Source organism: Equus przewalskii, chromosome X (assembly GCF_037783145.1).
Source record: "Equus przewalskii isolate Varuska chromosome X, EquPr2, whole genome shotgun sequence".
NCBI classification, from domain to species: domain Eukaryota; kingdom Metazoa; phylum Chordata; class Mammalia; order Perissodactyla; family Equidae; genus Equus; species Equus przewalskii.
In genome coordinates this window covers 33,986,113-34,058,201 of record NC_091863.1, presented here as the reverse complement: position 1 = coordinate 34,058,201, position 72,089 = coordinate 33,986,113, and the positions used below count along the sequence as shown (strand labels likewise).

At 43.6% G+C, this 72,089-nt stretch overlaps 1 protein-coding gene across 3 annotated transcripts; it reads right to left on the bottom strand.

Moving 5' to 3' along the window:
* Positions 1-37,197: 37,197 nt before the first annotated feature.
* On the bottom strand, positions 37,198-53,311 carry DDX3X (DEAD-box helicase 3 X-linked). 3 transcript variants are annotated; one of them, XR_011535858.1, is made up of 18 exons: positions 52,327-53,300; positions 49,322-49,379; positions 47,768-47,815; positions 45,780-45,912; positions 44,654-44,812; positions 44,471-44,570; positions 43,906-44,041; positions 42,887-42,972; positions 42,590-42,688; positions 42,324-42,484; positions 41,755-41,899; positions 41,529-41,673; positions 41,150-41,331; positions 40,945-41,062; positions 40,508-40,661; positions 40,047-40,183; positions 37,487-39,844; positions 37,198-37,411 (listed from the first exon to the last, which is right to left on the bottom strand). XR_011535858.1 is itself a non-coding variant. In XM_070604002.1 (17 exons), exons 1-17 carry the CDS (start codon positions 52,369-52,371, stop codon positions 39,765-39,767), a joined length of 1,989 nt encoding a protein of 662 aa, XP_070460103.1. In that variant the 5' UTR covers positions 52,372-53,311; the 3' UTR covers positions 37,198-39,764. The 3 variants fall into 3 exon arrangements, 2 of the variants coding, with proteins under 2 accessions (XP_070460103.1, XP_070460104.1); XM_070604002.1 differs by having other exon boundaries at positions 37,198-39,844; positions 40,047-40,186; positions 52,327-53,311; XM_070604003.1 differs by having other exon boundaries at positions 37,198-39,844.
* Positions 53,312-72,089: the final 18,778 nt, after the last annotated feature.

Here is a 72,089-nt window from a genome sequence, read left to right as displayed (position 1 = left end):
TGACCTCTGTGGAGGGCAAATTGGAAATATCTATGAAAATTAAAGCTGCTCATCCCTTTGACCCAGCAACTCCACCTTTAAGGATTCGTCCTACAGATAGACTCATACGTGTGCAAGATGATCTATACACGACAATATACATTGCAGCACTGTTTGTAACAGCAAAAGACTGTCAACAACCGACATATCTGTCTACAGTAGGCTAGCCAAATACACAATGGTATGGCCCCCAAAATGAGGCCACTCCAGATACACTGATATTGAAAGATCTCCAGGAATTATTTTTAGGTAGAAATGTAAGGTTTAGGTGGTGTACAGAATGCAACTACTTATGTGGGGCCAAAAAAGAAAAATATAATGAGGTATCTTGGTAAATGCATAGGATATTTCTGGAAGATATACAAGAAACTGGTCCCAAGGGTTGCCTTTGGGGAGGGGACCTGGTGACTAGAGGACAGAGGAAGGAGGAAGATTGTTTCCAGGTTCCCTTTGTTCTCCTTGGAGAACAAAGAAAGTGTATGTATTATCTGTTTGGAAAAATAAATACAAACAAAAGAACAAGATTAGCTCTGCCCTTGTGGGTACTTGAAGAGAATGAAAGTACAGTTCTTTAAAAGAAGGAAGGAGACGGAAAGAGGGAAGGGAGAGAGGCGGAGAGAGGACGGGAGGAGAGTTGAAAATGGGAAGGCGAGACTTTCTGCCACTTCCCCTGTGTTCAGCTGAATACTTCTACTTGCTGTCAGCGCCATGGCTCAATTTCAGGCAAGGGGCCACTTGCAAACGGGCACAGGGACTTGCCCTGTAAGAACGACGCCCTGCCATTCTCTGGCCGCTGTGTGAGCACCCACCTGGCTCCCAGTAGATGCCTCACAAATATTCACTGCGGAATAAGCCATCGACTGTTGGCTGCTTTCTCCACGTTCTTTCTCTCAAAACCTTAGGGTGGAGTTGTGGTTTTGTTTTTACGTTTGTGAGAGATGCCTGAACTTCCGCTAAAAAGTGGGCATCTCAATATCGGCTGTTGTCTTTTTTCTGGCGGGCGCCGGCGGGGGAAGGGGGCTGGGTGGGGTGTTTGATCAGGGTGAACCGATTTTGAAGTTGAGAAGGGACTTGACCGAGAATGGAATGCGGCATAGGGGGACCCTGCAGACTCGGAGTCCACCCCAGGCCTGGCTGCGGGGAAGATCGGCCCCCGCTCACCCCACGACCCCCACCCTTGTGTACCCTGCAGGCTGGTCCTTCTGAGCTATCCGCAGCCCTCCAGGGCTTCTCACACCCACAAACCGTTCCACCTGTCGGTCCCTCTGCCTACAACCTGACCGCTTCTCCCTCTTCTTTGCCTGACCAACTCAGGCTCCTGATTTTCTTGGTTCAAGGCGTTTTGTTTGGTGAAACTTTCGTAATCCATCCAGTCTGGTTGGGGGCCCCTCCTCTGTGCTCCCACACCCTCCCTCCTTCACATGTCTGTTGTCCTGGTCTGCATCTCCCAAAGCAAACCCTGAGACACGACTTTGGGTCCAGGTAGTCTATTTGAGAGGTGACCCCAAGGATCACCAGAGAAAGAGTGGGGAAAGTGAGACAGAGAGAGAAGCCACCAAAGAGTGAGCTTATGAACTCATCCCCATCACCGGCGACGGGGCTCAGTCCTGCTGGGGATCATCGGAGAGGCTAGGGGCACAGCCTCAAAACTGTCCCACTGGAGGACCAGGAGGCTGGGGCGTTTCTCCACCAACTCCCATCCCCTATTGCTACCCCCTCCCCTCTCTTCCTCCAATTCCAGATGTGCCTCCAGGTGCTCAAGCTGAGAAACTGAGGGAGCCAGGCCTTGAGGTAGAAAAGTGGTCCGCTGCCTGCCTACTACAGCTGCAGGTGAGCTCAGGGCTTCCAGGGGAGAAGAGGCGGGCCATTGGCAGCGTCTGGCTTGACACCTTCCCATGGAACGGTCAATTTGTTCTTATTTTCTCCCTTCCTGCCCCCATAGACCATATTTTTCATCTCTGCATCCCAGCTTCAAGCAGTGTATCAGCCCACACTTCGTCCTCAGAAACTGTTTACTGAATGAGCGGATGGGCGAGTGAATAAATGGACAAGCCGGGAGTCTATGTTACCAAATAATGAGGGAGAAGACTGATTTTTGCGGTGCTGGGATCAAATTACAGTGGCTTTGAACACCAGAATGAGCTGTCTACTTTAATAATTTGAGGGGATAACTTTCACACACACAAATTGGCAGAAAACACAGGAGTTTCAAATCAGAAAAATCTCAAAACAACCTGGTAAATGAGACTTCCATATCCACGTGGTGTCACAAGGATGAACATATCCCATGAAAACCATCTGTCCTTTTGGTAATGCTCATAGCATCCTGGAGCCTCAGGAAGCGACTTCCCCACTGTTCCCTTCCCAACCAGGGGCTTGAAAACCCATCCCCACAATTCTCTCTGAGTCCAAATAGGGGGGCTATTTCTCTTTAGTTTCTTTTTTATTCAGTCCAAGTGCTATTGAAAGTAACAAACGGGGCTGGCTCCTTGGCCAAGTGGTTAAGTTCACGCGCTCCGCTGCGGCGGCCCAGGGTTTGGATCCTGGGTGCGGACATGGCACCGCTCATCAGGCCACGTTGAGGCGGCGTCCCACAACCCACAACTAGAAGGACGTGCAACTAAGATATACAACTGTGTACCGGGGGGGTTTGGGGAGATAAAAAGCAGAAAAAAAAAAAAAGATTGGCAACAGGTGTTAGCCCAGGTGCCAATCTTTAAAAAAAAAAGAAAGTAACAACCAAGGCAAAACTAAAATTATCCCAGACAGGAAGAACAAGAAGCAGCAAGCGGTGTGGAAATCGGGGGGTGTACGCAGCCACGGCCGTCCTCGGTTAATTGCCCGACACGCCCTCCTGGCCCAGTTCACAGATCTGGACTGGGCAGGCCTGGCCACGCAAGTGACCTGCCCACCCGCCCTTGGGCACTCCCACGGCCTCCGTCACGCTGGCACCCAGATTGGGCCACCCTGCCCAGGTTGCCATGGAAGTGGAAGAGAACTGAGTTGCTCCCATGCCCTCTGGCCCAGATCCAGAGCCCGGGCTCCCCTCCGACAGGAAGTGCTCCCCTGGGCTGTTGAAGGTCCTGACTCACCTGTCTCACCCACAATAGGTGTGGTCTCGGCAGGGACTCTACCAGCAAGGACCTGAGTGGTCTCTACCCTGTGGACCCGTCAGCCAGGGATCCAACAGCAGTGCTCCAATCCTCTCTGAAAAGGCACATTCAAGGCCTGGAGAACTCAGCTTGCCCATCCTGAACTGTAAGGCGATCGCGGAGCTCAGAGGCATAAAAGGAACCCAGCTCCTTCCACAGGGATTAGCCTAACTGGGCGGCCCAATGCAGGAGGGGGTGCCCCCAGCACTAACAGAATTGAACGTCCATCCTTGAAGCTCTGGCCTCCCCCGGCTTCTTTGACACAGCACTTTCCCGTTTCCCTGCTACACTTCCGGTCTCTTCTGTGACTCTTTGTCTTTCATCCTCCCCTTGGCTGGGGGTGTTCCCTGGCTTCTGACCTTGTCTTCCCTAATTTATGAGTTTCCCCACACTGTTCGTCAGTGAGCTTACCAAGCTTGGCTTCAAGGATCATTTTTCAAGAGTTCAAACAGGAGTTCACCTTTACACCGCTCTCTTTATATTTCCCAGGGCAGAACTTTCTAGGGGCTCAGTAGATGTTGACTCATAAATTTCTACCTATAGTCTGACTCCCTCTTCTTGGCCTCAATCCAGCCAGAACAGAAATTTCTGTCCAGGCCACGCAGCACCAGAGGGCAATCCCAGATGCCTACACTCCTGCCCCCTCTATCTCACCATGTCTCGCTGCCAAGACATTCCCATGTGGCCCCCAAGTGTGTGTGTGTGAGAGGGCGGTGGTGTGGGACACAGTCCCCGCTCAGGATCCCAAATGTGAATCTGGCCAAAGGCCTCCTGCTTCTGGCTTCCCTTTCAACTTCTCCAACTTTCCACCCTTTCTCTGGCCATAAGCCCAGCAAAGAGACCTTGGAACCCACTGTCACACCTCTCCTGGCCCCGCCTCCAGGTTTCTTCCCACAATTCCTGGCGACCAGAAGGAGCAAACACCAGGCTTTCACTTCCTCTAGGATATAGCCTCCTACTCAAAGGCAACAAGCTTTGTGACCTGATGGATGGTGGAAGGCGTATTGTCTCTCCATCACGGAAGAAATATTGTGATCTGATTCTCCAGGATTGATTTTTTTAAATTGGAATATAATTGACATATAACATTGTTTTAGTTTCAGGTGTACAACATAATGATTCAATATTTGTATATATTGCAAAATGATCACCACAATAAGTCTCGTTAACATCGGTCACTATACATAGTTACAGTTTGTTTTCTTGTGATGAGAACTTTTAAGACCCACTGTCTTGGCAACTTTCAAATATGCACTACAGTATTGTTAACTGTAGGCACCATGCTGTACATTACATCCCCAGGACTTATTTATATAAAACTGGAAGCTCGTACTTTTGCCCCCCTTCACCCATTTTTCCCAGCCCATCCCCCTACCTCCTGCGTCTGATAACCACCAATCTATTCTCTGTATCTATGAGCTCACTTTTGGGGTTTTTTAGATTCCACATATAAAGGCGATTATAGAGTATTTGTCTTTCCCTAACTTATTTCACTTAACATATTGTCCTCAAGGTTGTTGTCACACATGGCAAGATTTCATTCTTTTTATGGCTCGATAATATTCCATTGTATATGTACACCACATTTTTGTTTTAGAAAGGGCTTTTTATTTATTTATTTATTTTTTGCTGAGGAAGATTTGCCCTGAGCTAACATCTGCCGCCAATCTTCCTCTTTTTGTATGTGAGCCACATCACAGCATGGCCACTAACAGACCAGTGGTGGAGGTCTGTGCCCGGGAACCAAACCTGGACCACCAAAGCGGAGTGCACTGAACTTAACCATGAGGCCACCAGCACTGGCTCTCTACCACATTTTCTTTATCCATTCATCTGTTGGTGGACATTAGGTTGTTTCCATACGCTGGCTATTGTAAACAACACTGCAGTGAACATGGAAATACATGTATCTTTTTGAATTAGTGTTTTCATTTTCTTCAGATAAATACCCAGAAGTGGAATTGCTGGATCATATGGTAGTTCTATTTTTAATTTTTTGTGAAATCTCCATACTGTTTTCCACAGTGGCCACACCAATTTACATTCCCATCAACAGTGCACAAGGGTTCCCTTTTCTCCACATCCTCACCAACACTTATCTCTTGTCTTTTTGGTAAGAGCCATTCTAGCAGGTGTGAGGTGATATCTCACTGTGGTTTTGATTTGCATTTCCCTGATGATTAGTGATGCTGAGCATCTTTTCATGTGCCTGTTGGCCACCTGTATGCTTTCTTTGGGAAAATGTCTATTCAGATCCTTTGCCTGTTTTCTAATTGAATGGTTTGGTTTTTTGTTATTGAGTTGTATGAGTTCTTTGTATATTTTGCATATTATCTCCTTATCAGCTACATGATCTGCAAATATCTTCTCCCAATTGTTAAGGTTGTCTTTTCGTTTTGTTGGTGGGTTCCTTTGCTGTGCAGAAGCTTTTTAGTTTGTTGTAGTCCCACTTGTTCATTTTTACTCAGGATTGATTTTTTTTAATTGAGGTAACATTGTATAAATTTCAGGTGTACATCCTTATATTTCGCCTTCTGTATAGACTACATCGTGTTCCCCACCAAGAGTCTAGTTGCCATCTGTCACCGTACACACGTGCCCCTCTAGCCCTTTCACCGTCCCACCACCCGCCTTCCCCTCTGGTAACCACCAATCTGTTCTCTCTATCTATGTGTTTGTTTATCTAAGATTGATTTTGAATTCACTGAAAAAATTGGAAAAAGCTTCCCCACTGCCAAGCGAATGGCTCCTCAGGCTGCCCAGGAGAAGGGGGCCTATATAGAAACGCAGGAGAGAAAAGCCCATTTGAATTCTTCAGAATGTTCTCTCTGTTTCACGTGGATTTTCTGTTACTCGTCCTGACAACCTATGGCGGAGTCACTACTGTTGTCTGAATTTTACCGTAGGGAAGATTAAAGCACAGAGAGGTCACGTGCCTTGCACCATGCGATGCTGCCGAGAGTGCTAGAGCTGGCATTTAAACCAGGTTTTGGTCTCACTGGGAAGCAGCCATGACTCCTTCTTCCGTGTCTAGGATCACGTAGGCTTCCCTCTGAGTCTTCTCTTTCCTTCATTCTGCATTAGCTAATCTCATGCCAATTTCCTCTTTAAACTCTGACTTTGCTCATTCCTCCCCAATCCCCATCAAGCCCCTGGCCTAGACCCTCACGATTTCATTTCTTTTTTTTTTCTTTTAAGATTGGCCCTGAGCTAACATCTATTGCCAGTCTTCCTCTTTTTTTTTTTTTCTCTCCCCAAAGCCCCAGTACATGGTTGTATATCCTAGTTGTAGGTCATTCTAGTTTTTCTATGTTGGCGCCACCACAGCATGGCCTGATGAGCGGTGTGTAGGTCCACACCCAGGGTCCAAACCTGCAAACTCCAGGCCGCCAAAGCGAAGCGTGTGAACTTGACCAGTAGGCCACGGGGCCACCCCACCATTTGATTTCTTGATTCCTGCCCCAGCTTCTCAATCAGACTTTTACTGCCAGTCCTTGCTCACAGGACTTTTTTACATAAATGCCAGGCTATGGCTCCTAATGCTTTCTTCACATCATTGTAATCGTTTTTGGCTCCGCATCCCCAGAGATGATACATCCTGGCGTTCAGGGAGGACCCCAGCCCACTGCTCCAAACCTGTCTTCCCAACTCCCCCAATTTCACCTTCCAGATCAGTACAGGCAGACCCCAAACCACTGCCAGCACACGCCGTGCTCATTCCCACCTCTGAATCTTTGCCAGGCCCGTTCCCCTGCCTGGAATGCGTCCCATCTATCTGCACAATCCTGTCCATTCTCCAAGGCTCAGCTCAGTCCCCCAGCCCTCCTTTGTCCCCCCTCTGTCAAACTTCTTCCGTGCTCTCCTCCAGGACCACAGGGTTTGACCTTGAATTGTCCTCTAAGAGCCTCCTTTGTTTCCCCAGGGTGACTGTGAGCTCACTCTTTGGGGACGTGAGAGGTGTCAGATGCTTCCTGTAAACCACTCCCTCCCCAGCATTTAGGGTACTTTACTAAAAAAGCAGGTGCCCAGGTCCCATCCCAGACTTGCTACACCAGAATTCCTGAGAGTAGGCCCAGGCATATGTATGTTTTTGATAATAGCCTAACTAAGATATAATTCACATACTATAAAATTCACCCTTTCAAAGTGTGCAAGTCAGTGGCTTTTAGTATATTCACAGAGTTTTGCAACCATCACCACTAGCTAATTTTAAGTCATTTTCATCACCCCAAAAGGAAATTCCAAACCCATCAGCAGTCACTCCCCATCCCCCTTCCTCCAGCCCCTGTCAACCAATAATCTACTTTCTGTCTCTCTGGATTTGCCTATTCTGGACACTTCACATAAATGGAATCATACACTATGTGGTCCTTTGTGTCTGGCTTCTTCACTAAGCATAATGTTTTCAAGCTTCATCCATGTTGTAGCACATGTCACTACTTCCTTCCTTTTCATTGCTGAATAATATTCCACTGTACAGGTAGACCACGTTTTGTTGATCCGTTCATCAGCTGATGGACATTTGGGCTGTTTCCACTTTTTGGCTATTATGTATAATGCTGCTGTGAACGCTTGTGTACCAGCTTTTGTGTGGATGTATGTTCTTCTCTTGGGTAGATGTCTAGGAGTGGAATTGCTAGGCCAGAGGGTAACACTATGTTTAACCTTTTGAGGAACTGCCAGACTGTTTTCCACAGCAGCTGCACCACTGAACCATCCCACCAGCAATGAATGAGAGTTCCATTTTCTGCACATCCTTGGCATATGTATTCTTAACATGCTCCACAGGTGTGACAGTTTGAGCATCCCCCTGCTAAGCTCTGGAAGCCCTACTTGTCTACCATTCCGAGAATTACCTGGGACTCCTCTGAGGCATTGGGTGGCCCTGGGTTGGATCACCTTCCACAGAGAGCCCCAGGGTGGGGACGGTGGAAATGGTGTGCCTACGAGTGTGAGCAGAACCAAGGAATTAATCATAGCAGCCTTGGTGCTAAAACTAAAGGCCCAAGAAGCTGAGCAATGAGCCATATTTAGGAGGAAGTAGCTGGAGTGGGGGATGGCCCACGACCGCGCCAGGTTCTGTCTCAGCCTTTGAGTTGCTATTTAATTGTGATAGGGCCATTCTGCCTCCTAGGATGGCTCTGATGTGTAAAAAATCTCCCCATCTCCACCCCAGAAGGATGCTGTGAGGTTAAAATTAGCTAATCGAAAGCATCTGGTGCAAGTTCTGGGTAACTCCTATGTGTTATTATGCTATTATCTCTGTCTCGTCCTCGCGTGGGAACGGGAGGGCATGGTTGAAGAGATGGGCAACACCACAATGTTCCGGACTGATACTGCGGTTCTGATTCTTTCCAAGTACCACAGCCATGGTTTAGATGCCCGAGTCTGCGACTCTGCTGGACTAAAACAAACAGGAAGTTTCCGTTTCCCCCGGATCTCAGAGGGGCTTGGGCAGCATGTGACTTTTGCTGGCCAGTTCCTTATCTTTCTGGAAGGACCTTTCGGGCTGAGGTGTGGCTGCGTTTGTACTCACAGCAAAGCTTCATCTTTTTTTTTTTTTTTTGCCTAAATAACTTCCTGTCCAGAAGTGATTATAGTCCCCCCAACACACACCTTTACAACATCGAGAGGACTTGTGCTGAAATCAAAGGGTTGGAATTCACAGCAAAGTCCAACACCAGGATCTGGTTGTAAATCGAGACGAAGCTGTTTGTGCGGGCAGAGGTGACAGTTGTTTCTCAGAAGCTCAGTTCCCGGGAACAGGAAGAGGGTTTTTTTTGAACTGAGTGAAACCTTAGTCCCCTTGAGCAGCTCAAGGCTGTTTGTTTGCTTGCCTTGCTCACACAGGCTCCCTGTGGGCGAGGTCAGAGTAGAGACCCGGCTTTTCTTTGTCCCTGGGCTTGTCATGAGCCCCAGGAGGACGGAGCTAAAGCCACCATGTGTCAGTCAAAAAGGGGAAGAGAAAGGGGATACAGAGCAATTGGGGTTTCGTTTCCTCTCTGCCATGTGAAGAACAGAAAATCCCCGAAATGGGTCCACGTGGAAACAGTCCTCGAGAATAAACAGCTGTTGGCCACGGTCATCACACATCAGCCACGGGAGGCCTCCCTGCTCCTGCTTCCTGGAATTGTACTCCTTGGCTGCGAGATGAGCAGATGGTGTAAGTTCATTTGTGGCTTTGGAATGAGGGCTTATTTTTTTTTTTTAATAGAAAAACTCATGGGTTTCTCATGGGCTGCAGCCCAAGTCTTGGCTAACTTTTGTCAAGCCCTTGTAAGTTTCTCACGTCCCTTCGTCATCCAGAGCTCAGTCATAAATAAATAAGCCCATCGGAACCTCTGAGCCTTTCGTTCCGAGAAACAGAATGAGTCACGCGGCTCCTCAAGCTCTCACTCTCAGGAGCCAGTGAGAGTGTGGCTAGAGGGGCCTGTGCCCTGCGGGGAACCCCGGAAAGCCTCTGCCCTGTGCCTGCTCTGCAGTCCTTTGGCTCTCGAGAACAGAGTTCCAGTCCCAGGAGGGGGTGGAGGGGCTCTGTTCTTGACTGGAAGAGTCAAGAGAACTTCTCCTGAGAGGACCAAGAAACTTCCCAGAGCTCTGAGGAGCAGTGAGCAAGGGTGTCCTCGCCCCACTTGAGCCTCCTGGGTCACCCCTGAAGAACAGAGGCCACACAGGTGCTCAGGCTGTGTCCCCAGGGCTGTGTCCTGGGGAGAGAGCCTATTTGAAAAAGGGCAGAAAACCACAGGAAAGCTCGTGATTCATCTTCTCTTTGCTCTAGTGCTCTTAGGGTCAGCCCTCAAACCTCACCCGGCCCCAGGCCAGGATTGGGGGGCAACAGAATTGGACTTGAGTGCACCCACACTGACCTCCCGGAAGCTTTGGCTTCAGCCCCGTTCCAGGCACCAATAGATTGGGGCTGCCTGTTCCTCTCCAGGCACCCTGCCCACCCAGTTGGACGGGTTGGGGGCCACTCCCTCCCTGGGGGTGGTTTCTAGCTTGGCACTAGCATCACCGCACCTGGCACTGACAGCCCTCAGACTCCAGGGCATTGTCCAGAATGTTGATGGTTGGGAGATGAGTCTGGAAAATAACTAGCCAGTGCCTCCCATCTTGCCACCCCAGCTCCCTGCCCGGCTATGTGGATAGGGGTCAGCGCCTCATTTCTAGGAAGTCAACACATTGGCTAATGATTCGAGCTCAAGATGGAGGGTGCTGAGCAGGCTACCAAGGGCCACTCAGCCAGCCCTCTGCTGTGAGGGCAGCGCCATCCTGACCCCGAGGAGGCGGTGGCACTACGCCAGGTCTCAGTCTGTCAGGCTAATCTTCCTTGGTGGTAACAGAAGCAAATAACAGCTCTGCTGTCCTGAAGATAAAAGGGGAACTCTCAGGAGTGCTGGAATGTTCTTTTGGTCGATCTAGGTGTGGTTACCTGAGTGTATACATGTGACAAAATTCATTGAGCTGGTCAATTAGGATTTATGCACTTTGCTGTATGTAAATAGTATATCAATAAAGTACTCGGCATGAAAAAGAGCAAAAAATGAGAGAACAGACGTGCAAAGGCACTTTGTACCCTGAAAACCATTTGTTAACATGGATTTTTAAAGACTTTTAGTGACGGATAGCCACTATCCTGACTTGTAATATCATGGATTCATTTTGCCAGTTTTGGAACTTCATGTAAATGGAATCATACAGTATGGACCCCTTCAGACCAATGGGTGTTCACGGCTTCCTGGTGTTGCTAGTTCCTGGATGCCTCAACATCCCTTGTTAATTCCCTTCATCCTGCCAACGCCTTTGTAAATGGTACCTTCAATCAAAAGTCTCCCCAAAAAATCTGCATAAAGAAAACAAGGGGAGGGTGATGGCCCCGTGGCCGAGTGGTTAAGTTGGCGCGCTCCGCTGCAGGTGGCCCAGTGTTTCATTGGTTCGAATCCTGGGCGCTGACAGGGCGCTGCTCATCAGGCCATGCTGAGCCGGCGTCCCACATGCCACAAGTAGAAGGACCCACAACTAAAGTATACAACTCTATACCGAGGGCTTTGGGGAGAAAAAGGAAAAATAAAATCTTTAAAAAGAAAAGAACAAAAAAAGAAACAAGGAAGTGCTCACAAAAGGATAGGAGCATGTTGAAAGGACACAGGAGCCAACCTGAAGGAGCTTCCCATGGCCAAAGTTAGAACAATTTAACAACAAAATAAATAGCGACGGTACTGGGCAGTACTCATAGAATAAAATAAATATTCAAGAGTCCATACTGATATTAATAAATAACTGAATAAACAAATAAATGAGGGAGAAGGGACAGCTCCTCCTTGCAAAAGAATTCCAATTAATAAATGCAGAAGGAGTGAAGGAAATCTAAAGAACGCCATAATAACTCCTGCAGAGAAGGTCTAGCGATGGATGCTAAAATCAGTGGGCCAAAGTTCTAAGAGAGACAAGATGAACATGTAGTTTCAAAGTATCTTCTCCAAGATAGTTATTATAACAAAGGAGGAATAGTAATTTTCTAGTGGAGAAACACAGAAGAAACCACCTTAACCAATAATCGGGGTTAACATCACCAGTAATAAAACACAGTGACGTCCTGTAACCTCCGAGACGATGAAAGGGGCACAACATCCCTTCTGTGGTATTCTTGCCAAAAATGCATAACCTCAATCTAATTATGAGAAAACATCAGACAAACCCGAATCAAGAGATGCTCCACAAAATACACGACCAGTACCCTTCGGGAGTGTCAAGGAAGGATAAGAGAAGACAGAAGAACTGTCGGAGATTGGAGGAGACTAAGGAGACATAACGACAAAATACAATGTGGAATCCTGGGTTGGATCCTGAAACAGAAAAAAAAATTTCTGGAAAAAGTGGTGACATTTGAATTAGGTCCCTAGTTTAGTGAATAGCCTCATATCAAGTTTAAATTCCTGGTTTTGGTCATTGTACTGTAGGCTTCCATTATCCGCGGTTTCACTTTCTGCTGTTTCAGTTACCCATGGTCAACCACGGATTGAAAATATTAAATGGAAAATTCCAGAAATACACAATTCATAAGTTTTAAATTGCACACCATTCTGAGTAGCGTGATAAAACCTCGTCACTGTCCTCCTCTGGCCTGCCCTGGACACAAATCATCCCTTTGTCCAGGGCATCCATGCTGTGTATGCTACCCACCCATTAGCCACTTAGTAGCCGTCGTGGTTATGAGATCAACTATGTGGTATGGCAGTGCTTGTGTTCAACCCACCCTTATTTTACTTAATGACCCCAAAGCACAAGACTAGTGATGCTGGCAATTCAGATATGCCAAAGAGAAGTCGTGAAGTGCTTCCTTTAAGTGAAAAGAATGTAGTATGTATAGGGTTCTGTACTATCTGCTGTTTCAGGCATCCACTGGGAGTCTTGGAACATATTCCCCAGGGATAAGGGGGGACTACTGTACTATACTTATGTAAGATGTAAAAATAAGGGGCAGCTGAGTGAAGGTATATGGGAAATCTCTGTACTATTTTTGCAACATTTTTGGAAATCTGAATTCAAAATTAAAAACTAGGTTCTGATTCTGGTTAAGATGGAGTAAGTGCATTCTATCCTGCTTCTCTCACTAAATGCAACTAAAAATCCTGGGCAGAATGCACAGAGCAGCTTATCTGAGGACTCTGAAAAGTAAATGGTGGCAGGCAGACTGGGGAAGTATACCAGAACTCAAAGTATGATCAATCCAGCAGTGCGATTCCTGGGCTTTTTTACCTCCCATATCTCCTGGCCTGGATTCAAAGGCAGTACAAATTCCAGAATTGTGCACCAGATGTGGACAGAAAGATCTCCAAGATATGCATTCTTTTTCTGGTCCAAAGAACGGGATGGGGAGTCCTATGGCACAGAGAACGTGGAGAAATACCCTTTTCTTTCAACCCTAAGCCCCAAGCAAGCCCTAGTTCCAAAGCTGCAGTCCCATGGCAGCAGCAATGGCAACACTGGTTAAGCAGGTACCTGAAATTTCTCTCTGACCAAAAGAATCCTTTTCACTGGCCAGAGGAACTGTGGTACAAAGAGCATGGGGAAAATCCCTGTTGTTTTTTTTGTTCTTCTATATATCCCCCTGCAGCTTGACCCTGAACACAGACTCAGTCACAGGAATTGTGTGGTAGAGCAGGGAACCTAAGGCCCAGGCTTTCTAGTCACCAGACCAGGATTGGAGGTCCCTTGGAGCTGTAGAGTATGGAGCAACTGCAAAGAGAAGGGAACTTGAGAAAGGGACGACATAAAGTTATGCATAAAGTCCTGGGCTCCAAATGTTGGCTCTGCCTCTAATGAGTATACCAAAGGTTTTGACAACTGAACTATGGAGTAGACCACTGCCTAGCTTCCAAATTGGCCCCTGAGTGGCTCACACATGGAACAGACCTGAATAGCACTGCAAGGTGTTTGAAAACTAGACTGGCATTGGAACCACAGCCTACAGAAGATGGGTCAGAACTTGTGGCCTGAACCTACCTGAATCAATTACCTGCTAAAACAGTCAAACAAAGAAATCAACATTTTCCATAGGATTCAAGCAGGACTCAGAGTTTCATAACATAGTATTCAAATGTCTAAGACATAATTCAAAATTTCTTGGCATACGAAGAACCAGGAAAATCTCAATAACTCACAAGGGAAAAGATTCAACAGGTGCCAACCCTGAGATGCCCCAGATGTTGGAAATATCAGAAAATACTTCAAAGTCGGTATTATAACCATGCTCCAAAGGGTATGAGCACTCTTGGAATGACAGAAAGTGATAGCAGAGAAATGGAAGCTATAAAAATAAACAAAGTGGAAGAAATTTTAGAATTAGAAATTAGAATAACTGAAATAAGATATAAAACTTTGCCATGAGCTCAATAAAAATGAAGATGACACAGAAAAGAGTCAGTGAACTTGAAGATAGATCAAGAAATTATCTGATCTGAACAACAGAGAGAGAAAAAGACTTTTTAAAAAGTGAACAGACCTCAGAGATTAGACCAAACATCAAATATTCATGTTGTTGGAGTCTTAGGAGGAGAGGAAAAGAAGAATGGTGCAGAAAAAAATATTTGAAAAAATAACATCTGAAAAATTCCCAAATTTGAAGAAAAACATGAGAGTAAAGATTCAAAAAGCTTGGCAAAACCAAAACATTATAAGCTTAAAGAAATCCACCCTAGACACATCATAATCAAGCTTCTGAAAAGCAAAGACAAAGAAAAAAATCCATTTATAGCAAAGAAAAACACTGCATTGCATACAGGGAAATAATGATTCAAATGACTGAAGATTTCTCATCAGAAACCATAAGGCCAGAAAGTTTAAAAATAACTTTTTTAAAAAATATTTTATTTTTCCTTTTTTTCCCCAAAGCTCCCCAGTACATAGTTATATCTTTTTAGTTGTGGGTCCTTCTAGTCGTGGCATGTGGGATGCTGCCTCAGCATGGCCTGATGAGCAGTGCTATGTCTGTGCCCAGGATTTGAACCGGTGAAACACTGGGCCACTGAAGCAGAGCACGCGAACTTAACCACTCAGCCACAGGGCCGGCCCTAAAAATAACATTTTTTAAGTGCTGAGAGAGAAAAACTGTCAATGCAGAATTCTATATCCAGTGAAAATATCCTTCAGGAATGTAGGTAAAATAAAGACATTCTCAGATGAAGAAAAGCTAAGATGGATGATTTGCTCTAAAAAGTTCTTCAGACAGAAGAGAAATGATACCAGAGGGAAACGTGGAACTTTAGGAATGAAGGGAAAGAAATATAAATGGTAAACATCTGAGTAAATAGAATAGAGTATTTTTCTCCTCTTAAGTTCTTTAAAATATGTATGACAGTTGAATACAAAAATTATAACACTGCCTGGGAGAGCTTTCAATGAACATAGGTGTAATACATATGATAACTACAACATGAGGAAGAGGGTAAAGGGTCTTATATGGTGGTAAGTTTTCTACCTTCCTTTTGAAGTGGTAAAATATTAGTTCAAAGTAGACAGTGAAAATTTATGGATATGTATTACAATCCCTAGAGCAACCACTAAAAAAACCATACAGTGAAATATAGTTAAAAGCCCAATAAAGAAATTAAAATAGAATGTTTAAAAATATTCAAATAATACAAAAGAAGGCGGAAAAGGAGAAGCAGAGGAAGAAAAAGACATATGGTTCAAACAGAAAACAAATAATGACATGGTAGTTCTAAATCTAAATGTGTCAATAATTACATTAAATGTAAATGGTTTAAGCACACTGATTAAAAATAGAGATCACCAGGTTAGATTTTAAAAAAGACAAGAACCAGGTATATCCCATCTAAAAGAAATTTACTTTATATATAATATAAGCAGGTTAAAAGTAAAAGGGTGGGGGGCCAGCCCCATGGCCAAGTGGTTAAGTTCACATGCTCTGCTTTGGCGGCCCAGGGTTTCCCAGGTTTGAATCCTGGGCACGGACATGGCACCGCTCATCAAGCCATGCTGAGGCAGCGTCCCACATGCCACAACTAGAAGGACTCCGACTAAAAATACACAACTATGTACCGGGGGCCTTTGGGAGAAAAAGGAAAAATAAAATCTTTAAAAAAAGAAAGGTAAAATGATGGAAAAAGATATACCATGCAACCATTAATCAAAAGAAAGCTGGAGTAGCTATATTAATATCAAACAAAGTAGACTTCAGAGCAAGAAAGATTACCAAAGATAAAGAGGGACATTACAAAATGATAAGAGGACCAATTTACCAAGGAGACAGCAATTCTAAATATGTATAAGTGTGTAAACCCAAACATGTGAAGCAAAAACTGATAGAACTGAAAAGAGAAATGAATGAATCTACAATTATAGTTGGAGACTTTAACACTCCTCTCTCAGTAATTGATAGAACAAGTAGAGGGAAAACCAGCAAGGATATGGAAGAACTGAGTAACACCATCGATCAACTGGATCTAATTGACATTTGTACCACTCTCCATCCAATAATAGCAGAATATATATTGTTTTCAAGTGCACGTGGAATTTTCACCAAAATAGACCATTTCTTGTGTCATTAAACAAATATTAACAAATTTAGAAGAGCTGAAATCATACAAAATGTGTTCTTTGCCCACAATGGAATGGAAACTAGAAATCAACAACAGGGGCTTGTTGTTAAGTTCACACGTTCCGCTTCTCAGCAGCCCAGGGTTCGCTGGTTTGGATCCCAGGTGCGGACATGGCACTGCTTGACAAAAGCCACATTGTGGTAGGCATCCCATGTATAAAATAGAGGAAGATGGGCATGGATGTTAGCTCAGGGCCACTCTTCCTCAGCAAAAAGAAGAAGATTGGCAGTAGTTAGCTCAGGGCTAATCTTCCTCAAAAAAAAAAAAAGGAAATCAATTACAGATATCTAGGAAATTCCCAAATACTTAGAAATTAAACAGTACACATTTAAATAATTCATAGGTCAAAGAGAAAGCCTAAAGAGAAATTAGAAAATATTTTAAATTGAATGAAAATGAAAATATACCAAAATTTACGGGATTCAGATAAAGCAAAGTGCTTAGAGGGAAATTCATTGCATTAAATTCTTATTTTAGAAAAAAAGTCTCAAATTAATTACATGGCTTCCATATTAAGAAACTAGAGGGGCTGGCCTGATGGCGCAGTGGTTAAGTTTGCACGTTCCACTTCTCGGTGGCCTGGGGTTCGCCAGTTCGGATCCCATGTGCAGACATGGCACTGCTTGGCACCCCATGCTGTGGTAGGTGTCCCACGTATAATGTAGAGGAAGATGGGCATGATGTTAGCTCAGGGCCAGGCTTCCTCAGCAAAAAGGAGGAGAACTGGCAGTAGTTAGCTCAGGGCTAATCTTCCTAAAAAAAAAAAAAAAAAAGGAAGAAACTAGAAAAAGAAGAGTAGAATACGCCCAAAGCAAGCAGAAAGAAGGAAACAATAAAGATAAGGCCAGAAATTGATAACATTAAACACAGAAAGCCAATAGAGAAAATCAATGGAACCAAAAGCTAGTTCTTTGAAAAGATCAATAAAATCGCTAAACCTTTAGCTAGACTGGCAAAGAAACAAAGAAAGAAGACACAAATTACCAATATCAGGAATAAAAGAGTGGTTATCTTAACAGCCACTATAGACATTAAAAAGATAATAAAAGTATACTACAAACAACTTCATGTACATAAATTTTATAAGTTAGGTGAAATGAACCAATTCCTGAAAGCCACAAACTACCCAAGAGGAAATAGAAAAATATGATAGTCCTGTGTCTTTTTTTTTTTAACAGAAATTTATTTCTCACAGTTCTGGAGGCTGGGAAGCCCAAGATCGAGGTGCTGACAGATTCAGTGTCTGGTGAGAACCTGCCTCCTGGTTCATGTGTGTCCTCATGTGGTGGAAGGAACAAGGGAGCTCTCTGGAGTCTATTTTTTTTTTCTCCCCAAAGCCCCAGTACATAGTTGTAGATTCTAGTTGTAAGTCCTTCTAGTTCTTCTATGTGAGCTGCTGCCACAGCATGGCTACCGACAGATGAGTGGTGTGATTCTGTGCCCATGAGGCGAATCTGGGCCACTAGAGCAGAGCACCCTGAACTTTAACTGCCAGGCCATCAGGGCTGGCTTGGAATAGTCATATATCTAATAAAGAAATGGAATCTGTAGTTAAAAACCTTCCCACAAAGAAAACAAAATGCGTCACAGGCCTAAATGTAAAACAGAAAACTATAAAACTTTTAGAAGAAAACATAGGCGAAAGTCTTCATGACCTAGATAGGGTTAGATGGAGTTCTTGAACATGAGACCAAAAGTTGATTCATAAAAGATAAAATCAATAAATTGGACTTCATCAAAATTGAAAATATTTTGGTCTTCAAAAGACACTGCTGGAGAGGATTCTGGGAAGATAGTGAAGTAGGAAGTACCACGAATCCATCTCCCCACCTAGACAACAATTGCACTGGCAGAATCTGTCTGATGTAACTATTTCGGAAATCTGGAGTCTACTCCAAGGCTTGTAACTTCCAGGGGAAGGTTTGGAAGGTAAATTGTGGTTAATTTTAGTCAATTTCAGCTGGTAGCATGGTATCAGGTGCCTGTCTCCCAGATTCCTGGCAGGCAACTGTGCATGTATTCCTGGAACAGCTTGCAGGTGGCTTGCAGGAGCCAGGGTGGGCATAAGGATCCTGTCCTACAAAAATTGGTCACCTGTGTTCTGATCACTGATTGCTGCTTCTGATCTTGGAGGCACAGAAACATAAGTAGACAGCCATTACTGCACTTCTCCCCTCACTGTTACAAGCCCCTCGCCCTCAGGCTTATGCAACTTCTAGGTGATTTAAAGGGCCAGCACTTTTAAAAAATCCCTTCCTCTATTTTTCTCTTTTTCTCCTTTTGGGAGCCAGATATTTAAAGTCTAGGACATTCAAAAGCAACTACACATACAGGGGAATTTAGAAAGTCACTGCACATGCTCAGGGAAAGGCTTAAGAAAGCCCTGAGAAGAACTTAAGTTTATACCTCAGGCTGTCCCTGGCACAGACACAACAATCAAAAAACAAAAACGGAAGGTTGGAGGGAAGGAGGAAAAACAAAAACGAAAGTCAGCAAATCTGGGGAAGGGGGAAAGAATCTGATTTCCAGAGTTACTACATTATTAGATTCAAATGTCCAATTTTCAACAAAAAAAGAATCGCAAGGCATACAAAGAAACGGGAACAAACAGCCCATTTAAAGGAAAGAAATAAACCAACAGAAACCATCCCTGAGAAAGACCAGATGGGAGGCAGACTTGCTAGACAAAGACTTTAAAACAACTCTTAAACATGCTCAAAGGAAGATGTGGAGAAGGGCAAGAAAACAATGTATGAGCAAAATGTCAACATCAATAAAGAGAAAACCTAAGAAGAAAATCTGGTGCTGAAAAGTATAACCAAAATGAAAATTTCACTAGAGGGATTCAAAGGCAGATTTGAGCAGGCAGAGGAAAGAATCAGCAAACTTGAAGATAGAACCATGGAAATTATTGAATCTGAGGAACAGAAAGAAAAAAGACTGAAGAAAATTGAACGGAGCCTAAGGCACCTGTGGGACACCATCAATAGACCAACATACGGACTGTGGGAGTCCCAGAAGGAGAAGAGAGAGAGAGAAAGGGACAGAGTATATATGAAGAAATAATGGATGAAAACTTCCCAAATTTGATGAAAGACATGACTATAAACATCCAAGAAGCTCAAAAAACTCCAAGTGGAGTGAAGTCAAAGAGACCCACACGGAGACACGTAATCAAACTATAAAAAGGCAAAGAGAGAATCTTTTTTTTTTTTAAAGATTTTATTTCTCCTTTTTCTCCCAAACCCCCCTGGTACATAGTTGCATATTTTTAGTTGTGGGTCCTTCTAGTTGTGACATGTGGGATGCCGCCTCAACGTGGCCTGACAAGCACTGCCATGTCCGCACCCGGGATTTGAACTGGCGAAACCCTGAAATGCCGAAGCAGAGCTCACAAACGTAACCACTCGGCCACAGGGCAGGTGCCCAGAAAAAATCTTGAAAGTAGCAAAAGAGAAGTGATTTGTCACAAGGAAGGGATCCTCAATAAGATTATCAGCAGATTTCTCATCAGAAACTTGGAAGGCCAGAAGGCTAATATATTCAGAAAGCTAAAAGGAAAACAATGCGTCAACCAAGAATCCTATATCCAGCAAAGTGAGGGAGAAATTAAGATATTCTCGGATACACAAAAGCTGAAAGAGTTTATTACTGCTAGACCTACCCTGTAAGAAATGCTAAAAGGGGGGCCAGCCCGGTGGCATAGCGGTTAAGTTTGTACACTCTTCTCTGGCAGCCCATGGTTCAAAGGTTTGGATCCCAGGTGCAGACCTATGCACCACTTATCAAGCCATGCTGTGGCAGGCATCTCACATATAAAATAGAGGAAGATGGGCACAGATGTTAGCTCAGGGCCAAACTTCCTCAGCGAAAAAAAGAAATGCTAAAAGGAGTCCTGCAGGTTGAAATGAAAGGACACTAGACAGTCACTTGAAGCAGTAGGAAGAAATAAAGATCTCAGTAAAGGTCAATATGTAGGCAATTATCAAAGCTAGGATTATTTTAACTTTGGTTGGTAAGTCCATTTTTTGTATTCTACATGACTTAAGAGACTAATATATTTTTTGAAAACTATTATTAGTTTAAAAACTAGTATTATTGTAACTTTGGTTTGTAACTCTACATTTTGTTTTCTACATAATTTCAGAGATTAATGCATACAAACATTATTAGTCTGTGGTTTTGGACACACAATGTATAAAGATGTAATTCTGTAACATCAATAGCTGAAAGGGGGTGGAGATGGAGCTTTGTAGGAGCAGAGTTTTTGTATGCTGTTGAAGTTAAGCTGGTATACATTCAAATTGGAATGTTATAACATTGGGATGTTAAATGTAATCCCCATGGTAACCACAAGGAAAATAGCTGTAGAATATACACAAAAGTAAATGAAAAGGGAATTAAAACTTTTTACTACAGAAAATCAACTAAACACAAAAGAAGACACTAATGCAGGAAATGAGGGACAAAAAAAGCTGTAAATCATATACAGAACAAAGCAAAATGACACAAATCTCTCCTTATCAGTAATTATTTTAAATGTAAGTAGATTAAACTCTCCAATCAAAAGACAGATATTTGCAGAATGGATTTTAAAAAAAAACATGATCTGACTATATACTATCTACATGAGATGCACAAATAGATTGAAAATGAAAGGATGAAAAAAAGATATTCCATGAAAATAGTAACCAAAAGAGACTAGTGTTGGCTAAATAAGCCAGTCACAAAAAGGCAAATATCATATGATTCCATTCGTATGAGGTACCTAGAGTAGTCAAATTCATAGAGACAGAAAGTAGAATGGTGGTTGCCTGGGGTTGGGGGAGGAGGCAGTGGGGAATGACTGTTTAATGAGTAAAGAGTTTCACTTTTGCAAGATGAAGAGTTCTGAGATGGATGGTGGTGATGGTTACATAACCTGAATGTACTTAATATTACTGAACTCTTCACTTAAAAATGGTTAAGATGGTAAATTTTATGTTCTGTACATTTTACCACAATAAAAAATGTATTATTAGGGGCTGGCCTGGTAGCACAGCAGCTAAGTTTGTACATTCTGCTTCAGCGGCTCAGGGTTCACTGGTTCGGATCCCGGGTACAGACATGGCACTGCATGGCACAAGCCATGCTGTGGTAGGCGTCCCACATGTAAAGTAGAGGAAGATGGGCATGGATGTTAGCTCAGGGCCAGTCTTCCTCAGCAAAAAGAGGGGGATTGGCATTAGTTAGCTCAGGGCTAATCTTCCTCAAAAATTAATTAATTAATTAATTAATTAAATAAAAAGACACTGTTAAGAGGATGAAAAATAAGCTACAGACTGGGAGAAAATATTTGCAAATTACATCCAGTAAAAGACTTCTGTCCAGAATGTATAAAGAACTCCTAATACTCAATAGTAAGAAAACAAACAAGCCAGCTTTTTAGATGAGCAAGAGAGTTGAAAGATACTCCACCAAAGAAAATATATAGATGGTAAATGAGCACATGAATAGATGCTCGAAATCACTAGCAATTAGGGAAAAGCACAACAAAATCATGAGATGCAAACGTAATATTAGGATGGCTAAAAGCAGAAACATACTGACGACACCAAGTGCTGGTGAGGATGTGGAATAACTGGAATGTACACATCACTGATAGGAGTTCACAATGGCTCAGCCACTCTGGAAAACAGTTTGGCAGTCTCTTATAAAGTTAAACATACACTTACCACATGACCCCGTGATCCTACTTATAGATATTTACCCCTGGAGACATAAACCTTATTTTCACAGGAAAACTTGTACATGAATGTTTGTAGCAGCATTATTCGTAATCACCAAAAACTAGAAACTCCCCAAATATTCTTCAGCATGTGAATGGAGAAACTAACTGTGGTACATCCATACAATGACGTAGTTACTCAGCAATAAAAGGAATGATCTACTGATGTGGGGAACAGGACTGAATCTCTAAGGCGTACTGAGGGCAGGAAGCCAATCTCAAGAGGTTACATACTATACAGTTCCATTTATAGGACATTCTGGAAAAGGCAAAACTATAGTGATGGAGAGCAGATCAGAGGTTGCCAGGCATTCAGGGTGAGGGGAGGGTGTGACTTATAAAGTAATACCCCTCGGCTGTGTTTGGGGAATGGAAATGTTCTGTATCCTGATTGTGGTGGCAGTTACACAAATCTATATGTGTGTTAAAACTCAGAACTGTACACCCCCCAAAAGTCAATTTTACTTATGTAAATTTTTTTAATAAAAATAAAAGTTAAAAAAATATCTTGCCAAGTGTGCTTCTGTTTTCTCTCAGGCCCCTGACGGATCCAATCACAAAAGAGATTTGGAGGATAGAAATTAGCCAGAAGAAGGGGGAAGGGAAGAGTGGTTTTGACAGAGAGAAGAGCATATGCAAAAGCCAGGAAGTGAGAAAAAGACCCCGCAGGATCAGAAGGATGAAGGTGGCTCAGTGTGGCTGGAGTCAGAGGGTGACGCCAAAAAAAAGACAGAGAGAGAGGAAAGATAAAGCAGGAACCATGCCATGCCACCATATTAGGAATCTGGGCTTTTCCAAGGGCAATGGGGAGCCACTGAAGTAGTGATTCCTACCCAGCAGTGTGCTCCAAAGTCACATGGGGAGTGTTTCCAACAGGCCTTTAAATCACTCTCCAGGGATTGAGTTGGAACCTGGATGTTTAGCAAAGGCGCCCCCAGAGATTCTGATGTCACGTTAAAAACACTTGCATTGCAATGTTGATCATTGCTGAAGCTGCATGTGGTTCCATGGGGATTCATTATACCATTTCTTCTCTCTTTTTGTGTTTTTTGAAATTTTGTAGCCCAGAATCTTGCTTTGCAATTGTTCTCAATAGCAAAATACTAGAAAATGACCCAAATGGCTAGGAATGAGAGAATAGATTAAATACATTGTGATAGTCACAAAATGGAATATTATACAGCAAAGAAAGCTAAAAATAAGCAATACTGATATTTAAGGTAGCATATCTGGCTGATAAAACTTTAAAGCAAGGAGGGGCTGGTGATTACCTCTAGGAAGAGGAGCTGAGATTAGGAAGGACTATGCAATGGGCCTCTGGGATGCTGGCAAAGCTGTTCTTGACCTGGGAGAGAGTTAGATGTGTATTTGCATTATAACTATTCATTAAATTATAGGACCATGTGGTATACACTTTTCTGTAATTTTTTAAAATTGGCACTGCAGAGTTTATCTAAACAGGAGAATAACATGGCAAATTTGCCCTTTAGAAGGATCATTCTGACTTCTGGGTGGAGAAGGGATTTGCGGGTGAGAAAAGTCAGGCCAGGTGGACCAGTTCCGAAGTCGCTGCAGCAATTCAGGTGAGGGGCATAGACGGATGGCCCCAAGCAGGGAAGCGGCAGGAGCGTTAGGGAGAAGTGGCTGGATCTGAGGAAGGCTTGGGCAGTGGAGTCAACTGGAGTTAGTGTTTTGGGGGTGTTGATGAGGGGGCAGGAGCAATGCAGGGAGTCAAGGGGACCAGGGCTGGCCCCAAGCATTATTTTGAGCTGTAAAGTCCTTCTTTTACTAACATCAGCCTGCTCCTGTAGTGCCCTTTCAGTCTATGCAGGGGGCTGGAACAAGCATGCCTTCTGCCTCTCTTGCTAATAGTTTACATCAGGAGAAGACAAATGTGCTTCAGGAAGCACCTACCATGGAGTCTGAGCACACATGGCTGTTATTCACCATTGGTAGTGTGGAGAGAAATCAATAGCACGGTGTAAAACTTGTAGGGGCCATCCCTGTGGCCAAGTGGTTAAGTTCGTGTGTGCTGCTTCGGTGGCCCAGGGTTTCACTGGTTCGGATCCTGGGCGCAGACATGGCACCGCTCATCAGGCCATGCTGAGGCGGCATCCCACATGCCACAACTAGAAGGACCCACAACTAAAATACGCAACTATGGACTCGGGGGCTTTGGGGATGAGAAGGAAAAATAAAAAATAAAATCTTAAAAAAAAAACTCATAAATGTTTCCAGCCTCCCATAACCCCAGTCCTGGAAATTTATCCTAAGAGAATATATATATATATAGTGTGTGTGTGTGTGAGGAAGATCAGCCCTGAGCTAACGTCTGTGCCAATCTTCCTCTATTTTGTATGTGGGACGCCACCACAGCATGGCTTAATGAGCAGTGTGTAGGTCCACACCCAGCATCCAAACCTGCGAACCGTGGGCCACCAAAGCAGAGCCCACGAACTTAACCACTATGCCATCAGGCTGGCCCCCTAAGAAAATATTTTTTAAAAGATTTACCCGTGACTCAACTTCAAGAGCTGTCAACTCATGGCCCATCTTGTTTCATCTATACCCTGAGCCACTTCCCCTCCTCCATTATTTTGAAGCAAATCCCAGACACCACTTCATTTCGTTGGTAAATATGTATCTCTAAAAGGTGAGGAACCCTCTCAAAAAAGTAACAGCACTACCATTATCACGCTTTAAAAAAAGCCAGCCATAATTCCTTAACACCAGGGTGCTTGCAAGAACCAGCAAGTGCAATGTCTGACTCATAGAAAAAATTTTAAATTAAGAGTTGTGGTAATCATCACTGAGTCATTGGTTCTTGACTGGTTATTATTGATCTTTCCATGTAATGGGCTCACCTCTGTCATAGGGCATTATGATGACACAGTGTCACCACAGTCAGGTGCTCTCCATATCCCTGGGAGGAGTGTCTGTGTGTGTGTGTTGTTTTTTCTAACAGTAAAAATAAAAATATATAGAGTTTTCTTTTTCTTTTTTTTTTCTTTCTTTCTTATTTTTTTTTTTTTTTTTTTTTTTTTTTGGTATGGAAGTTTGGCCCTGAGCTAACATCTGCTGCCAAGGTTCCTTTTTTTGTTCTTTGGGGGGTTTTTTTGAGGAAGATTAGCACTGAGCTAACTACTGCCAATCCTCCTCTTTTTGCTGAGGAAGACTGGCCCTGAGCTGACATCCATGCCCATCTTCCTCTACTTTATATGTGGGATGCCTACCACAGCATGGCTTGCCAAACGGTGCCATATCCACACCCGGGATCCGAACCGGCGAACCCCGGGCCGCCTAAGCGGAATGTGTGAACTTAACGGCTGAGCCACCGGGCCGGCCCCCAGTTACAGTTTTAAAACAAGAAATTTCATAATATTTGCAAAAGAACCATGCAAATAATATCTCATGTGATGGAAAATATATGTTAAACTCTTTTTGTCATGACAGATGATTGGATCTGCCCTTTCCCACCAGCTTGTAGATTCTTTTACTTCCCAACTTTTTATTTAGGAAAAAATTTAAACCTGCCAAAGAGTTGCAAGAATAGACAGCCCAAAGGATGGAGCCTGAGACACACAGGGGTTTGTTTTTCTCACGCAATGAGAGGTTCGGAGGAAGAGAGCTCAGGTGGGGGACTGGTTTCACGGAGTTGCCCAGGATGTAGGCCCATTCATCTTTCTACTCCACCATTGTCAGCATTTAGTTTTTGTCCTTGTGGTCACAGATCGCTTCCTGCACCTCTGGGTGTCATGCGCCAAGTTCTAGGAGATAAAAAACAGTAGAGCCAAAAGCCTTCTCGCGAGGTTTTGTTTGGGAGGGGACACCCACCCCAGGGACTTGCACCTACATCTGATTGACCAGAACTGAGAGACAGGGCTACCCCAGGTGCAAGGCGGGCTGAGGCGCCAAGTGTTCTTAGAGAGGCACACCCGTCCTCAACTAAACTGAGGGTCCGTTAGGAGGGAAGAGCGGACAGGGATATCTGTCAGAGAACAGGGGAGAAGGGAGGCTGAGACGCAGCCGTTTCCATGGTCTAGGCTGAAGGCAGCAGGAAGGGAAGGGACAACAGACAGGAGCCATGTTCAGAGACAATGAGGCAGCCTCAGGTAACTAGTTCGTGGAGAGAGGTGGTGAGACATGGAGTTGTCAGGGTGACTCTGAGCTTCCCACCCTGGGAGAGAAAGGGGAAGGATTGGGGGGAGGAGCAGGGTTTTATTTTTGGTGACAGTCATGGCAGTTTGCTATTATATGCCCATTGAAACCATAGAATCATAAAACAGCACTTTAAACACATCATGCCTTAGTTGTCACAAAGAGTGTATAGGGTAGGTACTGCTATTCGTACCTCACAGTAAAGAAAGCTGTGCCTCAGAGGCTAAGGCACTTGCTGAAAGTCACAGTCGGTAAGGTGGTATTCTCTTGCTCGTGAAGGGACAGCATCTTTTTGGAAGTAAAAGTGGTTTCATGCTATAGGTCCTTTCACAGCAGGAAGACAGTGGGTGAGGATGGCCCTCAATACAGGAGCATCTGGGGAACCAGGAAGCATGTAACTGCCTGGAGTGTGCCACATCTAGTGACCAGGAGAGAGTGGAAGCCCAGCTCCCACTGCACCTGGAAGCGAGGTGGCCAAAGAGGAGTCATCGGCCTCAGCAGCAACTGCCCCACCTCTCGTAGGTAAGAGACGGGCTCCGGGTCCTGTCAGAGGTTTCACATCTCTCCTTTAGGGCTTCCTTGGTACTTTAATTAGAGTAGTTAGCTAGGAATGTCGGGGGGAGGGGGGCTCTCTGAAGAGGTGACATTTTTGTTGAGACCTGAATGAGGAGGAGACAGCCATGAGCAGAAAGGAGGTTCTAGCAGAAAGGATGAACTTGGCATGGTTAAGGGGTGGAAAGGAGGTCGGTAGGAGAAGAGCTCAGCGGATGAGCGGAGGTTGGCAAGAACCAAATCAGGTGGAGTCTTGTAAGCCATGATGGAGGCAGGGAAACCAGTTAAGGAGGTTGTCATGGTGGTCCAGGGGAGAAAGGAAGCTGACTTGGACCAGGATTTTAGCAGTGGTGATGATAAAGTGGTCAGCTTTGCAAGTAGAACTTAGGAGATTTGCCAATGAGTTGTATGAGAGAAAGAGAAAAAAGAAATGACTTCTAAGCTTTTGATCTGAGTGACTAGGCAAATGATCATGCTATTTAAGAGATGGGGGATGGACCCTGGAGAGATCAGGGAAAGAGAGGGAGAAAGTACAAGTATCTATGGCTGTCCGTCATCTATTCAGTTCTTTGGTTTAGATGGTGAGGAGTACATATTATTTGAATATTATAAAATCTATTAAAATAGTTAAGTATATTAATAAACCTGGAGAGAAAAAAACACATAATCCTTTCTGCAAAGGCTGAAAATGCGTGTGACAAATTCAACACCTATTCTTGATAAAAACTCAAAATATGACTAGATTGATACCTTTAACATGTTTAGCATTATTCCAGCATCATGCTTAATGGGCAAACACCAGAAGAATTCACAATTATTATTTAACATTGTGCTGGAGATACTAACTGAAGCAATCAGACAAGAGAAATAAATTAGAGGCCCAATAATTAGAAAGGAGGAAGTAAAACTCTCATCATTTGCAGGTGATGTGACTGCATACCTGGGAAAGCCAAGAGAATCAACTGAGAAATGACTATAAACAATATGAGAATTCAGTAAGGTAGCAGAAAATAAAATATATAGAAATCCATAGCTTTCATATGTACAATTACCAGCTAGAAAATATGATGGAGGAAGATAACCCATTTATAATAGCAACAAATAACATAAAATACCTAGGAATAAACTTCACATGAAATTTGCAAGATATATATAAAGAAAACTTCAGAAACATTACTGAATATGAAAAAAAGATAACTTGAACAGTCATCATAAATGTCAGTTATCCGTGATGAGCCGTGCCATGACTGCGCCCAGGATCTGAACCAGCGAAACTCTGGGCCAGTGAAGAGGAGAGGGCAAACTTAACCACTCAGCCATGGGGCTGGCCTCATGTGATTCTTGAAATAAGTGAATGTATTATCTACATAAAATATTAACTGGGTGAAAGCACTTAGGGAGAGACTGGAGATGGAGAGGCCACTTCATGACTGAGCCCCGGGGCCCTCCAATACTAAAGAGTTGGGAAGCAGAAAAGAACTCAGCAAGAGAGACTGAAGGAGGGGGAAAACCAGGTAAGTGTGAGCTCATGGAAAGCTTGGGACGAAAGTGTCAATGAGAAAGTGCTCGGTGTCAAATGCTGCTGAAAGGCTGAGTGAGATGAGAAAGAATAGGTGACTGCGACTTTAATAAGAGCCACTTCAGTGGAATGATGGACAAAAATGCTGATAAGAGTCAAAGAAAAAAATAGAGATGTAAGGAAGTAGACACAGTGAATTTGAGGTTTTGTCAGGGTGGGGAGTATGGAACAATGGAGTAGTAAGTTAGAGAGGGATGTGAGACTAAGAGAGGGCTTTGATGGGGCTGGCCCCGTGGCCGAGCGGTTAAGTTCGTGTGCTCTGCTTCAGTGGCCCAGGGTTTCGCCAGTTCAAATCCTGGGTGCAGACGTGGTGCCGCTCATCAAGCCATGCTGAGACGGCGTCCCACATGCCACCACTAGAAGAACCCACAACTGAAAATACATAACTATGTACTGGGAGAAAAAGGAAAAATAAAACCTTTAAAAAAAAAGAAAAGAAAAGAAAAGAGAGGGCTTTGAGATGGGGGAAACTAAAACTAAGGGAATGATCCAGGAGAGAGGGAAATGCGGATGATGCATTAACACATGAGACACCACCCCAGCACTAAGTTCTTGAGAAAGGCACAAATGAAAGATTGGGTGTTAAACAGGAGCACGCTGTACCTCCTCCACCAGGAGGTAATGGAAAGCATCCAAGAGGACAAAAAGCATGGATATGGCCAAGGGTGATGCTAGTTCCTGTCTTTCCTTAGGGTTTTAAACGGAGCTATTACCAAAATATATCCTTATCATCTGGTACTAAACACCTTTAAAAACGCCTTTATTTTGGCTGCTTGATCATTAAAACATAGTAAGCCTATAGTTGTGTTCACCCTATTGACACTATCATTCAAAACAAATCTCATTAGTTGTTTAATCTCCCCTAGTAGAGAACACAGTCATAGGAGCCATCCAGTCTTTTCTTTCTTTCTTCTTCTCCCCAAAGCGCCCCCACGCCAGTACATAGTTGTATGTTCTAGTTGCAGGTCCTCTGGCTGTGCTGTGTGGGCGGCCACCTCAGCATGGCCCAATGAGCGGTGCTAGGTCCGCGCCCAGGATCCGAGCTGGTGAAACCCTAGGCCGCTGAAGCAGATCGATTGGCCATGGGGCCGGCCCTAAGCCGTCCAGTCTTGGTGAGCTCCTGGAAAAGCCAGGAGACAAGAAGATAAACCCAACTTCCCTACAGAATTAGATAAAACCTCAGAGCTGTGTCCCACTCAACTCCAAAGCAGGAAATGAATAGGATCACCTGTGTTGCTGTGCCACCAGAATTTAAGAACCGCCCCTCCCCACCTCCTTTTTTCTTTTTATTATCATTGCTAAATCTAGATTCCCATCTCAAGATATTCCTTCCTGTTTGGTAAGAAACCAAAACAACACACTAACAAAATAGTGTTCTTTCATTTTATGTATTTATACCTTATCTCACTCCAAAATTTGGAGGCAACTTTCAGATGTCCACGCAAGCAAATGAAAAAAGTTGGAAAAAGAAAGTGAGTAGACTAAGGTTCAACCACGGATATTGTTAATAAATGCCATAGACCTATTCCTAGGAGTGGGCCAAAGTGAAAACGCATATCGTTTTCAATGTTGGTAAGAGAAAAACATATTTCTTAGAAACAAAGCCTATCTGTGACACTGATACCCAAGATAAATTTATCCCACAGGTCCTCTTACAAGGAATACTGTTAGCACTGTAGATCTCTTCGAAAGCCACAAAATAAACAGGATTGTGAATTACACATGGTAGCTTCTGTGTCCCTTGTGAAAAAGAAGCTTCTGCCTAAGTGTATGCCAATTAAAGAACTTCCACAGAAAGTCACCACGGTACAATCCAAGGCCACAGTTCCTTGATGACATTAAAGTTTTAAGTGTTACTAAAATTCTAGCACATTATGGTAATTAAGGTCAATGCATGCTGAGAATTAATAGTCAAGTAAGACTCCAAAGTCCTCTCAAAATGATGAGTTTTAAGATGAATCTGAAAAGGTATAAGGTTTCTTCCAAGTTTGGGATTAGCTGAATATCGGGTTTTCTGCGCAGGCAGTTACTGACTTATTTAGCTATTGGGAAACCTCTGTCTCTGTCCCTAACAGGAACCCTTCCAGAAGGTGCTTTTTGGCTCAGAACGGGAATGCCTACATGAAATTTACCTGCGTTTTTAGGCTTGTCTCCGGCGGGAGGGTTGATCGGACATACCTAGGCTGCCGTGACTAGACGCTGCACTCCTTAATAGATTTCTGCATGCCACATTGCTCCCTGGAGATGTTCCAAAAAAGGAACATGATCCCAGGATGAATCAATAGGATTGTTCCATACAGGAAGTACCAGATAATCTTCCCTGTTGGCTGGATGTTCTGAGTCCACAACTTAAAAATACGTTTTAGACTCAACATAGTAAAGATATCAGTTCTCCTCCAAATTAATCTATAGGTTCAGCACAATGACCACCAAAATCCCAGCAAGATTTTTTGTAGATAATGAAATGCTTATTCTAAAATTTATATGGAAAGGCAAAAGAACCAGAATAGCTAAAATAATTTTGAAAAAGAATTAAGTGGAAGGAATCACTCTACCTAAGTTTAAGACTTACTATATAGCTAGAAATAATTGAAACAGTGTGGTATTGGTGAAGGGACAGACACATAAATCAATGAAACAGAAGAGAACCCAAAAACAGACTCACCACACAAAGATGGTCAACTCATTTTTTTTTTAAAGATTGGCACCTGAACTAACATCTGTTGCCAATCTTCCTTTGTTTCTTCTTCTTCTTCTTCTCCCCAAAGCCCCCCAGTACATATGTGTATATTCTAGTTGTAGGTCCTTCTGGTTGTGCTATGTGGGACGCCGCCTCAGCACAGCTTGATGAGCAGTGCCATGTCCGTGCCCAGGATCCGAACCAGCGAAACCCTGGGCTGCTGAAGCGGAGTGCACAAACTTAACCACTCGGCCACGGGGCCGGCCCCTCAACTGATTTTTGACAAAGTTGTGAAAGCAATTCAAGGGAAGAAAGCTAGTCTTTTCAACAAATGGTGCTAGAATAATTGGATGTCCATAGATTAGTTTAAAAAAAGAAACAGGCCCCAAATGGAGTCACTTGTGCTAAGCCCCACATCAGCAAACCAAGACTTCACACCTAACCTAATTGCAGTTTCAGCCTCTCCCAGGAATGTAACCTTTACCTAGTCAATCTGGAATTACCTGGTCAGCACCAGTGAGGTAATCTGCCTGATAGACCCCTGCCTTCCCCCAAAGGAAGGTGACCTTGCCTAAAACAATTCACTCTTTGCTAGAATAACTTCCTTGCCCTGCCTCCTCCTGCCGATACAAGTCTTCCATTTTGTGCAGCTGCTCGGAGCTTCCCACTTGTTAGATGGGATGCTGCCCAATTCATGAATCATTGAATACAGCCAATTAGATCTTTAAATTTAGTCGGTTGAATTTTGTTTTTTAGCAGATTAAAAAGTGAACCTCAACCTAAACCTCACACCTTAAATAGTGACTCAAATGGATCATAGGTTTAAATGTAAAATTATAAAATTATTAGAAAAAATAGGAGAAAAGCTTTAGGGCCTAGGGCGAGGTGAAGAGTTCTTAGACATGACACCAAAAGCACAATCCGCAAAAGGAAATACTAGTAAATTGGACTGCATCAAAAGTTAAAGTGTTTTTAAAAAATTAAAAGTGTTTGCTCTGCAAAAGACCCTGCTAAGATGGAAAGACAAGATACAGACCAGGAAAAAATATCTGCAAACCACATATCTGACAAAGGACTTGTACCTGGAATATGTAAAGAGTTCTCAAAACTCAACAACTGAAAATCAATTAATTTTAAAATGAGCAAAAGACACAAACATATATTTTACCAAAGAGAATATAAGGATAGCAAATAAGCATATGAAAAGATGTTCAACATGACTAGCCGTTAGGGAAATGCAGGTTAAGGCCACTGTAGGATATCACTTTGTCCCAATTATTTTAATACGACAATATCACATGCTGGTGAGGATGCAGAGAAATCGGATGTCTCGTGCATCACTGGTGGGAATGTAAAATGGTACAGCCACTCCAGAAAATGGTTTGGCAGGATTTTAAACTAAACATATACTTACCATATGATCCAGCAACTGCACTCCTGGGCACTTATGCTAGAAAAATGACAACTTAGTTCCACAAAAAACCTGTACACGAATGTTCATAGCAACTTTAATTTGTAATAGTCAAAAACGGGAAACAAGCCAGATGTCCTTCAATGGCTGAATGTATAAAGAAACTACAGAACATCCATACTACTCAGCAACACAAAGGAACAAACCATTTGCAACAACTTGGATGGCTCTCAAGGACATTATGCTGACTGACAAAAAGCCAATTTCAAAAGGTCACATACTGCACAATTCCATTTATGTTAACAAACTTGAAATGACATTTTAGAGATGGAAAACAGACGAACAGTTGCCAGGGGTTAGTGACAGGGTGAGTAGGCAGGAAGCACTAGGAAGATCTCAGTGATGATGGAACAGTTCTGTGGAGGTGGTTACCCAAATCAACACGTGATAAAACTGCATAGAACCACACACACAAGTACGTATAAAACTGGTGAGATCTGAATAAGGTCTCCGGATTGCACCAATGTCAATTTCCTGGTTTGGATGTTGTACTACAGTTATGCCAGATGTTACTGGTGGGGGAAACTGGGCGGAGGGTACACAGGATCCCTCTGTACTATTTTTGCAACTTCCTATGAATCTATAATCATCTCAAGCTGAAAAATTAAAAAGCATAAGTTTTATTAGAAAATGTATTCTAGGGGCCTGCTCGGTGGCACAGCAGTTAAGTGCACATGTTCCACTTTGGCGGCCCGGGGTTCACTGGTTCGGATCCCGGGTGCAGACATGGCACCGCATGACAAGCCATGCTGTGGTAGGCGTGCCACGTATAAAGTAGAGGAAGATGGGCACGGATGTTAGTTCAGGGCCAGTCTTCCTCAGCAAAAAGAGGAGGATTGGCAGCAGTTAGCTCAGGGCTAATCTTCCTCAAAAAAAAAAAAAAGTATATATATACATGTATTCTAGGAGCCGGCCCCGTGGCCAAGTGGTTAGGTTCACGTGCTCCACTTCAGCAGCCCAGGGTTCCGCCAGTTTGGATCCTGGGTGCAGACATGGCACCGCTTATCATGCCATGCTGAGGTGGCGTCCCACATAGCACAACCAGAAGGACTTACAACTAGAATATACAACTATGTACTGGGGGGCTTTGGGGAGAAGATGAAGGAAAAAATATATATATATATATATATATATATTCTAATTGTATAAAATTTGTTCAGTATAGGAAAGTATGAAGCAGCAGAAAATCTTTAAATTTCAACCAGAAACAAGAACTGTCACTATTTTAGCAGATTCCCTTCCAGTCTATGTATTTTCAAAATAGTTGAGATCACTCTGCACGCTCCAATTGTAACCTACTCTTTCCTCCACCCATTAGAGCAGTTATGTTCTCCACATCGCTAGTAATTGTAAATGACAGCTTAATATTCTGAGTACAATATATAAATTATTTTAAACATTAATTCAGCTTCAAGTCTGTTAGAACAGGGTGAACGAAAACTAAGGCAGAGGCAGAGACCGCAGGATGCAGTCAGGACAACAGCCTCATATTTGGCTACAGTATAAGGTATGGGAAATAAAAGCTCCAAAGGTAGACTAGCACCACACCACAGGGGCCACTTAATAGAATGCCATTAATTTGGTTGTAGTGTCTATTATAAGTTGAAATAAGTGATGCTTCTGCTATGAAGTACCTGAAGCATGATAATGGCAATTGAAAGTTTTGGAACAGATGATAAAGGGTAGAGAACAGTGGACTCTATACCTAAGTTTGCTGCATTGAAATTGCTCAGAGCCTCAGGAATAAAAACAAAAGCAAAAATCACTGGGTGAACCCGATACATTTTCTCAGGAGAGTTGCCCTAGAATCATTTCCCAAGTACTTCTGTTGCAACCCAGTTGGGGAACGACAAAAGAAAAACTAGGTTCCAAGAAGGCAAGGACTCCATCTGAATTCATAGCTATATTCCCCAATGCCCAGTACTCAGCAGACCTCAAACCAGTTTTTGAATGAGCCCTAAATCAACCTTTGCCTTGTAAATGTCTACTAAATAACCCACTAGATCCTATCAGGTGACTCTGCTAGAGTGGAGGTTCAGAGACCATTCGACTGATGTCAGGTGAATGAGACGGGCAGTTGAAAATCTAGGCGGGTGTGGATGGCACTTACATTAGAACTAGAGTGGAAAAAGAAGTGAAGAATGAGGATTTCCAGGCAAAGATGGAAGAGAGGCATTTGTCCTCTACTTATCTCTAAAAATGTCTTCAGTGTAACAAGGAAAACAAAAACAGCCCCAAATTATACACCATGACTGCTAATTACAATGAAACACGACTGAAACTCGACATACATCCACAGAAACCCTTAGTCAGAACGTAGACATGTGTCACAGCACTGACAGGCCCACCCAACGACCCTTTGAAGAGGGGGAAGGAAATTATGGCTGTGTTCCGGTCCCCAGAGGATAGAGAAGACAGCATCACTACTCCATCTTTTTTGCCGAACAGTGTACCATCCTAGGTATATACATCCTGTTTATCCATCCGTCAGTTGATTGGCATTTGGGTTGTTGCCACTTTTGGGTTATTGTGAATAGTGCTATGAACATTCGCACGCAAACATAAGTTGAAGACTTGTTTTCATTTCTCCTGGGTAGAATTCTCCTAGGAGTAAAATTGCTGAGTCATATGGTAATTCTGTTTAACTCTTGTTTTGAGATATCTCTTCCTCTTAAAGTAAACGTGTTGATCTGTTTTATGACATCTTCTCCCATAATCAACATGTTTCCAGGTCACAAAATACAAACATAGCGCTCTGTGTCAAAATAATCTCATTTCCAGAATTATTCTAAAGACAACTCAGACGACTCAGACAATTCAGACAGAGGGCGGGAAAACTCAGAAAAAAAGAATCAACGATGAAAATGAGGAAAGAAATGGAAAATAGTCACTATGGAGAGCAAAGCCACAATAGAAACAACAGAGACTAAACATGCTGAAAAGTAGATCATAAACTGACCAGAGAACAAGACATTAAGCAAAACAAGTTTAAACATACCCAGAACCGTGTACGAGAGCAGAACGGAAGAGAAAAAGCCCCCCAAACCAGATAGTCTTCAACCTTTCAAAGTCTTGTAACTGCAGTGAATGAAACCTCTGCATTCCAGTAGAGGCGGGTAAGACCACTGTCAGCACTCGGAAATCTTAGTTACTGAGCTTCAAAGAGCAAGCCTGTGACCATGCAACCAGGTCACTTAAGAGTATACGACAAGATAAAAAGCCACCCCAAATAGACAAAAAATTCATATTGAGTATAAAGACGCTGGACAGTTTCAAACATGCTATGTCATTTTCGAAAAAAGTTATCTAGTGTTGAAATTCAGCTGAGATGGGAAAAATGAAGCCAGGAAACACTTTAACAGTGGGGGAGAGTGACAACAGCATTTAAGTATGTATTTAACTATATCATTTAACTACAGAAATATTGTAAATAAATTTAGGATATCATAATCTTAATTATGCTGGACTAGAAATCATCTCAATTGAGAATTTAGGCAGCCCCCACCCCCACCGGCTATCTCAGGTGTTCGTTCACATTTCTCATCATTTACATAAAAGGGACCTTGAACCATCCTTAGAATCAAATTTCAATCTTTCTGAACCACCTTCAGCCATTGACCTTCAGTCTATTCTACCATCACCTCTTTTCCCCTTATCTTGACTAAACAGGCTCAACTACCTTCCTCCTTATCTCCACAATCAATACAGCATCTTTGCTTCAGAATCCTGCCCTAAACACTTTGGCTTGCTGCTTTGAGATCATGACTAACTCTGAAACTAACTGTCCGGAACCAAGTGTTTCTTTACAATGCAGAAATTTTTCTTAATCATACTGCAAACCTAGGACTCAAAGTGAAACAAAAGCTGAACATGCATACTTTCATTAGGTAGAACTCTACCCAATTGCCAACATTCGACCATTTTTGACCCCAGAGCCGTCGTTTCATATGGTTCAACTTAATTTCCTATTAGTTCTTATCTGTTCAGCTATTGCTCTCATACCGTCTCCTGTTAATTGGTAGCAGCTGCCAGCAGCAATGTGTGGTGTCAGCAAATAAAACTGAAGGTATGGAGAGGGAGTGCCCATGCCATCTCTCATCATCTTGACCCCAAATACTTTTTTCACTCAGGAATATTTGCTCTGAGCTCACATCCATCACCAATTTTTTTTCTGCTTGAGGAAGACTAGCCCTGAGCTAACATCTGTGCCCATCTTCCTCTACTTTGTATGTGGGTCGCTGCCACAGCATGGCTTGATGAAGATCTGTGCCCAGGATCCGAACCCACCAACCTGGGCTGCCCAAGGAGAGCATGCGGAACTTTAAACACTCGGCCACGGGAATGGCCCCCCTAAGTAAGTTCTGCTCCCTAAATGCTTACCATCACTTGTTGGATTACCAATACATTTGACTTTTACCCAATTCATTCTGCCACTGTTCAAAACAGATTCCCACCTGTTAAAGGGCTTAAAGTACAACCAATTTGTTATACATGCTGTACATCAATAAGGACACCTTTTAGATTCCCATCTATTACAAAAATCCTTTCATCAGTGTATTCCAAACTAACATCTTCATCCTTTATTACAAATACTTATGGAACCAGAACAATTTTGTCTTCAAGAGGCATCTCAAAATTAGCACCTGACACCAACCAAAAAAAAAAATACACATTACAATTTTTCAGGCAAGAGCACAACTTTATTTTCACCTCTAATAATAAACCACAATTGACAACAACAAAGGAGACTGTGCAGTTCAACTTTTTATTTTAATAAAATCAGAATATGCACAGCACATGCAGTGCTAGCATCTAAACTAATACAATAAGCAATTACTAAAGCTACAGTGACTTGAGGTTCAATCTTTACATTCAGCAAGTTTAAATCCATTCTTATGTGATTTTTGAAACCTTAATTATTAACTGAAAATATTGCTTGCTGATAAAACTTGCTCAAATGCTATCACTGAATGTACAAGTCACTGATTATGCCAATACAACAAAGATAACCACATGTTTGAGGATTGCAATGTGCCAGACATTCACTGAAAAAAAAAATACACACAACTAAACAAAACTCACGCAACAAACATCTGAGAATCTGGACACTTCATATCAGTGTTTTGAAGTGTTTCATTAATATCTTAAGACAAGTGTATCAAAACCTTGGCATGATTTAATTTAAAGTCGCCAATTTTGTTTTTACTAACATCAGAAAGTTATGGCTACACTGCCAATGCCGGGTCTGCTTAATTTGACTTAAGAGTTTAATATGACTTAACATTAAAAGCTCACACTACCCCGAAATATATAATTTCACGCATACGGTGACATTCAACATTCAAGTGCCAGTGTTTTTGTACTGTCTTTTGGTCAAGTTTCTTTAAACTTTCAAAGAATCACTTTTAGGCTTACAAAAATAAATATTTGTCAAAATGTTCAATAAATATTACATAAAACTAGCAGCAAAAAGTATCTAGAAATCTGTCGTGTGCAAATAGTTTTCTTCCCAACTATCATTCCCATGGTCCCAAATAAATTTTAGAATCTAGTCCCATCCCCTTCCTAGACAAGCTGCGTTCAACAATCTCCAAGAGACAAAATAAGATTGGAAGTTTAAGGACACGCACACAAGACATATATATAAAATTCTCTGAATGTGCAATAAAAGAAGTACTTTGTAAAAAGTTATGGGCAAAATGTACAAGGGCCTAAACCTAGACTAATTGAAATAGCACCATAACAAATGACCTCAATACTGTCAAGTGCACCTACTTAATAAAAGTTTTAGAACAAGGCACAATACACTTGAAAATCTATTGCACTTTAGGAAATTTTTGCCATCTTCCTATGCCACTGTAAAAAGATTGAGCGTTTTGATCACCGCATTCTGGCCACAAAATTAGCACAGAATTCAAAGTGGCAGAGGCATTTTAGTGGTGGACAATGCTCATCTTTGGCCAGATTTAGCATAAACAGACTATAAATACAATGGAAACCTATGCAACTAAAACTGACTAAAACTGCACTGTATAGCAGAATTGACACCTTGTGCAGTTATGTACATATTTCCAACCTGTGTGATCTCAAAGATTTCAGTTTGTTACTCTTCTGGAGCCATTTTACAAAGTCTATAGTAAGCCAGTTTAACATCTCAACGCAGCTTGAACAGAGTAATGTGAATCGGCATTTAAAAGAAAGCCTGCTGCATTAATTCTTCCTGTTCATACCCTCTTGACCAAAAAACATCAACACTAGCATGCGTTATTAGACCAAAAATCATCCAGGGCCCCGATGAGGGCTGGTCATTGCTGTGGTCAGCCATTCTACCATTTCAATTTCATTTATGGCAGGCATTTAAAAAGTCTAAGTAGATGAATTCTCCTAAAAACCTATTTCAAGTTATCAGACCTTTAAACTTTCCCTGTAGTATGCCCACATTTGGCTAGCTCATAATTATGATCTGCCTAAACATTGAAAGAGGAATTGCTGTATTTACTTGCATTAACTTTGAAAACAGTGCTTTGAATGTATGCATGTATTCATACATCACCTCATCATGACTGGAATGGCTTGTTTAAAGACTATCAGGTTCTAAATATACCTATCCAGGATAGAGTGAGCAAATCAGAACTTTAACTTAATACAGTTTGCCACATTAGAAACTAATTCCATTGATATGCTTCAAGACGTTTGTTGTTTGTTTTCCCCCGATCTGCAAGTATCAAAAAGCCCTAATGCAGGCTACCGCATAAGTTTTTTCCTTATAATATTTATGGATGAATCGATGATTCCTGTTAAGTTGTATCACACCTGTGTGCCAAGGTTTGATTTTAGCCCAAGTTCAGTAAATTTATTTTGTCAAAACAATTGATATCTTGAGCATTACTGAGCCAACAGGACATCAAAATAAAAAGTTGTCTAAAGTTAAAGGCACAGTACATTAACAAACAAATGATCCTCAGTCACAAAATTAGAAATGCAGTTTGGGATGGGGGCCGGCGGGAGGGGAGTTAATCCAAACTACAGCAATGAAGTCTTCAAACCACCTTCCGAACAGGGCTGCTGATTGTTCCTCTCATCTCTTCGTGTGACCTTGAGCTCCCTTAAAAAAAAAATTTCAGTGGAGAATCACAGCTGGTAATGTACTGCGAGTTCTTGAAGCTACACAAGGTATAGTCTGGCTAAGTTACATGTGGTTTCCATATTAGCTTGTTTGGCAGGGTGACCTACTGCAAAGCAGGTTCAGTTACCCCACCAGTCAACCCCCTGGGAGTTATAATTTCCTCCATATCCATCGCTGTTGTAAAAGCCTCCATAGCCACCTAACGAGAGATTAAAAAGAGAGAGAGAAATTAATTAAGTCGCCCTTTGGTTAAATACAATCTTTAAGTACTCTGACATAAAATTACAAAAACCAAGCTATACGGCCAAACCTCCCCGATGCATTTACTTATGCTTTGAAAAAAATACCAACTCAAAGCAAAAAACCCTTGCCAAAGATAAGAGGTTAAAAATTAACATTACCTCCACCAAATCCTCTGCTGCTGCCATGGCCACCTCCACCACTGCGGCTGCTGCTTGCGCGGCTGCTGCTGAAGCTGGAACTGCTGGCACCACTACTTTGTCGATAGTCTCTGGCACCAAATCCTCCGCTGAATCTACTGCTGTGAGGATAAAATGCGTGTTGGTTCACATGAAGATAAACAGTTCGCTAAATAACCCAATTCTTATTAATACTTCCCAATGATCAACTTCTCATTTTTCAATACAAACAATTCCCCATCCAGTCCTATTTTCCCTAACAGTGACTTTAAAGGCCTTAGCTGTGAAAGGCTGACACTAACTTAGCATCACCCTTTCTAATAACACCCCTTACCCAAAGGATCTAGGCAGCCTAAAAAAACTCAGCTTGTTAAACTAATACCTGAAAAGTTAACCTTGGACATAGCACCCATCACCCTCATTATATACCATCTGTACCTCACCTCTTAGATCGTCCACGACTGCTACCCTTGTAGTGGTGTTCATAAGCCATGTTTTCTAACCAAGATGGCACTTCTTGCTTAGCTTCAACAAGAAGATCCAACAAATCCTTGGTAATATTTATGTTCCTCTCATTAAAGAATGAGGTGGCAAGACCTAGAATAGTTCCAAAAAGTACATAAGGTCTTCTATAAAGCAGCCAAGTATTCTTACTTTCCTATGTAGAATACTAAAAACAAAGATTACAATTTGCTAATTAACCAACTCGAAGTTCTGTGAACAAAACCTTACTTTTCTGTCACTTCTATTGCTAAGCTATATTTTAACTGCATTCCTTGGAAATCGGAGTTCTTATATTTAAGATCCTGAAAAATTCTTTGCTGCATGCATCACACTGAAAAACAAAAACCACCAGACCAGCAAGTAACCAAACCCTTACCAAGGTTTCCTACACGTCCTGTACGGCCAATGCGATGTACATATTCTTCAATATCACTTGGTAAGTCAAAATTGATAACATGTTTCACATTTGAAATGTCCAGTCCTCTTGCTGCTACCTGGAAAATAACTTTCGTTATACATGGCCCAGTAAAAGCCAAGAGTTGAACATGCTGAACTTAAAAACAAGATTATATTATACATACTGCTGTAGCCACTAGAATTGGGCTTTTTCCTGAGCGGAATTGGTGAAGGGCCTCCTCTCTGTCTCTCTGAGATCGGTCTCCATGGATACTGGTACAAGCATATCCTTCATGGTATAAGAAATCCTCCAGAGAATCTGCACCCTTTTTGGTCTCCACAAACACTAAGGTCAGTGAATCCTTGCCTGAATTTGAAAAATTACAAGGTTTTAAAGTGACTTAGTTCTCTTTGCACTTAGTAAACATGCAAATAGAGGCAATTAAATAGACTTGTTTTAACAGTGTTTTGAATGGGGAGGGAAAGCAATAAAGGTGATCCAAATGAATTCTCATTACCTAAGCCACCAGACCAGAGTGATGCTCAAGTTATTTGTCATTTTACCTGTTGCATTTAGAAGGTCAAGCAGAAATGACCGTTTGTCTGACTCTTCCACCCAAACTACTTTCTGTGTGATATTCTCAGAGGTAGAGCCAACTCTTCCTACGGCCAAAAAGATGTATTCATCCAAGAAATCACGAGCAAGCATCTAAACGAAAACAAATTGTTTAATTATCTACTGACATCAACAAATTCCTAAGTGAATTAAATTTGCAGCATCAAACAATACCTGTATTTCCTTAGGGAAAGTAGCACTAAACATCATAGTGTGGCGAACTCCCTTTGGTGGCATAGTATCTTGTTCAACTATTCTACGTATCTGAGGTTCAAACCCCATATCCAACATCCGATCAGCTTCATCTAACACCAAGTATCTGCCGTGAAAAAAATTCAGTTTAGAATTTGAGAAGAAAAGATAGTTTTAGCACAGCTGTTATCTAGTAAGTACAATTACATAGTCATTCAGGTAGTTAAACTCTTCACACCACAGGATTTGACCCTCATAAATGAGACAGTGCATGATTTTCCCACTAGATAAATCAGCCAAGATCACACAGCCAAATCAGCTCTTACTACTTGACTCTGTCCCACAGTCTGTGCATTCTCAGCCTCTACTAAAATGTCACTGATTTTTCAACATTAAAATTACAATGAGAAAACTTTTTGTAAAAGTTAGAAGACTAAAATAAATCACTTCTCAATCTTAAAATTTAAACAATGCTAATAAGTACCATAAAACTAATGGCTACTAATTTAAAAACTTGATGTTGCATTTCAAACACTTAAAAATGAACATACTTGCAGAAGTCTAATCCAATCTTTCCCCTCTCCATCATATCCACTAGACGTCCTGGTGTGGCTACTAGCAGGTGGCATCCACGTTCTAAGTCTCGAATTTGCTGACCGATATCAGCACCACCATAAACCACGCAAGGACGAACTCTAGATCGGTATGAAAACTATAAGCAGACAAGCTGTATCAACTTCAAGGTGAAGATTTTCACAAGGTCATAAAATATTTCATTAGAATCAAAAAGACAATCATCACTAAAATGCATACTTACTTTCCTGGCTTCCTCATAGATCTGTACTGCCAGTTCTCTAGTTGGTGCTAATACCAAGGAGATTGGGTATTGTTTGCGGCGCCCATACCTTCCATTTTCCTAAGAAATAATTTATAAGTTAAACTCTTAACGTTGCTTTTCAAAGGTTCATTACAACATAATTCCCTCCTGTAATTTACAGATTATACTTGAAAACTTTTTCATTAAATAGACTGAAGTCTTACTGTCATTCAGACAGCTCTCTCAACTACCTACAAAGCTCTACAATAATTTCCCACTTTTTAAAGAAATATTTACCTTCATGGCCCTCAAAGCCTCGCCTGGACCATCTGAATAAATCTGACTCAAGATGGGCAAGAGAAATGCTGCAGTTTTTCCAGACCCTGTTTTAAGAGAAAGCATATTTACTCAACCACAGAAAAATCTACTTAGGCCCAGTCCATTTATCTTTGTAAATAAAGCTCTAATGGAATATAGCCATATCCAATAATACTGTCTATGGCTGCCTTCACACTACAATAGCAGAGCTGAGGAGTTGCAAGAGACCACGTGGCCCACAAACACCAAAAATGTTTACTTTGTTCCTTTACAAAAAAAGGTATACCAAACTCTGATCAGTAACAACGCAGTATTCATTTGTTTGCATTTTGTTTTTATAAAAAGAGCAGGAATTGTGCCTCAAAAGTTTTGTCAGTTTCAATGTCTAACACTTCCTTATAGGTTCTGTATATACTGATAGTGTATAAAGGATGACACTCTCACTCTTCCATAGGGAAGAAAAGGTACCAAATGATTCACATGCTATGTATTTACAATGGAGGTAATTCTGCCATCCTCGTTCCCCCTGGTCAACCTCAGATATAGTGAAGCTTGTATCCAATTCAGAGGCTATAACTACGCCCATTTCTGAAAGATGGGAGGTGCTACTTTACGCAGGAGGCACCTTTCCCTTGACTACATTCCTTTGGATCACAGGCTATTCCCTAATCTCATCCTTCTTACACCAGATACAAGGATATTATGGCACCAACATTCCCAACCCTGCAATCACAATCATCTAGCCCTGGTGCAGCGGTATCAGCTTAATGGCTTTCTATAGGCTACTCCAAGATGCCCTAAGGAAACACCAGAAGTAGCACAGGATCCAAAGGTCTACGACAAGAGACAGCACCCAGCTACTCCTTCCCTCTATCAAAGTATACCAGTCAGGCCGCATACAGGACTCAAGCTTCCCCGTGACACTTACACAAATTTTATGAGAACAAGCCCAGTTAAGATGTTCTTGACAATTTTTTACTTTTATCAAGTGAGCTTACCTGTTTGGGCACAAGCCATCAAGTCTCTTTTCTCTTTGATAATAGGAATAGCATGCTTTTGCACTGGAGTTGGGCGAGTATAACGAGTAAGCTCAATGTTTCCCATAATAATTTCTCCCATCTCAACATCACTGAACTGTCAAGAAATTCAAGTGTTAAATAGTTAGAAATGCTATCTGGAGCCATTTTTGTTTAATACTAACACAATAACAGAAAAAAACAACTAAGAGCCAATTTGTACTTTAGTTTACAGTTGCTTTAAGTAAAAATTGTGTTGTATTTTGAGAAAAACCAACCCCCTAGGCGTAATCTGCATATAAGAAGTTTTAGGTTCCTCCTATGTTTAACCCATTTTCTATTTTGAATTATTAATAATGAGGACACTGAACTCAATCTCTCCTTTCCCACAAATCAATGAGGTGGGTTTTTAAAGTAACTTTAAACAATTGTTAAAATAGAGTAGGCATGGTCTATATGTACCTTTAGGAATCCCACCTCGTATTCACATGCTGTGTAAACATCTTCACTTTCCCTATGTCTTAAAAGATCAAGCAAAAATGCTTACACTTTCAATGTGGGGAGGACAGTTGTTGCCTGTTGCCTCAACCGGAATGTCATCATACTTCTCAAAGTTAATCCCAGTGTTGCCTCCAGAAAAGAGTTCCCTAAAATCAGAATATTGTTACGTTTACTTCTTATACTAGCTAATAAGGCTTCATCACAATTAACAAACATTTGAAAAACTTACTGTTCCAAGCGTTCACTTGGTGGGAGTGGTTTTGACCAATCATCTTCATCTGATTTGTCACACCAGCGACTATTTCCACCACGTTCATATTTGCCAAAGCCACTTCTGTCACCACGGCTGCCAATGCCGTCATAGTCACTCCGTCCACGATCATCAAACCTGCACAGCACACCCAATTAATCAGAATCCTATCATTTGACCATTATCAGATTCCTACCACTACTCTAAAAACTGTACCTGGAGAGAAGTTGAATTATTCATTATGGCTAACTTCGAGGATGTCAACAGTCCAGTTCTGGCTTTCTCTTACTTGACAAATAAGGCCCTCTAATTAACCAGATGGTATATATCATTTATATAACTTTATTTCCTAAAACAGCATCCTTTATTTCTATACAATTATACAGCCTACACAGGCCTCATACATGCCAAAAGAATCAAGTCTAATATATTTGAAATCAGCAGATAACTTACACCCTGTATTTAAAGTTTTCATCCAAATATATTTAGTGGTAGGGAAAAGGAGAAAATAGCACACCAAATATCAATTGTCCCAGTTATACTAGGATATCATTTAAAGGACAATTCACCTGTGTGACAGACTTTGGATAAAAGGTAGAAAATAATCCTTACCTGAATTAAGATGTTTTTAGAGTTTTAGGCCTGTTTGCGAAAAATCAGGACACACAGGACTAACCACAGCTATTAGGCGCATGAGGTCAGTTCACCACACTTGTGTAATCAAAAATATAAGGCGTTTAAAAATTGTCATATAGAATACCCAGAAAAATCTCAACCAAATTAGGCCATTCACTAGATAAACTACTCTTTTAAATAGAATATATAAATCTAGAGAAATATAAAAATAATCGATTTCATTAAGCCAAAAGGGACATTCTTATCCTCATCTAATTTCCATATAACAAGTTCAATTTAGTAAAGACCTCTTACAGCTAAGAAAATGATTAAACAGACATAATGCTTAACACTGAAATAGGCGGTCCATTAAGGGAAAAAAATTACCAAGTTTAATGATCAGAGTACAAGGATGAGGACTTAACAAATTAAAGACCATTCATAAATTGCTATATTGTACACACACCTAAGAGGATAAGAAATCACTTACCTTCCCCTTGATCCACTTCCACGATCACTGAAGAAACTAGACTTCCCTCTTGAATCACTACGAGATCCAAAACTGCTGTACGCATCCTTATCCTTACTAGAACTCCAACCTGAACTGTCTTTATCGTAGAATCCTTCAATAAAAAAAGCACAAACCCATTTTATTGTATTAGAAATTGACAATATCTTAACATCACTCCTGCGTTTCTGAATTTGAAGCCCTCCACTCACTTTTATCTTCTCTCTATGGACTGGAGGGGTAATGGAAGTATTTCCATCATGGCACTATTAGAGAATGTTTAGAGCTAGTTTATATCAGTACACAAGGTATTTTTATACCTTTAATTCTCTCCACTAAAACCAAGCAATCTGACAGTCTAACAATATTCTGAATGAATACCACTTCTAAAAGGTCAATAACTTTGCCCATAACACAATAATTATGGTTCTTGTTATATGACCCTCATCATAGTTTTATTTCCATTCACTTTTTTAGGTGTGAATGAGTTCACTAGGAAACAGTTATCATCATTTCAATATTTCTTAGAGGCGATATTCATTTAAAACATTCTTAAGAGTGACAAATTACTTGCTTTAATACAGTATTTTTCAGTTTCAACAGCAAAAAGGGTAAGAACACTGGTGCTCTGTTCACATGAAATACGTACTGTCAGATGAGATCAGGAATATCTAGAAAAAAAGGAAAATCCTCATCCCTATGCACTCTTAGTGTGGATAGGTTCCTACCCATAAACATTCAGCAGAAGAGGATGACCAAGATGTAAATTAGCCCATCAGGTAGAGGGTTTAACTAGCTTGAAGGACACTTATTAGACAGACAGAAATGTTGGAGTTAATTTAAGTTACTCCCCTTCTGTCTTATGCCCCTAAATATTAGCCAGCCAGGTGATCAACAGCCTTAGCTGGCAATAAAGAGCTGAGTAAGATTTCTAAGACGTCTTTCAGCTCTAAAACCTCTGATCCATACTGCCTCTCCCTGTGATTCCTGTCCCTGCAACAAAAGGAAAAAGCACTAAATATACATGGGGGTCAATTCCAGCTAGTACATTCTAAGGAATCATGAGAACACTCATGGTGATAAAGACAAACTGCAGTAACTGAAAAGAATGATATAGTAACTAAGTGAGCTGATAGAAACAATGCAGATTTTATATCCACGTACTGCCAGTGACAGTGAAGCTAATTTAACAGAGAGGAATGACAGCAAACCATGTGCTCCTGCGGACTCTCTCCTTCGCCACACTTCCAATTCTGCTGCCTTCATGCCAGCATCTTCCCTCTTCTTGACCTTTAAATAGTATTCCTGACCTTCCCTTTTCCTCCAAATCCCAGATCACCTATTTTACGGAATATTCAGCTCCCAAACAGTTGTCTCATAATTTGAAACATCTACTAGTTTTCTATCACTACATTACAAACTAAAAGGGAAAAGACCAAAAAAAAAAAAAAAAATTGTGATACATTTTAAACAAAACCTTTCAAATGAGGCAGTTAAGGCAGGGAGATGAAAGCAGAGAATCACTCCCAACTTACTGGGAGTGTGCTCAATGCTGTAACCTGTTAACTACCCTGCAATAACCCTATCTTTGTTTTGGCAGCTCTGCAGGACAGAAATAACGGGGCTGTTATCACCATGCAGTCTGGCTTACATAGTAGGGCGCCCACTCACCTTTTTCAAATTGAAATCATGCTGTGAATGACTACAAACACAGAGTAAGTACAAGGATAGTGAAGTTGTACAAAAGCACGCCCCTGGTCCCAGCAGAGTCTGACAGAAGAAATGCAGAATTCTAAACTGGGTGACATCAGATGAGTTTTTCTAAAGGGATTAAATCCTAATACTTAAACCAGTTCTGACAGAAGCAGAGGAGAGCAAAATGTTTACAGACTCCCCAAGGTGCATTTTCCCTAGGCTCCAACTTTTAAACACAACAAGAATTAGGCCTACAAATTACTCAAAGGACTTACCTTTAGTAGCTTCTCTGTTCCTTAAGTGAGGAGGAATATAACGCCCTTCTAAAAGAAATAATATAAAAGTAAATGCCAAAAACCTTCAAGTTAAAATTTCTTACCAAAATTTGTGCTATTAAAAAAAATGGTCCTGGAAAAAACGATTTTTTAATCTCTAGCCTTCCAGTTTGACTACTTACTTAGAAACTGAAAGGGGGGAAAACACACTTTTCTTTTAAATGGGTCACTGCTTTATAAGAGAACCTGAAAAGGGGGGGAGGACAAGTTTGGCAAACAAAAATTTAACTTGGAACCTAACAACTGATAATCCACAAATACATACGTTTAACTTGCCACTAGTGGTTAATTTAACACAATTTTTTTAAAGGCCTGTTACGATTCCAGAGAACGAACAGTTACAACATGAGTATAACTATAAAAACCTAAAAGACTACTATGTAATAAATCATGCAATTGGCCACTAAGAGGCTTTTTTGTTTCTTTAAGTTCCAAAACATACAACATCTATGGAAAAGCTGCAGAGAGGAAATGATTTTAAGGAACTGGAGTTTTAACTAGGGGCTTGCTGACTTTAAGGAGACTCAACTGTTGTTGTGTATGCAGGCAAGAATATAGCCTAGACAATGGAGGAGAAGCAAAAGCAACTAATGTATATCCACCAGTTAAAGCGAAGTCCACTTGCTTTTAACTTTTCTTTCTCACTTCTGGGGTGAATTAAATACGAAAGATTCCTATAGGATGATCAATTCTTAAAAGATTCTTAGCATGGCAAATATGATGAAATTTAACACAGAAACCAAGTAACTTTGTGCCCAGTGAGACCCTTCTTCCCGAACAATGAGGACACGTGCTTTGCTAAGTAACACACAGTGGTTGAAGAAACAACGCTTTCAGAAGACCCTACAGCCCATACCCATTTCTTTTCAACTGTTAATAGGTAGGAAGAGACCCGAGCTGAGGAAGGTCTATTGCCAAATAATAAACCATCAAGATCCCCCACACCTTAAAACTAAGCTCTAATGAGTCTCAAAAAAAACCTCTGAAAAAAGTTAAAATGAAATAAAACTTTTCTATCTACCTTCTTTTCAAAACAATGATACGATTCAGCACTTAAAATCCTAACCAGCCCAAGATTCAGTATAGCCTTGTTTCCCATGTTCTTCCCAGGAAAAGGCAGCTGTAAGCTGATGAAAGTGAATGTTCCTTTTACTGAGCTTAATTCTGAAAGATTCACTCTAACAGGGATACACACATCCCCAGCACCTCCAAACGGGGCTCAGGATTCATAATGGACATAATCAAACTCTTCTAAAATATAGTTTGTGTGTGACATAAGGTTCTTTTTAGTGACTGTTTTTACTCAAGAAAACTAGCCCCTTTTATTACCAAAAAGTCACAACACTTTAGAGTGGTCACTAAGTACTACATAACACTGCCTACATAATTCTTCACACAGTAAAAATTAAAGGGGAAATTCTTAAACTTTAAGTCCAACAAAATATTGATATTAAAGCTCTAATATGCAACAAATCCATAAAATGTTTTACTTACTGCTGGCTGTACTTCCTCCACTCTGATTATCTGAAGAGTTCAGGTCTAGGCCAGCAAACTAGAAGAGAATTAAACGGTTAGCAGCCTGTGTGCTGAAATATCACGCTGAAAGAAAACTAGGCCTGCTGCTAGCCTTCACTAGCACTAGCTGGCTGCCCTGGCCTCGCGGGGCTGATGTGAAACTCTTAATGAGAATGTGACTAAGAATGTGCATTGAAGACTATGAAGTTCTAAGCAAATGCAAAATAGCCCTACTGTATATACTGCAGAAGGCAGTAGACCAAGATGCTGGTGCTAGCCAGTGGAAACCAAGTCCAAATTTAAGTGGCTCAGTGAAAATGAATTTTCCCTGCAACATTTTCCATAGTAAAAGCTCAAGAAATTAAATTATCTTATAATGTCAAATGATTCATTCTAGCTCCAACCATATTTGACAAATGTTTCCAATACCACCAACTTTCTACTTGCAATCATTTTAAACCTACAAAGCACACCTGAAAAGATGTCAAAACAAAATTTTAATTGACCATTTCTTAGTTCTTTTACCCCTAAATATTGTACAAGTATTTTTAATTAGGGTAGCACTAACAACAATATATCTACCATTTACTAAGCACTATCAAGCACAACCTGTGAAGTAGGTACTTATTTTCTCTCCCGTTTTCAGGATCGAGGTAATTTCAAGAGACTTTGGACACGAATGGCATTCAATGCTCTTAAGGAGTAGGGCATTTTACTGCCTTTCACCTTTATTTCTACATATCCCCTTACACCGGTAGCTCAAAGCCTCAACATTCTACAAAAAGGCGTATCTTCGCCGAATTCTGTAACGACTAACAAGAAACTACCTACAAGCAATAAGAGGGAAAAAACCACACGAGCCCAAACAAATATTTTAAAAGCCACAAAAGCCAAAGTCTCACAGTACTGTTGCTACCTGTCTGCAAAGGTGATATGCTATACCCTAACATAAGTTGTCTGTTAAAAGACGATGCCGTCAAATTGCAAGCGTCATCAATGGAGTCACTGAAAAGTGGAAGATACAAAATCTTAAAAAAAAAAAAGAAACAAAGAAAGAAAATGAGTACGTTAAGACTTTTAAGCACCCCGTTTCCAGAATTTCTATTAGCAAAAAGGCTGCCATGCTTTCTCTCTGCACTAGTTATCCCAACAGACCGATACTTTAAAGCACAATACGAACAAAAACTTCCTGCACTTGTTACTAGTTTTGTTATTAATTTTACACTTGGCAACATGAACTAAAAAGCAACTTTAAACGCTACTGTAAACTATTAGGATTACGTTGTCTCGATTTTCTCAGTGGTGTGAATTTGCTTCCTGCTTAATTCTAACGACTCCACATTTTTTTCCGAATTACATCGACTACACATTTCAAGGTTCATTCCAGCCTAGAATCTTAAAAACGGCACCATCTATACGAAAAATGTTAAAACTGGGGACAGTCTGTGCTCTTAATATCAGATTTTCTATGTGACCCATTCAAAATATGACGTGTCAGCAATTTGGAGGATTTAATGTAACCGATTCATTAGTGGGAAAAAACGCTTCCAAAGAAACAGATAGTTAAACGCCTAAAAATACATTACACGACCACATTAAAATCTACTCTCACTTAATCTGTGTCACTAGACTTCATTTCAGGATTATTCTGGAGTTCCTGGTACGGAGAAGTTTACTTAAAGGCTCCAAACATCCATTGAAGAGCTTATCTGAGGCGTGGTGTCACTGTTGCAAAAGGTCACAGACTTCCTGCCACCCAGAGGCCCTCATCTCTCAGTTCTCACGTCCTCCTCTCCTCTCCCCCCAAACCCTTAGAAGAGGGAATTTCGGATAAGACGACAGATCCGGAAGCCTCTTCAAAATGTTACGCTACAGGCAGCAACAAGTCAACAGCAAAACTGTTTATTTTCACCCAAGCCACATTCCACGTATTTCTCTGGCCGGTTCCTAGCTCAAACGTCACTAACACAAGGACACACATACAATCCGTGGTACCTCCCCAAACAACGCTTGGCCATCGGCTAAATCGCCACACAATTAGGGCAAGTAAGGAGAAAAGGACCGCTCCGGGTCCCTAACCTCCTCCCCCCGCCCCCCCACGTCTCCCCGCCGCGTCCAACTCTCTTCTCTGGAGCCCAACGCCACCGCGCACGCAGCGGCCCATTACTCCCTCCCCTCCCCCGCACTCCTCCCCGAATCTCCTGCGTCACAAAACTTTCCACTCCGGAAACGCGGCCTCGCTGGCCACCGGGCCGGGGCTGCGGAAACCGGGCCGGAGCGAAAAGGCCTGCGGAAGGAAGGCCGGGAGGAACACGATGCCCATTCCATCCTCCCTCCTAGGCCCTCGCCGGCCCGGGCCCGCTGGTCCGGCCTCTCCCGCTAGCGGGCCGCTGCGCCGCGCAGCCACCCAGCGCCACACAAAGGAGGCCGCCGCCATTACCCCGAGCGAAGGCCACCCCCTGCGCCGCCCCCCTCCCACATTCCAGGGCCGTGTTCCACCACCCGCTCGCACGCGCGCGCACACGACCACGCCGCCGGGGCTCCCGGACGGGCACCCGGGCCGCGCGCGCATCGAGGGCCAAAGCCCTCGAGACCGAGTCCCCATTCGCGCACCGCCGCGCCGCGTTCCCCCCACCCCCACCCGTGGGTCACCATCAGTCAGGCTCGCGCGTGCGCGTCTCCGCGAGAGCGCGCGCACCCCCTCCCCCGCCGCCCGCCCGCGCACGCACACACAAAAGCCGCCATTGTGCTCGGCCCGGGGACAATACCGCGGGCCAAGCCGGGGCCCCGGGCAGAGCGAGAGCCACAACCAGCACTTCTGCCACCTCCCCGTCCCTCCATAGCCCCGGGGCGTCGCCCCTCCCCAGCACGAGGTACCCAGGAAATGGAAACTAAGGGTGCTCGTTAGCGCTGCGCCATAAACCAGGTTAGGACAGGGAAGGGATTCATGCAGGAGCCACCTCAGGAAGCTCCTTGCCGCTCACCTGCTGGTCCAGCCCGAGCGCATTTTCCACCGCCACATGACTCATCCCTGAAGAGTACCGAGAACTCGGAGTCTTCCGCTGCTGAGCGAGTGTGCTGGATTCACCGCGAAGGCCCTCTCACGGGAGAACTGCGGCTCTGGAGCGCTCGGCGCGGCCACGGGTCTAATATACCCACTCGAAAGACTGCTACGTCAGCACGTAAAACGTGCGCCCGCCCTCTCACACCCGCACTCCTCCCGCCGCTGCGACTTCTGCCTAGCTACTGCGCGCTCGTTTAGCCCTAACCTCGCGGGATTTCCCAGGCAGTCCCGTCCCTGGCTCATGGTCTCGCCTCGGAGTTCAGAGCACCAAACGCTGTCCTAGTTTGCTTGCGCTTCACTTCCCTTGTTCTCTGCTGTTCCCTAGCCTGTCTTGGAGTTCTCGAGATCTCGCGAGAACTCGTCGTTCCCCGCTTTCCCCCCAGCCAGGAGGCCTTAAAATTTAATCTGGGCCTCCTTCCCCTTTCTTCCCCTATACCCCTAGTTTTCGCTGCTCCTTCCTTTCGAGCGCGCGCTCTCTCTCTTCTTTTTTCTCAGCCGCCGGGGAGATGTCGTGAGATTTCTTTGAACTAATCAGCCCTCGCTCTTCCGCGGGCTGCCTCTTCGAAATCGGAGTTAGGCCAAAAGGAGCCCCAAACCGAGAGGACCGCGAGTCACGTGACCGCAGGTGTCGACCGCGGTGGCCATTTTGTGGAGCAGGAAACTGTGGCTTGAATAGAGTGTTCGGAAGTGGGGGGAGGATGGGGGAGAGGGGGAAGAGGAGGAGGAAGGAGGGCGGGCGGGTGACCGGGGTGGGGAGAGGGGGGAAGTGGACGCGAGCTGGCTGTGGGACGCTTTACAGCGCGGTTGCCTAGGCAGCGGGGGCGCCGCCTGGGAACGCAAGAGCCCCTCTTGTCCCACCCCCCCACGTGAGCGCGCTCCTGCTCGCGCGCCCCCGTCCCCGCGGTGAGGAAACAATGAGACAATCACGCGCAGAACTTGAGCCGGCGGTTGCGCACCCTCCCGGGACCCGGCCTTCTGCCGCAACTACGCCTGCATTAGGTCCCTAGTTTCCCCACACTGAGTGCCCAGTGGTCTCCACGCGGTGCTGCCTCCCCCAAAGCTAGGGGACCCTGGCTCTTCTAGGGAGTCGGGGGTGTTTGTGGCTGGGCGCAATCTTGGGCTGCCGAAGGAAGTGCTATGACATTACTGGCCTGGGGTCGGGGTGACCCTCAGGCCACTGCGGTGGATGGGGAATAGGAGGAAATGAATTTCTGCCGTCGGAGGAGCCCTTCTCGTGGCCCCCTCTTAAGCAAGCCACCTCTATTCCCAGCTTCAGTGCCACAGGCCCTTAAATAGAAGACAATGTGTTGATTAGCGGAGCCGTGGCTCTAAGCGAGCGGCCGCACTCACTTGGTTCTAATAAACACTTTTCCCCCTCTCTTCTGACCCTCAGCCTGACAGCGTTAAATAATACGCAGGGTTTTCCACCGTCCCCCAAAGGATCTTCTGCCAAAATTGAAATAGCTCGTTCTCATCACATAATTTACCACGTAATTGCTCTCCCTTCCCGATTTTTAAAATCGAAACTGAAATTCTAACGAGATAGGGAGATAATATAACACTTGTGTCCTGGGGCAAGTTGCTTAACTGCTTTAGGTTTCAATTTCCTCATCTATAAAAGGAGTCGGCGGGACTACATAATCCGGTAAAAGACCCAATTCCTTTTCATAACAACTATTTAGTAACGCCCCCGTTTAACCATAACGAAATCACAAATCGCAGATCGTATAACCTAAACCTAACAACGCACAATTTCACAGAACATGACCTAACGAATAAAAGCAAAATGGTTATAATAAAACAATGCATTTTAATGTGCATGCTCCCGTACAACGACACTGATGATAGATACCTGCCCGGCACAGTCACAAATGCAAACGGAAAAAGTATGTTTTCACAACTCAAGTACCGTGAGCATCGTTGCCACTGGTGACCGTATTTTCCAAAATGGTGAACTCTTGGTAATGTTTGAAACAAAACAGTACCATCTTCCTGCAATTGATAAAATAGTTACATTCCTAGAGAATTCAGTGTATATCGAAACTGGGCAAAAATACTTTTGTTTATATGGAAAATACTGTTAGTTCTAGGCTTATATCATGATGAACTAGTTTTTCACTTATGTGAGTGTCCAGCAGATCAATCCTCCGCTGTAGGGGACTGAACCTTGCCAGTCACTGAGAGGGACAACCAAAAACACAGATTTCCACAATGCCGCCCTGAGAATCATTAAGCTTAAGGATCATCAGGGTCCCTTTGAGCCCTGAGATGCCTGGATTCTCATCGGTGACGTGTGCTTTTGCTTCAGTTTCCTTTTCGTATCGACCACAGTAAACAAATTCAAAAGCTGTGCGTTCTGACAGTTCTAACTGCGTATAGCAACAATGGATGTACTGACTACCCTCATTCTGGGCTTTATTTTACTTCAGAGTAGAGCGGTGTACAAGGTACCGCCATGGGAGTACCTAAAAGAATTAAAATATACAGCAGTTTCCTATTTTCAATTAACCCCTGCTCTTAGGCACACTCAGTTCAAACCACCAGGGTGTTTCGTTAATATGTTATAATTGGAATATCAAATTGAAAGGAAGCAGGGAAACATACAAAGCTTTGTCTTCAAACACATTCACTCTGAAAAAGAATGTTGTGCGTACTTGAGGTAGCTAAATGAGCCAACTTTCACAGCATTCCAAAAGACTTTTCCATTAAGCAGTCATTTACATATCTTCTCCACATGGCAGTCATTTGCAAATTTTATTTGAAGTGACCTAAAAAGGGTTAGGAAAAGCTGAAATCAGGGAAACTTTTTTTGCATGCTCACTTTCTTACATTCCCAGGCATTGTTAAGTTGATCGCCCATGTTGAAGCAAATTCGCTGTTTGCACGACCGCCCACCCCCACCCCGCCTGGTCCCCACGCCATCCCCATCCCCGGAGGCACCTAAGCCGAGAAGAGCCTAGGAACTGCAGACCCTTGAACTGGTAGTTCAGATCCTTGCGCTACTGCTACAAGCTGTGTGACTGGGGGCAACTTACTTGGCTTCTCAGTGCCTCAGGTTCCTTGTCTATAAAGTTAGAATAAAAATGGATTCTCCCGGGCTGGCCCTGTGGCGTAGTGGTTCTGTTTGCGCGCTCTCTGATTTGGTGGCCCGGGATTCGCAGGCCCGACCCCCGGGAGCGGACTTAGCACCGCTCCTCAAGCCACACCGTGGAGGAAGATTGGCGCAGATGTTAGCTCAGCGACAATCTTCCTCACACACACTCACACACAAAAAATAGTTTCTGCCTCAAAAGGTGATTGGGATTCAAGGGCTCGTGGCATGAAAGTGCTTTGCAAGGAGTAAGATCTTAGCACACGGTGGATACATGTACATAGCCGCGTGTCTGTTTCCCCATTGTCTTGGCTCGCCCGGCAGAATGCGTTGCTGTGGCGCTGGGCTCCCAGAGCACACTCACTGTTCAAGTCTCCACTCTAACGCTCACCGTGCTGTACGGCAGCTATGTGTGAGCCCACAGAGCAGAGGGAACTTGTCACACCCCAGGACTGCACAAGGTATGGCACATGGATGCCCGATAGATGTTTGATGCTGGGTGAATACGTTGTAATGTGGGGCATGTTAAGGGTCTAGATCCATTATCTTGCGTGCACAGATGGCTTAAAGCAAATTTCATCACCATTCTCTGAGACTGAGATAGACTGAAATTACACTATCGTGATGCAAATTAATAATGTGCCCAAGTAACCTAAAACCTTGTAGAAAGATAATTAGACTATTCTGCAGCTCGAAGAAAAGCAGTAGTAAAAGGGATTCCAAGAGATAGAAACCTCAGGGCCTTTAATGAACTTCATGATTGCCAGTAGTTTCTCGGCAAGGTCCAGGGGAAAGTCCTCCTGGGTGCAAGCTGGCCGGTATTTCCCTTCAGTGTGGCTAGGGACTGAAGTTCAAGGAGGGAGGAACTCCCTGGTCATCGGAAGGATCATTCTAGGTGCGGAGGTAAAAGCAGTTGCCTACGGAGTCTCTTTTTATGTTTTAAAGTGTAATCGCCTGTTTGGGTTTCTGTTTGTTGGGGGCTTCACATACTGCAGATTCGTTTCCAATGCCAGGTAACTTCTGGTAATTAGGAAAACGTTCCTGTGAAGGCTGATAAAAGTTCTACAAGGAAAAGGGGAGTCCTAGAACCTAGGATACTGCTGCACACCCCTATTCTCCAAGGGTGAGAGCTGGTACATACAAAACCAGGAATATTTGAGGCAATTATTATGCTCCCAAATAGCAGATCTGGCGTGCAAGCCGCTTTCCTCCCACAAAGATGGCAAGACAAACAACAAAATTGTATCGGAGGACATCTTCTCGACCACTAACATTGCTAAAAATATTTTCAAACAGAAAAATCCAGTGTGCCTCTGCCTTCGTTTGAGCGAAGTGATGGGGCAGTACAAGGCGTTAGTAAGAGGGAAGCCTGCGGTAGAGGCTCTGCGCCGGAGGCAACGGGGAAGGAGGCTGCCTCGCCCTGGGAGAGAAGCCGAGGAGTCTCGGAAACACGGTGAAGAGGGCCACAGGCCTTCAAGATTCCACGCTGCACCTTAGGCAGTAGGGGCATTTTGAGCAATGTCCCTCTCAGGTGAGTAGTGCTTGAAGCCGGGCCATGACCTCACAGGTAGGGCCGACTAGCAGTTCTGGGTTGGAATTGCGTACTCTGTGCCTTGTAAAACGAATTCACCCTTTCCCCTACCCCTTCCTCCTTAGTGGTTATTGCTGTCGTTGTCCTACCAACCTTGGTGGCTACTAAGTTGAATCATTTTTAAAGTTTGTTAAACCTTTTCTTTCTTTTTTTTAAAGATTGGCCCTGAGCTAACATCTGCTGCCAATCTTTGTTTATTCCCTCTTTTTCTCCCCAAAGCCCCCCAGTACATAGTTGTATATTCTAGTTGTGAGTGTCTCTGGTTGTGCTATGCGGGACGCCACCTCAGCATGGCCTGACGAGCAGTGCCATGTCCGCGCCCAGGATCCGAACGAGCGAAACCCCGGGCCGCCCAAGCGGAGCGCGCGAACTTTACCAGTCGGCCACGGGGCGGCCCCTAAACCTTTTCAGTGTTTTAATTTTTATTTCATTAGAGACATCTTGTTATGCCTGTCTGTGATATTGTGATTTATAATAAGAAATATATATTTGGTCTTTGACCCTGTTCCTGGCACAGAGCTCCTTAAACCCTTGGTAGTTCCTCAGGGCCGGCCCCGTGGCCGAGTGGTTAAGTTCTCGTGCTCCGCTTCGGCGGCCCAGGGTTTCGCCGGTTCGGATCCTGGGCGCAGACATGGCACGGCTCATCAAGTCATGCTGAGGCAGCGTCCCACATGCCACAACCTGAAGGACCTACAACCAGAATTTGCAGCTACGTACTGGGGGGCTTGGGGGAGAAGAAGGAAAAAGAAATTTTTTTTTTTTAAAACCCTCGGAAGTTCTTGTGACGAGAGAGATAAAGGGCTTTTGCTATGTTAATAAGGTGACTTTTGAGATGCACCTAAGGATGGGGGGCTGGTTGCCAGTGGAGCTGACTATAGATCAGAGGGTTGGAACATTCAGTCCCACCCTCCCCCCATCTCTGGGGGGGGGGGAGGGACAGGAGATTGAGTTCAGTCACCAATGGCCAATGATTTAATCAGCCATGCCTTTGTAACAAGCCTCTATCAACACCCAAAAAAGGCAGGGTTTGGAGAGCTTCCAGGTTGGTGAACACGTGGAGAGTGGGAGAGCGGCACCCGGAGAGGGCATGGAAGCTCCGTGCCCTCTCCCCACACCTTGCCCTGTGCATCTCTTCCATCTGTGAGCCGCTCTAGCAAATTACTCGAACCCGAGGGGGGGGGGTGGTCCTTGGAACCTCCAGTCTATAGCCGATAGGTCAGAAGCACAGGTGATAATCAAGATTTGCCACTGGCGTCTGAAGTCGGGGTGGAGGGGCAGTCTTGTAGGACTGAGCCCTTAACCTCTGGCATCTGATGCTATCTCCAGGTAGATAGTGTCAAATTGAGTTGAATTGTAGGACACCCAGCTGGTGACAGAGAATTGCTTGGTGTTGTGTGGGGAAAAACCACACATTTTAATTGGAGTCAGAATCCTACTGTCCAACCCAGTGTTGTCTGTTAAGAAATATAGAATTGTGTACTCGGGTAGAATCCCGGACCTGCCAGTTCTCCCTCCATGTTGGCCATCCTAATGTTATGAAGCAAAAGTCAGGTAAGATTTGTCTGGAAATACAGTTTAATTACAGACAGTCTCTGAGCATCACCACCCACACAGGGCAGATGACCCCTCCCGGCATGTGGACGCCAGCAGCGCAGGCGCTCTGGAACTCTTCTTTACATTCCCTGGGAAGATAAAGAGCTGCATTTTCAACTGTCTGTTTTCTGTGTCTGTTTAGAAGCACTGTTCTAAATGCTTCCCACGTATTATTAGCTCGTCTAATCCTCACGGCAGCCCTAGAAGGAAGGCACCGTTCCCCGCACTGTGCAGATGGAGGCCCAAGGACGTGCTGTCCTTCACCCAGCTAGTGAGTGGCTGAGCTGGGAGTCAAACCGGGGCCCTGCCCTGAACCAGGGCCCCACATACGCCTCAAACTTAGCAAGTCCTAAACAGGATTCATCATCTTCTCCCAAAACAACTTCCTCCTCTGGGCTTTATCTCAGATAATGGCATCATCGTTTCTCACACCCAGACTTAAAACCTCACTGACTTTTTGACTCCATTTTTCTTCCATCCTACCCACTCTCCATAAACAGACCCTTCCTGCTTCCCACCCTGTGCCTCTCGACTCGGTCTCCTTGTCTCACTGCCTGGCTCAGGCCTTTATTTACCTCTGCAGCAGTACTGAGAAAACTCTCCCCCTCTCTCTCGCTCTTTTTTTTTTTTTTTGTATGAGTGCCAGTTTAAGAACTACATCCATGTTTATAAGCGGTTTTTTTTCACCTAGGGGAAAAGTTCAAGCCTGCTCCCGATTATCCCAGGGACTTCCTCACTGCCCTCCTGCCTCACTCTCTCCCCCTCTACCCTACCCTTTACAGAGCTGCCAGAGTTTTCTTCTTCTTCTTTTTTTGAGGAAGGTTGGCCCTGAGCTAACATCTGCCACCAATCCTCCTCTTTTTGCTGAGGAAGACTGGCCCTGAGCTAATATCTGTGCCCATCTTCCTCTATGTTTTTTATATGTAGGATGACTGCCACAGCATGGCTTGATGAGTGGGACATATGTCCACGCCCGGGATCCAAACTCTAGGCTGCTGAAGCGGAGCGTGTGAACTTAACTGCCACCCCACCAGGCTGGCCCCCAGGATTTTCTTCTTAAAACAGTCCTATTGTGCCACTGCCCTGCTCAAAAACCTTTGACACCTCCCATTGCATTCAAGGTGGTGCCCAACCTAGCTCCCATGGAGGTCTCCAATCACATTTGCCTCTGTCCCCCTCCGCATTCCCCACCCCTCTTGTCCACCTTGCCCCCTGCCATGACCCCCAGCACCAGTCTTGCACTTTTTGCTCCTCCACGGCACTGCTCGTTATTCTCTGAACATATTCAGATTTCCCCATCTCTGTTTCTTTGTTCACAAGGTTCCCTCCATACAAAATGCTCTTCCCCTGTGCTTCCTGCCTCTCAGATTCCTACCGGAATCTTCACATACACATGCACACGTGTATGCACGCACTTATCCAGTCTATGATGGTTCATTTTAATGTGTCAACTTGGGTGGGCCACAAGACCCAGAGATTTGGTCAAACTCAGTCTAGATGTTGCTGTGAAGGTACTTTTCCGATGAGATTAACATTTAAGTCAGTAGACTTTGAATAAGGCAGATTACCCTCCATCATGTAGGTGGGTTACATCCAATTAGGTGTAAGCCTTCAGAGAAAAAGATATGTCCCCCCAAGGAAGAGGGGATTCTGCCAGCAGGTGGGCGTTGGACTCAAGCTGCAACATCAGCTCTTCCCCGGGTCTCTAGCTTGTCAGCCTACTGTGCAGATTCCGGACTTGCCAGCCCCCACAATTCCTTAAAGTCAATGAGCCAATTCCTTAAAGTCAGTCTCTCGGTAGACAGATAGACGGATGGATGGATAGACAGACAGACACAGCCTATTGGTTCTGTTTCTCTGGGGAAGCCTGACTAACACACGGTTTCTCCCTGCTCTGTGCTCCTGCAACCCTTTTTCCATTCCCACTGCTGCCTGTGTTGTTTAATACGCAGTTGTACACAGGTCAGTTTCCTCCATGGGTACACAGCCTCTGAGGGCAGAGGCAGTTTCTTCTCATCGGCACATCTCCGTGGAGCCTGGTGCCTCTTAAATGTCCTGCTCCACCCAGAACAGAGATGCCCCAAAGCAGAGGCAGGAGAACTAGGGCGATTGAGAGCTCGGACTGTGTCAAAGGAGAGAAAACCAAGCCAAAAAGGAAACACACGTGCCAGGGGTTGCGAACTCAGATCCCTCAGGGCCAGACAGGTCAAATGGGTGAAGGAAGACAGCCAGATAGCAGACAGGGAGCAGACTGCGGTAAACTGGAGGGGCAACCCAACGCAGCGCCAGCGCATTATTTCCCCACGGGAATGCAGGCCAGCAGTGCCAGGTTTTTAAAGAGAGGCTGGATGTCCAGACTTTCATGTGAAATATCCCGATTTTTAACTGTTGGCAGCTCATTCAGGTACTTGCATTACTGTGTGTGCCTAGAAGGCTTCAGCGCTGTTGGTACAGTTCTGTTTGTTAACCTGGGGTGATGGGTACATGAGGATTTGTTTTTCCTGTATTCTTCTTGCCTCTTAGATATGTTATAAATATCCTTTTATATGTATTCCAAATTAAATGGAAAAATCTGCAAACCCTTTATGTGAGTCCCATTTTGCCAGCAGACCACCCATTTGCATCCTCTGCTGTATGTTAGTTTGTTGTTTTGCAAAACTTGCAGATTAAATGAAGGTTTGTGGCTACTCACCTTCACTAGAATAATAATCAGATTAATGAAGTGTTACTTTGTGCTGGAAATAGAAAAAGGAAGCAATGCTATTTCTTCCACAAGAATTGTTCTATGAAAGGAAAAATGTTTCAGCTCACCAACTGCCACCCACTCTTTCCTCTCTGGAATGTTTTTGAATCTATCATATGTTACCTTTCACACAACTTGATCTTAAATGTAAGAATATTAATTATTCTGCACAAACCAAACTGACTTCAAACATATACATGTTCCTCTTTGTGATTTTGATGAAGTCTCTGTGTGTGTTTAATAGGGCACGATTTGTACTCAGCGTCTAAGAAAGATATCTAAATACTGGCACCATGGAGATAGAGCTGTCTTTGGTTCCAAAACTGTTCAACCTCTATTTTGAATGAAGCAACCGTGACCCACTTGCAGTCGAGAACAAGTTACTTCACCATTCTGTGCCTCAGTTTCCTCCTTGATAAAATAAGGATAATGAGAGTCATCCCGTAAGTACCACATATGGGTGATAGGAAATTATTTTATCTGGGGGGAGGAAGAAAACCACAGAGAGGGGAAAATAAATCAAATCATTATTTTAATCATGCAAAACATGTTTATTGAACACCATGCTAAGGGCTGGTGGGGAGACTAATTTAAAGCATGGCCTCTGCCATCACAGAATTGGAGAGACAAGATATACACACAAAAAGGTCGTTGACCCAGCATGAGGCAATATGTGGTAAATGCCGTCCAGACTGTGAGCTCCTCTACCGCAGAGCCTGCATCCTGCTCATCTGAGTAAATGTGGAATGAACGAATGAGTGGTACCAAAAGTTCAGTAGCTGTTCTAAGGAGGAAGAGACCATGGTGGGCTAGAAAGTTCCAGAAGCCTTCAAAGTTGGAGCTTGTGTCAAACCTGTAGACATGATAGGATTCAGATAATCAGAGGGAAGAGGAAAGGCTGTTTCTAGCTGTGGGGATGCGGGAGACGACACTTAGTGTATGGAAACTTTGGGGTTGGGGGTAGGAATGGCCGAGGAGCTTTTGGAAACACTTGAGTTTTGGAAACAATGGTTGGAGGGGACATTTCATCAAGAAAACTCACAACACAGAAATACAGTAAATGAGAAAGACACCAGTCCTCAACGCCGTGGAGCTGACCATCTGTTGACCATGTTTAAATATGTTTAAATGTGTATTTAGAAAAATAGTGGGAGATAAAAAGGTAGGTTGGAAAGGCAGATTGGGGCTGATCATGGAGAGTGAAGCATTTGGACTTTATTTTGTAAGCAGTAGGGAGCAACTAAAGATTTCTAAGTGGGGGAGTGACAGGAGGAAATGTTGCATTTAGAATATAAATCTGTCCTGTTGCTGTCTTAGTCAGTTCGGGCTGCTATAACGGCATGCCATAGACTGGGTAGCTTATAAACAACAGACATTTATTTCTCACTGGTGCTGGAGGCTGGAAGTCCAAAATCAAGGCGCCAGCAGATTTAGGATCTAGTGAAGGCCATCTTCCTTCATAGACGATGCCTTCTCACTGCGTCCTCACATGGCAGAAGAGGTAAGGGAGCTCTCTGGGGTCTCTTTTATAAGGGCACTAATCCTATTCTATAAGAGCTCCACCCTCAGGACCTAATCACCTCCCAAAGGGCCTATCTCCTAATATCATCACACTGGGGATCAAGCTCAACATGTGAATTTGGGGGGAACACAAACATTCAGTCTATAGCAGTTGTGTACAGGGTGGGTTGGGGCAAAGAGAAGCTGGGGCTAGGCAGCTGGATGTCAAGTGTCCCGGGACCAAACTGTAGTAAGAACAAGAAGGAAGGAAGAATAGAAGGGGGGACATCACCCAAGGAGAATTGACGGGATGTGGTATTGATTAGACTTGAGAACAAAAAGCATTCTCAGGTTTTGAGCCTCCGGTACTTGTTATAATGATAATTTGATCAGTCCTATATAAGCGGGATCAGGCCTTACACTTGAAAAAGTTCTTGGAAGAGAACCGTGACCTGAACCGATGGTTCGGTCCTCTCTTCTTACTTAAGGATCTTTAGGTTCCTCCCAAATGTGTCACTGGACATACTTTTCTAGTTACCTGGAAAGGGAACATCATACTCTACTTGGAATATAGGCCACTGCATAATAAATCTTGTCGTGCCTTCCTTGAAGAGTCAGTGCGAAACGAGGCAGCTTGTCATGTGAGTCAAGTCCGCTAAGCTTCTCAGATGAACGTTGCTATATTAGGACCGAGAACTGTTATGCAACAAGACCCAGCTACACCTTTCTGTGATGCCTGCACTTCATAATGAAGACCACCTGTTGAACTAACAGGTGTCATTTTATTTTTGAAAAATGATCGCATCCAGGGGTGGGTTCTCTGTTAATCTCATGGGATCTCAGTTTTGGTATTAGTCATTTGGGGATGTGGATAGAACATTCTAGAAAATGAACCAGTGGTAATTTTGATGAAAAGAATGGATGAAAATGTTTTTACACAATACACTATGACCTACATATAGGTGAAATACTAAGATTTCAACTGGTCCATAACTGACAGTCCCTCGTAAGCTGTGTGAAGGAGAGGAGGAGACAGCAAGGAGCGGCCTTCCTCACCTCCCCTGGCCAGAGCAGGTGCTCTGTCTTGGGCTCCCACAGCCAGCTTTACATGCCTTACCACACTCCAATAGAAGGCATGTGCTCCATGTCCCTGTCCCCACTAGACTGTGAACACTTGAAGGCAAGGTATTTTATTCCTTTTCAGATCACTAGTACCTGGTCCTGAACCTGAAACATCATAGGTGCTCGATAAACATTGACGTGAATGAACAGATGGGTGGACACACTGATGGATGAAATATGTACATGCCCTTATTTGGCATGGAATACAGGGCAGGCTAGGAGGTCGCTATTTTTTTTTAACTTTAAAATGAAACCACATCAAAATTAAAAACTTCGATCTGCTGAAGACCCTGATAAGAGGATAAAAAGACTTTAACTTAAAGACTGGGAGAAAATATTTGCAAATCACACATCTGACAAAGGACTTGTGTCTAGAATATATAAAGAGCTCTCAAACCTCAATGGTAATAAACAATCCAATTAGAAAATGGGGAAAAGACATGAGCAGATATTTCACTGAAGGGGATATATAGATGGCAAATAAGCACATGAAAAGATGATCAACATCCTTAGTCATTAGAGAAATACAAATTAAAACCACAGTGAGGGGCCAGCCCTGTGGCCAAGTGGTTAAGTTCGTGCGCTCCGCTTCGGCCGCCCAGGGTTTCATTGGTTTGGATCCTGGGCGTGGACATGGTACTGCTCATCAGGCCACGCTGAGGCGGCATCCCACATGCCACAACTAAAAGGACTCACAGCTAAAATAAAATATACAACTAGGGGCCGGCCCGGTGGCACAGCAGTTAAGTGTGCATGTTCCACTTTGGCGGCCCGGGGTTCACTGGTTCGGATCCTGGGCGCAGACATGGCACCGCTTGGCAAGCCATGCTATGGTAGGCATCCCACATATAAAGTAGAGGAAGATGGGCATGGATGTTAGCTCAGGGCCAGTCTTCCTCAGCAAAAAGGAGGATTGGCAGCAGATGTTAGCTCAGGGCTAATCTTCCAAAAAAAAAAAATTATATATATATATATATATAATATATATATATACACACAACTATATACTGGGGGGATTTGGGGAGAAAAAGCAGAAAAAGAAAAAGATTGGCTACGTTGTTAGTTCAGGTGCCAATCTTAAAAAAAAGAAAGAAAGAAATTTTAAAAATTAAAAAAAAAGTGAGATAGCATCACATACCTATCAGAATGGCTAAAAGAAAAAATAGTGACAACACCAAATGCTGAAGAAGATGCAAAGAAATGGGATCTCTCATACATTGCTGGTGGGAATGTAAAATAATGCAGCCACTCTGGAAAACAATTGAGCAGGTCCTTTCAGACCTAAAAATGGGCGTATCACATGACCCAGCACTTGCACTCAGGCATTTATCCCAGAGAAATGAAAACTTATTTTCACACAGAAACTTCTACACAAATGTTCATAGCAACTTTATTTGTAATAGCCAAAGACTGAAAGCTACCGAAATGTCCTCCAGTGGGTGACTGGTCAAACACACTGTTACACCGTACCATGGAATACTCGGCAATAAAAAGGAAGGAACTATTATATCATGGACTGAATGTTTGTGCGCCCCCAAAGTTCATCTGTTGAAGCCCTAACTCCCGATGTGATGGTGTTTGGAGGTGGGGCCTTTGGGAGGTAATTAGGTTTAGATGAGGTCATGAGGGTGCTGCCCTCATTATGGGATTAGTGCTCTTATAGGAAGAGGAAGAGACATCAGAGCTCTCCCACCTCCCTCTCCCCCACCCCCCTCGCACAGAGGAAAGGCCATGTGAGGGTACACCAAGAAGGCTGCCGTCCGCAAGCCAGAAAGAGGGCCCTCACCAAGAACTGAGTATGCTAGCACCTTGATCGTGGACTTCCGGACTCCAGAACTGTGAGAAATAAAGGTCTATTGTTTAAGCCACCCAGTCTATGGTATTCTGTTACAGCAGCCCATGCTGACTGAGACATGTTGATACACATAACAACGTGGACAGATCTTCAGGGAATTATGTTGAGTGAAGAAAAAAAGCCAACCTCAAAAGGATACACACTGCATGATTCCGTTTATACGACATTCCTGGGATTACATAATTCTCGACCTGGAGAACAGCTTAGTATTGCGGGGGGTTAGGGATGGGGAGGTGAGGGGAATGGATGTGGCTATGGAGGGATAAGCTGATGGAGCATCCTGGAGATGGTAGGGCTCCTTGTCTTCATCATGGTGGTTGCACAAAGCAACACGTGATAGCATTGCATAGAGCTACACACACACACACACACACACACGTAAAACTGGCGAAATCTGAATAAGGCTTGTGGATTGTACACTTCCTGGTTTTCTTGTACTATAATTATGCAACTTCTTGTGAATTTATAATTATTTCAGTATTAAAAGTTATTTAAAAAATGAAACCAGTCAGCCTTTCTCACTTGCAACTTGGTTTTTTCTTTATGCACGCCCTCTCTTTTAAATACTGCTTCTTACAGTCATGATGTGTGAGAACCTCGAGGCAGTTAAAATATATCCAGAGCCCTCAAAGGCGCCTTTAAAGTTGTAATCCTTTTGTTATCGTTTCGTGGCGGTAACAGCGCGAGCAGACTTCTTTAAAGACCCAGTACCGGTTCTTTCTCCTCTCCTTCCTTCCTGGTTATTGAAATCATCATCACCTTCCTCCTTGGTAAACTCTCCTGACAAATGTTGGATGAACTGTTTTCTGAGGATCCTGGAAGGTTAATAGAATGTCCAGAAATGTGAGCTAGTCAGCAACGTACATGCTGAACCTCCCTTCTGTCATTTCCCGCAAAGGTTTATTGGACAATTATGCTCTTCAATTAACCTAACCTTACTAGCAGCTGGGCCTCCTTACTTGGTAGTTAATTAACCATCACAACCTACTTGTTTTATTTCTTGACCTCATCACAAGGACAGCTGGAGAACTGTCTTGGTCCGTTAGGGCTGCTGTAACAAAATACCACAGACTGGGTACCTCATAACCAGTACACGTGTGTTTCTCACGGTTCTGGACGCTGGAAGTCCAAGATCAAGGCACCGGCAGATTTGGTGTCTGGTGAGAACTCGCTTCCTGATTCATAGACGGCCATCTTCTCGCTGTGTCCTCACACGGTGGTGGGGCTAGGAAGCTCTCTGGGGTCCCTTTCGTAAGGCACTGATCCCATTCAGGAGGGCTCCCACAGGCCCCACCTCCTACTACTGTCGCATGGTGGGTTAGGATTTCAACATATGAATGGGGGGGATACAAATATTCAGTCCATAGCAAGGACAGTTCTCCTAGGTCCTCCAGTTTGACATGACACCTCACGCTGGTTGGGTGGTGAAGCAGAGAGAAAAGAAAGGCAAGTTCCCTTTGGGGAATGGAAATGTTTCTTGAGAAAGACCTGAGAGTTGGCAGCTGTAGGGGTGGGACCAGGCCCCGTCTTGTTCCACTCCTGCCTTCCCTGCCATCACTGTCACCATTACTGCTTCTGAGGGACCGGCCGTTGGTCCTCCTGCTGCTTCTCGGGCTGCCTGCTTCTGTCCTCGCAATGCCTCCCGGGAGCCCAAGAGAAACCAGCTGTCACAGCCGGCTCACAAGCACCTTTGTCACTTCTGAGTCCCTCCTCTGTGCGAGGCTCCTTGGCAGTGCTGACAACAGGGTTTATGCCACACAAGGTTTTGAACAAAGCCTTCCAAAACAGAAAAGTTGTTACAGCCTCCCAGGTCAAACCGGTAAAAGATCAGAAATGTTTGATGTCAATATACAGGGTGTCCACAAAGTCTGGAAACGTAGATACTTTTTTTATTCTGAAGATGTCCTTGATGACATTCTATATTTTTGCCTCTTTCCAGCCTAGATGAATACCCTGTATAGTTAGCTAGGGTGTAACTCAATTACAGCATGAATGGAGCTGTGTTAAGCCTGCCTATTTATAGTGTCCCTGTGGGTTACCTGACTCCAAGGTACTCAGTTTCAGGGCTTCTAAGTCACAGATGCATTCATTAGGCAGACATTTTTGAGTACCATCTGTGTTTCATGACAGTATTCCAGGGAGAGGAGGAAAGCGACTGCTGTTGACGATCTGCCTTGTAGAGGGAACTGACCTGGGCCAGAGTCCTTGTGTCTTGTCAACTCCTCTAACATCAACACATGTGTCGTTGTTCTGAGAGGAAGGAATTGGTGAACCTGGGATCTCTTGGTCAGCTCGACGACTGTGTTGTCTCGACTGTCTTAATTTGTAGATTTGTTCAACAATGAGTCTACCAACCTTGTCATAAAAACAACGACTCAGTGAAAACTCACCAAGAAAATGGCTGCTTTGTTAAAGTCGCTTCCACAGCGCAAAGAATCTCGGGCAGTGTGCCCAGATGGTCTTTCTTTACTTAATTCCTCAAGCGAGGCTCTGAAACACACCTGCACTGCTCTGTCTCCAGAAGGACCCGGTTCTTAGAAAGAGATCATAGAGAAACATGTGAGAGATTTTAACTAATAGCAGTGAAATTGTAGAGACAGAAAGCTGTTTCTCCAGTCAGCTACGGAACGCTGGCCCAGGGTTACTTCCGGGGTTCCACCAAGGCTGCCCCACTAGAAGGCTACGAGTAGCTAATGTTACCTTTATTCACAGAAGAGGTTCCTGGCCGTTATTAATTTCTTTTCCTTAATTGTAATCATTAGCCTTCTAACGTAGCAAAGGGCCCACAAGTGAGATTTAAGGAGAAACGAATCGAGGTCTAAAAGCTGAGCATGCTGGGGGATTCTTGAGGTTCCCTTGCACGAAGCACATGGAAGGACGTGGCAACACGTCCGCATGGGAGTTAGACAGTAGTTTGGAACTGAAATGGTGGTGTGCTTTGTAGGAAAGCAAGTTTTGGGCTTAATCTGGGGGCCGGTTATCTCTTGCTGTGTAAACGACACCCCAAAAGTTAGTGGCTTAGAACAACCATTTATTTAGTATTCCTCATAGTTCTGGGGGATGATAACAGGCTCAGCTACGTGGTTCATCCTTGAGGTTCTGAATTCGGTTGCAGTCAAATGGCAGATAAGGCGGGACTTCCCTGAATCTTCTTCACTCACGTCTGGCACCTGGGCTGGAGTGGCTGGAATGCAGCTGTGGGCTTCCTTACGGTATAGCAGTCTAAGAGAGCTTGGCCTGCCCTAAGCCAGCAGGGCAGCTGGCTTCCCCTAGAGCGCGGGTTCCGGGAGACCTAGGTGGTAGCTGCAAGACTTCTAAGGATCTAGCCTTGGAAGTCATGCACTGTCATTCCACAGCATTCTATTAGCCAAAAAGCAAGTCCCAGGGTCAGCCAGGATGCAAGAGCATGAATCCCAGTCCACTGGGGAGGCAGCATCTGTGGCGAGGAGCTCTGATAACTACAGAGCCGGCACGTGCTCAGCTTCAAACACCGGGTATTGAAGCAGGTCTTGGCAGTGAATGGCTGGACGCACGTGGTGCCTTGCATCCCTTTGCCAACACTCTAGGGACAGCACCCAAGCTCTCAGGCTTGGCTGGAGCCATCCTGCAGGCCCAGGGCACTGGTGGACCCAAGCGTTCTTCACCCTCACTATGCTTTCTCCTCACCACCATCTGCCATCATGTTGGGCGAAGTAATTCCACCTCAGACGATCTTTTATCACTTAAGGCCTCTTTCACTTTTCCCCTTTATCTCCTAGAGCTTCTTTCCAACCAGTATGTAGTTACTTCAGTCAAATCTCTCCCTCTTTTAATTCCATGTAGGAGCCCAAACCCCTCCCGATCATGGCTGATGTTAAATCAGAGCGGTTTTAGTGTTATGATTGTATTTAAAAAAGAAAGGCCAGGGGCCAGCCTGGTGGCACAGCAGTTAAGTGCGCATGTTCTGCTTTGGCAGCTCAGGGTTCGCCAGTTTGGATCCCGGGTGTGGACATGGCACCGCTTGGCAACAGCCATGCTGTGGTAGGCGTCCCACGTGTAAAGTAGAGGAAGACGGGCACGATGTTAGCTCAGGGCCAGTCTTCCTCAGCAAAAAGAGGAGGACTGGCAATAGTTAGCCCAGGGCTAATCTTCCTCAAAAAAAAAAAAAAAGAAAGAAAGGCCATAAATTGTGAAGTAAAATTAGACAAAAAGAACCTGTGACTTCAAGTCCTAAACCCTTTGAGGGTTCCCAGAAGTACCTATTAAAATCTTCCCCAAAGTTGGTGGCTTCTTCCCTGCTTTCTATTGTCCGATTTCTTTTTTTTTTTAAGATTTTATTTTTCCTTTTGCTCCCTAAAGCCCCCTGGTACATAGTTGTGTATTTTTAGTTGTGGGTCCTTCTAGTTGTGGCATGTGGGATGCCGCCTCAGCGTGGCCTGATGAGCGGTACCATGTCCACGCCCAGGATCCGAACCGAGCGAAACCCTGGGCCGCTGAAGCGGAGCGCGCGAACTTAACCACTTGGCCATGGGGCCAGCCCCTAAGTCTGATTTCTTTAAGCACTAATGCTTCAGATGAATAAAACCTGTCTTATTTTCTGTTTTGACATCTTTTCTTTGTTTTTTTTGAATTATTATTGCAAAATGACATTTTGTTTGCTACTGAGTTTCCATTATAAAAGATGGGTATTTCAGCCATAATATGAATTATATAGAATTCTGAGGTCTGACCCAAGAATCTAACAACCATTTTAAACATTGCTCTGTTTTTCTCTGGGAAAAAACATTCCAAGCTCCAAACCACAAACTTCAAAATGGCATTTTGTGAACACGCCCCATTTGTATCTGACTCTTGCCTGCTTGTTTCCTTCTTTCCGTGGAGTCATGTCGTGAACTTGGCTGTGGTCGCATTACCTTAAGGTATTGAAAAGCAAAGTTGGTGGGGGCTTTAAGGAATGTTCTGTGTTGGTTCAGGACCAAGTTGCTGGTCTCCCTGCCATGCCGTCTCCATCCGTGTAGACCTTTAGCCTTACTGTAAACCACAGAGGGGCAGGAATTTCCCTTTAGGAACACGTTTCCATTTAAACAGAAACTGCTGGTTAACATTGCTGGCCAGTTTTGGGACACTACTGTCTGGACTGGTGACCTCTGGGGTCATTTTCCACATCTATCTGCTTTCCCTCAGCTGTGCCCTTCCGGCTGTTGGTACCCAACGGCGGAAAAGACAGTGGGAACAGTTGTGACAGCAGCAGTGCCCCCAGCAAGAAGGAGGGACAGTAGGAGACCCAGCCGGTCAGGGACTCTGCCACACTGTTCCATAAAGCCCCAAGGGACAGGACCGAGACCCAAAACCAAAAGCAAAATCCCTCCCACAGCTCCTAGAACAATGCCCTTCACACGTAAGCTCCCGTAAGCCAACTGACTGGCGAAATGACGGTCAGCACCCCAGCTAAACAAAAATGTGGATTTGCAACAAATGTTCTTATTTACTTTACAAGCCAAATCACCCTGGGCAATCCTAGAGAAATTAGAAATAGGATTTTAGTTACATACAACATTCTGGAATCCCCAACATGTCGGTTATGTAAAATAAGAAATGCCTTTATGCAGATGTTTGTTAATTATGAATGGCTTTTATTCAGACATGCTCATTTTCCCTCGAATTATCCAGAAAATTAGAGCATGTCAGGGGAGCTCTGGGATGAGCCACAATTCTTAAACTTTCACAGGACACAGAAATTTTGACTTAAGCTGGAAGTGAGAAGAGAGAATCTTTTTAAAGAACTACCAGATATTTATTTGCTGCCACTCAATTTCGTGGAATCTAATTACTGCCTGGAATTAAGCTGTCACCATGTCTCAGGTCTCCTAAACAGACGAAAAAAAGCAGAGTCATCTTCTGTTGCATAGCACCTGTCAAAGGATTGCCAAAACTCTAAAGCAAATTCTCAGGCAATGTTAAGTGTGCAATCCACAGCTAGAGCATGGACCAGCTTCCACAGGAGATGCCAGTAAAACCTGCGATGCCATATGTCACCCATCAAATTGCAAATATTCCCCTCCCAGTCCCCCAAGAAGATAACACCCAACGATTATTGATCACATGAGGATGCAAAGGAATATGAATTCTCCCAAGCTGCTGTGGAAGAATAAATTGCAGTCAACCTTTATAGAGAATAATTTGTCAATATCAAATCCTTAAGTAAAAGC

Bases quoted from the DNA above. Each gene is read 5' to 3' on its own strand.
- DDX3X (XM_070604002.1), bottom strand. From the start codon at position 52,371: ATGAGTCATGTGGCGGTGGAAAATGCGCTCGGGCTGGACCAGCAG. The intron at 47,816-49,321 runs GTAAGTAAAACA...TATTTCTTTTAG, and splicing joins TGGAGGAAGTACAGCCAGCA to AAGGGCGTTATATTCCTCCT. The intron at 44,571-44,653 runs GTAAGTTTTTCA...TTCTGATTTTAG, and splicing joins CCAAGTGAACGCTTGGAACA to GGAACTCTTTTCTGGAGGCA.